At 52.4% G+C, this 54,626-nt stretch overlaps 4 pseudogenes; 3 read left to right on the top strand and 1 right to left on the bottom strand.

Moving 5' to 3' along the window:
- The first annotated feature begins 677 nt into the window (after positions 1 to 677).
- LOC142076463 (histone H2A.V-like) lies at positions 678 to 1,605 on the top strand (annotated as a pseudogene).
- Positions 1,606 to 22,278: 20,673 nt separating this feature from the next.
- Positions 22,279 to 23,288, top strand: LOC142076459 (histone H2A.V-like; annotated as a pseudogene).
- A 9,300-nt stretch (positions 23,289 to 32,588) lies between these two features.
- On the bottom strand, positions 32,589 to 33,334 carry LOC142076473 (histone H2A.V-like; annotated as a pseudogene).
- Positions 33,335 to 50,722: 17,388 nt separating this feature from the next.
- On the top strand, positions 50,723 to 51,887 carry LOC142076451 (histone H2A.V-like; annotated as a pseudogene).
- The last annotated feature ends 2,739 nt before the right edge of the window (positions 51,888 to 54,626 follow it).

The raw sequence follows: 54,626 nt of genomic DNA, 5'->3' as shown, positions 1-54,626 counted from the left end.
CCTCGGGTTGGTAAGACAATCGCTTTGCTAAATACCCTTAGTGTAATGCATGATTATATTTAATAAAGTGCTTGCTTTTTTCCCCTTCCTTCTAGTCTGTCTATGTGTGCTCAACTTCTAAAGGAATCCTCGAAACCCACTCTAAAACAGGCGCTTAGGGACATGGTTAGTGGGCATCGTGGTGTTGGGCTGACGGTTGGACTCGATGATCTTACGGGTCTTTTCCAACCTTAATGATTCTATGATTCTATGATTATTGTGCATGAAGCCTTCGGGAAAAGCTAACACGCGTGATGACATGCAGCACCTTCACGCAGGATCTAGTACTAATAGGTCGTTAGAAATCATCTTACTGGCTGCACTTAAAGCAGTTTTCGCCATCCAGCTGCTCCGGTTTCACAAAGTCCTCCAGAGCTGCGGTGACAGATGGGGCTGCCTGGAGGAGTGAGAAAGGGGAGCCCTGAGCTCGGGGAAAGGCCCTCACCCAAACACTTGCTAGGAGTTTACGCAAAAACCTAGCTAGATGACGCTGAGGAGACCCACCCTGAAGCCACAAGCAGTGTCCCGAAGGAGGCAGAACGAGGGTGTTATGCTGAACGTTTCCCTCAATTCCCAGGGATTCCCGGGGCTATCAAGAGTGACCTCTCTGTGGCACCGCTCAGTTCAGCTATTGATGGTGTGGAGGAGGCTCATCCACAACGAATGGCGGCTCCTGAGGCGGCTCCAGCGCGGACTCGGGACCAGAGGACAGGCGCGGCGCCGACACTGGCACCGACACCATGGCTGGTGGTAAGGCGGGAAAGGACAGCGGGAAAGCCAAGGCGAAGGCGGTGTCGCGCTCACAGAGGGCTGGCCTGCAGTTCCCCGTGGGACGGATCCACAGGCACTTAAAGACTCGGCCCACCAGCCACGGGCGAGGGGGAGCCACCGGAGCCGTCTACAGCGCCGCCATCCAGGAGTACCTCACCGCCGAGGTGCTGGAGCTGGCGGGCAATGCCTCAAAGGATCTGAAAGTCAAGCGGATCACTCCCCGTCACCTGCAGCTGGCGATCCGCAGGGACAAGGAGTTGGATTCGCTGACCAAAGCCACCATTGCTGGTGGAGGCGTCATCCCGCACATTCACAAGTCTCTAATTGGAAAGAAGGGACAACAAAAAACGGCATAGAGGGGGAAAAAAAAAAGCCAAAGGAAGCGGCCCGTTCCCTCCCGTCGTCGTACTGTACCTGGGACAGAAGAAATCTTGGGGATACGTGGAATTTTTTTTTAAGGAATAGTTCAAAGGAAGAGCATAGGCGATTGACTGTACCAAACATTGGTATGGGCTTTAGATTCAAAGTTTGACACAAAGTTGTACCTTGTGGGTGGGGCGGCAGTCGGGGCGGTGGGCGAGGGGCTCGGCTGCTCCCCTGGGTTTTATACAAAAATGGAAGGGATAAACCATTTTTTAATTTAAAAAAAAAAAAAAAAAAGGCCATCGCCAGAAGGAATGTGGCGACCCAGACCGAGCCCCCACGCAAACACACATCTGTCCAGGTCTCCGGCTGCAGGGAGTGCCTGAGCCTGTCCCTGGTACAGGAGGGCAGCAGAGACAACACCTGTGTGCACTGTGACCAGGTGGATGATCTGCTCAGCCTGGTGGCAGAGCTGAAGGAGGAGGTGGAGAGGTTAAGGAGTATCAGGGAGTGTGAGAGGGAGATAGATTGGTGGAGCCGCACCCTACCATCCCTGAGGCAAGGGCAGCAAGTGGAGGCTCCACAAGAAGCGGAGGATCCCCCGCCCTCTTGCCACCAGGCAGAAGGAGGGGACCCAGGCGACGGGGGGGAATGGACACAGGTCCCTGCTCGGGGCGCCAGGCGAACCCCCGCCCGGCCTCCCTCACCCCAACCTTCCCAGTTGCCCTTACAGAACAGATATGGGGCCCTGGAACTTGAGGGCCAGACAAACAAGGACGCAGATGAAGGCCCACCCAGGGGGTTGCCTGAGGCGAGGCAGTCAGCCCCACGCATGACGACTGCCTCCGGGAAGGAAAAAAGGAGGGTAATTGTCCTAGGTGATTCCCTTCTGAGGGGGACAGAGGGCCCAATTTGCCGGCCAGTCCCATCCCACAGGGAAGTCTGCTGCCTCCCTGGGGCCCGGGTGAAGGACATTACTAGGAAGCTCCCCAGTCTGGTACAGCCCTCCGATCACTACCCGCTACTGGTTATACAGGCTGGCAGTGAGGAGGGTGCAGAGAGAAGTCCGGAAGCGATCAAAAGGGACTTCAGGGCACTGGGGCAACTGGTGGAAGGATCGGGAGCACAGGTGGTGTTTCCCTCGATCCCTTCAGTGGCAGGGAGGAATACTGAAGGGAACAGAGAACTCATCGGATCAACACGTGGCTCAGGGGCTGGTGCCATCGGTGAAATTTTGGCTGCTTTGACCACAAGGAGGTTTACACGGCACCGGGGCTGCTGGCGACGGACGGAGTTCAGCTGTCTCACAGGGGGAAAAGGATTCTCGCCTATGAGTTGGCGGGGCTCATCGAGAGGGATTTAACCGAGGTTCGAAGGGGGAAGGGGATAAAACGCGTTTCTTCTGGCGATGGCTTTTGGCCATCGAGTGGAAACCATGGCCGGGTCCTCTTCTGGGAGGGCGACGACCACGAGTTGAGCTCACCTCTAGAGCCTGGGGGGGGCTGCGCCCTGCCCGCCCACACTGCCCGCCGCACCTGAGGCGCCACGCCCTGTTTGCCCGCCCTGTTCGCCGCGCTCCGGGTCGCTCGCGCTCCCTGGGGGCTGCTCCTGTACCTGAGGGGGTTTGGCCGCCGTCCCGCCTGTCCCCGCCCGCGCTGAGTCAGAGCCGCCGCTCGGCGGGAGCTCGCTCCCCGGCTCGGGGGAGGGGGCTGGGGCAGCCTCTCTCTCCCTGCGCTTTTGCCTTGGCGGTTTTTGCCGCGGTTTTGCCGCTTCAGGAAGGGTCCCCCCGCGCGATGCTCCGCTCCGGAGCCCTTCGCCTCGGTGGTTTGGACCCTAGAATCAAAGCTTTGGGCCCTTCAAATGAGGCTTTGGGCTCTACAAATGAGGCTTTGAAAATGAAAACGAGACTTTGAACCCTGAAATCAGGCTTTGTGCCCTAAACTGATGCTTTGGTACCAAAACCTAAGGCTTTGCAACCTAAAAAAACCAGGAGGGCTTGCAGCCTGAAAAAACCAGGGGGGCTTCAACCTCTGAAAAAGGAGGATAGCAAGCGTATAAGAAGGAGGATAACGAGCCTAAAAAAGTCGGGCTTGGACCTTAAAAAAGGGGGGCTTGGACCTCAGGAAAGGAAGGTTTGCAGCCTAATAAAAGGAGGGCTTGCAGCCTAAAAATAAGGAGGGCTTAGAGCCTAAAAAAACCAGGAGGGCTTGCAGCCTAAAAAAAAGGAGGGCTTGGAGCCTAAAAAAAGGAGGGTAATCCTGCGGAGGGCAATCGTGCCTAAAAAAGGAGGGCAATCGTGCCTAAAAAAAAGGCGGGTAATCGTGCCTAAAAAACAGGCGGGTTTGGAGCCTGCAAAAAAGGCGTGTTTGCAGCTTGAAAAAAAGGCGGGTAATCGAGCCTAAAAAAACCAGGAGGGCTTGCAGACTAAAAAAAAGGAGGGTAATCGTGCCAAAAAAAACCTTGAGGGCTTGCAGCCTAAAAGAACCAAGAGGGCTTGGACCCCTGAAAAAGGAGGGTATCGAGCCTAAAAAACAGGAGAGTTTGCAGCTTTAAAAAAAGGAGGGCTTGCAGCTTTAAAAAAAGGAGGGCTTGGAGCCTAAAAAAGGAGGGTTTGGACCCTAGAATCAAAGCTTTGGGCCCTACAAATGAGGCTTTGGGCCCTACAAATCAGGCTTGGAAAATGAAAACGAGACTTTGAACCCTCAAATCAGGTTTTGTGCCCTAAAATGATGCTTTGGTACCAAAACGTAAGGCTTTGCACGCTAAAAACTCATCTTTGGAGGCTGAAGAGGAGGATTTGGGCCTTCAGAATTGCAGTCTGACTCCTAAAAATGAGGCTTTGGTCCCTGAAAATAACTTGTAAATACGGGTTTGCCCTCTACAAATGACACTTTGGACCTTCACAGTCAGACTCTGGGCCTTCAAAGTGATGCTCTGGGTCCTTAAGATGAGTCTTTGGACATTAGAAGCGGGGCTTGCAACTTACAAATGAGGGTTGATACCCCAAAAAGGAGGGTTTATACCCTAGAATCAAAGCTTTGGACTCTCCAAATGAGGCTTTGGGCCCTAAGAGAGGGGGTTTGGACCATAAAAAGGAGGGTTTGGACACTCAAGATGCAGCTTGGAACCTGAAACCAACTGGCTGGATCCTAAAAATGCTGGTTAGGAGCCTGAAAATGAGGCTTCGGCAAGGAAAAATGCAGCCCTGGGCTCCGAAAAGGAGACTTTGCAAACTACAGCTGAGCCTTTGGACCATAAAAATGAGGCGCTGGAAGCCAAACCAAAGGCTTTGCAAAGTAAAACGCGGCTTTGGACACTCTAAAGATAGCTTTAGACCCTAAAACAAAGCTTTCTTCCCTAAAAAATGAGGGTTTAGACCCTCTAAGTAAAACTGTGGGCCCTAAAAAAAAACTACGGGTCACAAAAGACACGTTGGGACCTGAAAAATGAGGATTTCGGCCCTAAGCAGGAGGCTTTGGGCACAAAGAAGGATAGCCGAGGTGCCACAAATGAGGCTTTTGACCCCGCAAAGGAGGGGAACTTCTTGGTTCCTCTCTGGCCCCCAGAAGGGAACCTTCGGTCCCTAAAATAGGGCTTTGGGCACTCCAATGGAGGCTTTGACCTGTAAATGAGAGTTTCCAAATGAGAGTTTGGACCCTCAAAAGGAGGGTTTCGGGCTTAGAGAATGTGGCTTTGGGCCTTAGAAATGGGGCTTTGGAAACGAAGTTGAGGCTTTGAACCCTGAAATTAGGTGTTGTGCCCTAAAATGATGCTTTGGTACCAAACGCTAAGGCTTTGCACTCCAAATATGGGCCTTTCAAAGCTCAAAAGGCGGCTTTGGGCCATCCAAATTGCAGACTGCCTCCTAAAAATGAGGCGTTGCTCCCTGAAAAGGAGGCTTTGGAAGCTAAAAATGAGGGTTTGGACCCTCAAAATCAGTCTTTTGGCCTTAAAAATAACCAAAGGCTCTGGGCCCTGGGAACCTGAAAAGGACAGTTTGGAACTATAAATGAGGGTTTGTACCCTAAAAATGAGGCTTTGGGACCCAAAAGCAAGGCTTTCAAGCCTAGAAACACAGCTTTGCACTCTACAAATGACGCTGGGGAAAAATGTTCTACCACCCCCCGCCCCGGACAATGGCACCGACTCACACTTGAGGATGGCGGCCTTCCTGCAGAGCTGGGCGCTGCCGGGTCAGAAGTGGCGCCAGGCGGCCTCGCTGTCGCACACCTCGTGGAGGTAGCGGCAGGTCTGGCCCAGGCTCAGCAGGTGGGACATGATGTGCAGCAGCTGTGGGGAGAGAAGCGGGGAGCGCATCAACCCTGGGACCCCCCCTGCTTTCAGGGGCAGACCCCCGCCCCGCCATCCCCCCCTGCTCAACTCACCATCTCGGGGGGAGACGCTGGGTGGCGGCCACGTCCTCCCCCTCCTCGCCACCCTTCAGGCTGCTGCGGGGTCCCTTGGGCTGCGGGGAGGGGGTGTGGGGGAGGTGATGGCGGGCGGCCCCACAAGAGGCATCACCCCCCACCCATCCTCCTGCACCCCACTCCCACCCTGGCGGCCTCACCGTCATGTCCTCGTCACCGTCGGTCGGATGCCAGAGGCGATGGCGGCGAGAAGCCCGGTGGCCCATGGCTGCCGTCTAGCGGCACGGCCACGGGACACTGACTCTCTGTGAGCCGGGGGCTCCCATGGAGTCGGGGGGGTCCAGAACATGGGGGCGGCCGGGGAGAGGGGCACGGGAGAGAGGGGGTGGACGGGGGGAAGAGGGGCCCTGGGCCTGGGGCTGCTCGGCCTCTGGGCGGGCCCCATGTGCGCCATGCTGAAGCTCGGGCTGGCTGCCGCCGGAGCCCGCCTTCTTCTCAGATCCGCCTTCGCCGGCATAGGTCGGGAGGGCTGTCAGTCTCCTCCCCTGAGGGGATGCTGCCTCTGATTGGCCCCAGGCGGTCAGGCTGCTGTGCTGCAGTGCCCGCCCTTCACTTGAGCTGATGGCCTCCGATTGCTGCCTGGGGCTGTCACTCTGCCCTGGTTTCAGGCCCACCCTCCCTTGAGGTGATGCTCTCTCTTATTGGCTGCCTGAGAAGCCACACCCCCCACCACTACTGCCCGCCCTTCCCCGCGGTTCTGTTTCCTCTGATTGGCTCTCTGGCTACAGAGCAATCACAGGCCTTGCCCCCACCTCCTCAAATGCCATTGGCTGTCCTGGGACCTCTCCCACGGACTTCCGGCAGATGTTGCCAGGTGACCAGCTCCGCCCTTCGGGTTTAGCCCCTCGAAAGGGAACCGCGGGCCCTAAGAAAGGCCATGGGTCACAAAAGACAGGTTGGGACCCGAAAACTGAGCATTTCAGCCCCAGAAAGGCGGCTTTGGGCACTGAACAGGATGCGCTGGATGCTTTGGCCCCGCTCTTCCCAGGCTCAGCCTCCCTCCTCCCTTCCCGACTCCTCGGCCCCCTCTCCCCGCCGAGCGGCGCAGGGGGACAGGGAATGGGGCTGCGGGCGGCCCACAGCGCCTCGTCTCTGCCGCCCCATCCTCCTCACGCCGTTCCCCTGCTCCCGCCTGGGCCCCACGGGCCGCAGCTCCGGCCAGAGAACCTGCTGCTGCCTGGGCTCCTCTCCAGGGGCTGCAGCTCCTGCCAGGAGCCTGCTCCGGCTGGGCTCCTCTCCACGGGCTGCCGCTGCCTGGTGGAGCTGTCGATGGCTGCCTGAGGGGGACAGCGTTGGCGGCTGGATCCTCTTCTGGGCACCCATTTCACAGAATCACCGGCTACCTGAGGCTGGCCGGGAGGTCACCTGGAGGGTGAAGTCACCTGGTCCAGTCACCCCCCTGCTCAAGCAGGGCCACCTGCAGCCGGTTGTCCATGACCATGTCCAGAGAGCTGTGGAACACCTCCAAGGATGGAGACTCCACAAGCTCCCCGGGCAGCCTGTGCCGGTGCTCCTCACCCGCACAGCACCCTTGGCACTTCCCCTTGCTGAACTGCACGAGCTCCCTGTCAGCCCATCTCTCCAGCCTGCCCAGGTGCCTCGCGATGGCAGCACGACCCCCTGGCCTAAGCGCCACTCCTCTTGGTCTGGTGTCATCTGCCAGCTTGCCGAGGGTGCGCTCTGCCCCATCACCCAGACCATTAATTAATGAAGGAAGATGTGAAACGGGGTCGCACCCAAGACTGACCCCTGGGCAACACCGCTCGTTACTGGCCTCGCCCTGGACTTGGTGCCACTGAGCAGCACCCTCTGGGCCCGGCCGTTCAGCCGGTTTTCAGTCCCGCTCGCCGTCGCCTTGTCCAGCCCGTTTCCGTTCGAGTGACTTGAACTCCATATTTAAAAAGAAGAGACGGCAAGATGGGCACATGCAAGCACGCTGCTTTCAAAATCCCGCAACATAAACCTCCCACACTGGCTATTTCCACCGATTGCCTCAAAACCTACAGAGAACAAAACCCCCCCTAAATGACACGTGCAAGGCCAACAAGTGTTTTTAATTCTGGCTTTGGCTCTTCTGACTGTTGGTACCACATGAGTGTTGTTTACGCAAGGCGATCCCAAAGCTCTTCCTGGAGGGACCCGTGGGCAGGCGGGCCAGGCGGCAGAGCCGGCCAACGCTCTGGAAGGTCTCTCTGAGCTCTTCCTGGCCAGAGGCAGCACTGGGAGGAGGGACAGGGCGGGCTGCTGGTGCCCTTTGTGCAGCTTGGTGCCTGCCGGGGGCACTTTTGGTGCTTCCTGGATTCTTCTTCCTCCTCCTCCTCCTCCTCCCCGGCATTGCAGGAGTCAGACGCTGTGCTCTTCCCTCATCCAGGGTCGCAGTCTGTTCCCGCCACCACCGCAGCGCCCCGAGTGTTTGTCTGACGTTCACCTTTCACTTTGCGCTGAAACCCTCCTCCTCCTCCCTGCTGAGGGGTCACAGCCTGCGGTGTCCACAAACGGTCTGCGGAGATCATAGCCCTGCCGCAGGGATCCGCTCTGCTCTCTCTGCACTGGCAGGGTTTGCTCCTGAGCAGCCCTGGGTGCGGGAGCCGACTGGGAGATGCCGTTGGCGGGCCCTGGAGCTGCGTCATCCCTGGAAGCGTGCTCACCACTTGGAGGACAAGTTCTCCTCTTTTTCCCTGCTGAGTGGTCGTAGTCCGTGGTGTCCATGAACCGGCTGCAGAGATCATTGCCCCGCCGCGGGGATCTGTTGTGGGCCCTCTCCCTGGCACCGTTCCTCTGGCAGCGGGAGGGAGGGCTGAATCCGTGCTCCTCTTTGCTGCTCTCTTCCTGCTCGGTGTGCGGCACACGGTCACATGGCTGACAGCAGACCGGGCACGCAGCTTTCCTTCTGGACACCAGCCTTACGCAGCTGCAGAAGAAGCGATGCAAGCACAAGGCCATGATGCTGAGCCTGCCTGGCCCGATGGGGCACGGCCAGCCTGCAGATGCCTCCCGTGCACCTGCCCAGGTTAGCTGGCTTGTGCTGGCTGTTGCGGAGGAGCTTCTGTCCTCCGGAGAGTCCTGCGTGCCCACTGCCATGTCCTGCAAAGAGAGCTGTGAAAAGGTCCTGCCCTTTCCTCCTGAGAGGACCAGAACAGCGGGGAAACCCCAGAAGCTCTCTGAGGGGACAGCTAAGGGCCTCCCAAAGGCTCTCCTGGAGAGCTGCAAAGGCAGGAGGGCCAAAGGCGGACAAATGGGATGGAGCTAGGTGGGATGCTTTGAGAGGGAGCAGCGTTGCGGCTGGGAAGCAAGCTGCAGCGTGGGAGGGAAAAGCGAGCAACGCCAAGATCCCAGAAAGAAATCCACTGTCCAGCTGGTGCCCTGACCCACCCCCCAGAGTTACCTTAGTCCTACGAGGCAGACCCTGCGGTCCCACAGAACCCACCTGCTTGCTGTCGGCCGCCCACTGACTGAGGACAGAACGGGCATATGATGGTACCGCTGAGGAAGAAGCCCTTTCTCCAATTTTCAGATCAGAACGCCTGGAGAAACAAAGAGCGATCGCCATTTAAGGCTGTTCTTGCAGCCTCCTCTGGGGTTCAGTCCCAGCCTGTCATTTTCTTGGAGCCGTTTCTACGACGGAGAGAAGACGTAACCAAGGCTACAAAAGGGAAACTCGATTGGGGTCTTCCCAGCAGGTCCGCCCCTGTCGGAGCAAGACCTCGTCTTTATCCCCCCTACGGCCTCCATTTCATAGAAACAGAATGGTTTGGGTTGGAAGGAATCATCTAGTTCCAACTCCTCTGCCACCGGCAGAGACACCTTCCCCTAGATCCGGTTGCTCAAAGCCCCATCCAGCCTGGCCTTGAACACTGCCAGGGATGACGGGGCATCCACAACTTCTCTGGACAACCTCTTCCAGTGTCTCACCACCCCCACTGTAAAGAACTTCTTCCTCATATCTAATCCACGTCTTCCCTCCTTCAGTTTAAAGCCGTTACCCCTCGCCCTATCACTACACCCCCTGGTAACGAGGCCCTCCCCATCTTCCCTGTAGGCCCCCTTGAAGCGCTCTTCTCTACATCAGCCACCTTCAGACAGCAGACAAGTAACAGTTTACACCAGGGCGGCAGCCTGAAGCCCAGGAGGGAAAAACAGTGATTGACCTGGGGTAGTTCAGATTCGAGAGGAGCGAGTGATGCAGGGAGTAACGGTCTCCTGGGACAGAAAGGCAAACACTCCGGAGGACGAGAAGACAGGCAGCAAAACTAGGAAAGGAAACTTATTCTAAACACATTTCATTCCTTGTTATTACCTGACATAAAAGAGTAGGTAAGCTTGCTGCCTGAGAACTGTGTCCATGTCCTGAAGAACCACAGACTCATCGTTCATCTTGTACCACAGTCCGTTGCTGGCCTGCGAAGAAAGGCATCGATATCTGGAGATGAACTGCATGGTTTCTCCCCCAAAACGGGCAGAAAACTGCAGAACCAAGAGGACGTCAAAACAAATCCAATGCAGCCGGGAAGGAGACCTTCTCACCTTGGCAACGAGTAAAACTGCCGTGAAAGTTGGTCTTCCCAAGCACACATTTTCCCCTTCTTAGGAAGGAAGTGGCTCTATACCTTTGTGTAGCAGAAATAGTGTCCTGCATGACAGCTGTCACCGCTATGCACCAGGACAGCGTATAAGGCGTAGGGGAGCGGTTCTCCAGCTGTCTGAGAGGTGTATGGGCGAAGATCCAAGTACTCGGGATATTCTACAACCTACGGAGAGACCAAGAGGGCTCAGAAACGATCCTGAAATACTACACGAAATAGCCTTCAACACGTGATGCTTTGGGTGGCAGGAAACTGTTCTCGGCCAAAGCAGCTCTGCCAGAGCAGAGTACATGCTCGTCTTCCCACGGGAAGTCTCCTCATCCCGGAAGGGAACACGAAAAACCCAACATGGCCAGCTTGTGAAAGAGCGCATGCTTTGGGAAACCTGCTGCTCCAGGAAGAGAAAGTTGCGCTCCAGTTGCGTACGCACCTTGGGGAACATGGGGTTTCTTGGCAGCCAGACAGAAGATAAAACTGCCAACACTGAGCAGAGTGGAGACAAGCCTGCACAAACCTCCATTGCTAAATCTGTATTTAAAAACCCAAAGGCTAAAACTCAACATGGCAGAGGTTGAGCAACAGGGGCCTGCACAGACATAAAGGACTGCAAGAGAGAAAGAAAAACACGAGCATGGAGTGCTAAATGCCTACACCTCGCATGTTATGTCTATGGCTGTGGAGTTAAAAGCTATATATTTTATTATTTTTTAAGACATCTAAAGAGGAAGGTATCTATGTGAGAGGGTGTTTTAAAGGATTTGATATGTTCTAAAGTCTACTTGAACATTAAAATGACCAGAAAGTGTCAAAAGATTTCCTGCCGGTGAAATCGTCAAACCTTTTCAGACACACCGTGAGAACCTTGGGCACACGATGGATTGTAAACCTCTTGGAGGCGGCAACCATCTTGTCACACCTTGAAACCAAGCACAGAGCCAAGTGCTGAAATGCACCCTGAAATGCAGCCTTTTTCCCCGCCAGAAGGCCACACAAGCTTTCATGTCTCACACATCCTTACGCTATTTTAAGGCTATTCAGTACCATAAGGCCAGGTTAAAAAAAAGCTGCGTCTCATTGTCCAGAGAAGGGCAACGAAGCTGGTGAAGGGTCTGGAGAACAAGTCTTGTGAGGAGCGGCTGAGGGAACTGGGACTGTTTAGTCTGGAGAAGAGGGGAGACCTCATCGCTCTCTACAACTACCTGAAAGGAGGTTGTAGCGAGGTGGCTGTTGGCCTCTTCTCCCAAGTAACTACCGATAGGACGAGAGGAAATGGCCTCAAGTTGCGCCAAGGGAGCTTTAGATTGGACATTAGGAAACATTTCTTTACTGAAATAGCAGTCAAGCATCGGAACAGGCTGCCCAGGGAAGCAGCTGAGTCACCATCCCTGGAAGTATTTAAAAGATGTGTAGATGTGGCGTTTAGGGACATGGTTAGTGGGCATCGTGGTGTTGGGCTGACGGTTGGACTCGATGATCTTACGGGTCTTTTCCAACCTTAATGATTCTATGATTCTATGATTATTGTGCATGAAGCCTTCGGGAAAAGCTAACATGCGTGATGACATGCAGCACCTTCACGCAGGATCTAGTACTAATATGTCGTTAGAAATCATCTTACTGGCTGCACTTAAAGCAGTTTTCGCCATCCAGCTGCTCCGGTTTCACAAAGTCCTCCAGAGCTGCGGTGACAGATGGTGACCAGGCAGAAGGAGGAGACCCAGGCGACGGAGGGGAATGGACACAGGTCCCTGCTCGGGGCGCCAGGCGAACCCCCGGCCGGCCTTCCTCGCCTCAACCTTCCCAGCTGCCCCTACACAACAGATACGGGGCTCTGGAACTTGAGGGCCAGACGAACGAGGACGAAGATGAAGGCCCATCCAGGGGGTTGCCCGAGGAGAGGCAGCCAGCCCCACAAATTACGACTGCCTCCGCTAAGAAAAAAAGGAGGGTAATTGTCATTGGTGATTCCCTTCTGAGGGGGACCGAGGGCCCAATTTGTCGGCCGGACCCATCCCACAGGGAAGTCTGCTGCCTCCCTGGGGCCCGGGTGAAGGACATTACTAGGAAACTCCCTAGTCTCGTGCAGGCCTCCGATTACTACCCGCTACTGGTTATACAGGCTGGCAGTGAGGAGGTTGCAGGGAGAAGTCCCGAAGGGATCAAAAGGGACTTCAGGGCGCTGGGGCGACTGGTAGAAGGATCGGGAGCACAGGTAGTTTTTTCCTCGATCCCTTTAGTGGCGGGGCGGAACACCGAAAGGAACAGGAAAACTCATCGGATCAACACGTGGCTCAGGGGCTGGTGCCATCAACAGAATTTTGGCTTCTTTGACCACGGGGAGGTTTACATGGCACCGGGCCTGCTGGCGACGGACGGAGTTCAGCTGTCTCGCAGGGGGAAAAGGATTCTCGCGTGTGAGTTGGCCGGGCTCATCGAGAGGGCTTTAAACTAGATTCGAAGGGGGACGGGGATAAAACCAGGCTCTCTAGAGAAGAGCCTAGGGTCCGCACGCCATTGTCGGGGGAGAAATCGGCAGCCCAGCTCAAGTGCATCTATACCAATGCACGCAGCATGGGCGGCAAACAGGAGGAGCTGGAAGCCATTGTGCAGCGGGGTAGCTATGACTTAGTCGCCATCACGGAAACGTGGTGGGATGAGTCTCACGATTGGAGTGCTGCAATGGACGGCTATAAGCTTTTCAGAAGGAACAGGCGAGGAAGGAGAGGCGGTGGAGTAGCCCTGTATGTTAGGGAATGCTTCGACTGTCTAGAGCTCAATGATAGTGATGACGAGGTCGAGTGCTTGTGGGTAAGGATGAGGGGGAAGGCCAACAAGGCAGATATCCTGCTGGGGGTCTGTTATAGACCACCTGGCCAGGAAGAGGAGGCAGACGAAATATTCTACCAGAGGCTGGCAGAAGTCTCCCAGTCGCTAGCCCTTGTTCTTGTGGGGGACTTCAACTTTCCGGATGTCTGCTGGAAATACCACACGGCAGAGAGGAAACAGTCGAGGAGGTTCCTGGAGTGTGTGGAGGATAACTTCCTGACGCAGCTGGTAAGCGAGCCCACCAGGGGAGATGCCTCGCTTGACCTGCTGTTCACGAACAGAGAAGGGCTGGTGGGAGATGTGGTGGTCGGAGGCCGGCTTGGGCTTAGCGACCATGAAATGGTAGAATTTTCGATACTTGGTGAAGTAAAGAGGGGGGCCAGCAAAACCGCTACCATGGACTTCCGGCGGGCGGACTTTGGCCTGCTCAGGACACTGGTCGAGAGGATCCCTTGGGAGACGGTCCTGAAGGGCAAAGGGGTCCAGGGAGGCTGGACGTTCTTCAAGAAGGAAGTCTTAAAGGCGCAGGAGCGGGCTGTCCCCATGTGCCGCAAGAAGTACGGGCGGGGAAGGCGACCGGCCTGGCTGAACGGGGAGCTCTGGCTGGGACTCAGGGAAAAAAGGAGAGTTTATCACTTGTGGAGGAAGGGTCAGGCAACTCAGGAAGAGTACAGGGATCGCGTTAGGTCGTGCAGAGAGGAAATTAGAAAGGCAAAAGCCCAGCTAGAACTCAACCTGGCCACTGTCGTGAGAGACAACAAAAAATGCTTTTATAAGTATGTTAATGACAAAAGGAGAGCCAAGGAGAATCTCCATCCTCTATTGGATGCGGGGGGGAACGTTGCCACCAAGGATGAGGAAAAGGCTGAGGTACTCAACGCCTTCTTTGCCTCAGTCTTTAGTAGTCAGAATGGTTATCCTCAGGGTACTCAGCCCCCTGAGCTGGAAGACAGGGACGACAAGCAGGATAAACCCCCCATAATTCAAGAGGATGAAGTTCATGACCTGCTATGCCACCTGGATGTTCACAAGTCTATGGGGCCGGATGGGATCCACCCGAGGGTTCTGAGGGAGCTAGCGGAGGAGCTTGCCGAGCCGCTCTCCATCATTTACCAGAAGTCCTGGTTAACTGGGGAAGTCCCGGACGACTGGAGGCTCGCCAATGTGACTCCCATCTACAAGAAGGGCCGGAAGGAGGATCCGGGGAACTACAGGCCGGTCAGCCTGACCTCGGTGCCGGGGAAGATCATGGAGCGGTTGGTTTTGAGGGTGCTCACGAGCCATGTCCGGGACAACCAGGGGATCAGGCCCAGCCAGCACGGGTTCATGGAAGGCAGGTCCTGCTTGACCAACCTGATCTCCTTCTATGACCAGGTGACCCGCCTAGTGGATGAGGGAAAGGCAGTGGATGTGGTCTACTTGGACTTCAGTAAGGCCTTTGACACTGTCTCCCACAGCATTCTCCTAGAGAAGCTGGCGGCTCACGGCCTAGACAGGTACACTCTTCGCTGGGTAAAAAACTGGCTGGACGGCCGAGCCCAGAGAGTTGTGGTGAACGGAGTTAAATCCAGTTGGCGGCCGGTCACGAGCGGTGTTCCCCAGGGCTCAGTTTTGGGGCCGGTCCTGTTCAATATCTTCATCAATGATCTGGACGAGGGGATCGAGTGCTCCCTCAGTAAGTTTGCAGACGACACCAAGTTGGGCGGGAGTGTTGATCTGCTGGAGGGTAGGAAGGCTCTGCAGAGGGACCTGGACAGGCTGGATCGATGGGCTGAGGCCAACTGTATGAGATTCAACAAGGCCAAGTGCCGGGTCCTGCACTTGGGCCACAACAACCCCATGCAACGCTACAGGCTTGGGGAAGAGTGGCTGGAAAGCTGCCCAGAGGAAAAGGACCTGGGGGTACTGGTTGACAGCCGGCTGAACATGAGCCGGCAGTGTGCTCAGGTGGCCAAGAAGGCCAACGGCATCCTGGCCTGTATCAGAAATAGTGTGGCCAGCAGGAATAGGGAGGTGATCGTGCCCCTGTACTCGGCACTGGTGAGGCCGCACCTCGAATACTGTGTTCAGTTTTGGGCCCCTCACTACAAGAAGGACATGGAGGTGCTGGAGCGCGTCCAGAGGAGGGCAACGAAGCTGGTGAAGGGCCTGGAGCACAAGTCTTATGAGGAGCGGCTGAGGGAACTGGGGTTGTTTAGCCTGGAGAAGAGGAGGCTGAGGGGAGACCTCATCGCGCTCTACAACTACCTGAAAGGAGGGTGTAGCGAGGTGGGTGTTGGTCTCTTCTCCCAAGTAACTAGCGATAGGACAAGAGGAAATGGCCTCAAGTTGCGCCAAGGAAGGTTTAGATTGAACATTAGGAAAAATTTCTTTACTGAAAGAGTGGTCAGGCCTTGGAACAGGCTGCCCAGGGAAGTGGTGGAGTCACCATCCCTGGAGGTATTTAAAAGACGTGTAGATGAGGCCCTTAGGGACATGGTGTAGTGGGCATGGTGGTGTTGGGTTGACGGTTGGACACGATGATCTTAGAGGTCTTTTCCAACCTGTATGATTCTATGATTCTATGATTCTATGGTGTTGTCCGAAAAGCGGATTCGTGCCCGGCGTGCAAGTAACCAATTCCACACGCTCAGGAGAGATATTGTTTTATTCAGGCCTGGGTGCTCGGTGGACTTGCCACAAATCAAGCACACCTGGTCTAGTCACCTTTCTGTTTATATCCATGCTTCTCATACATAATTTAAATTTCCTTGTTACATATTCATTACATTTCCGAGAACTAATTATAATATTACATCATCTTAAACACATGCGCACTAAAGCCTTTAGGGTCTTCTTGGGGGTCTCGGGTGGGCTCTGGTGGTCGGCAGGGTAGTGAACTCTTCATGAACTTATTTCCTCTTTTACCTTATAGGGTCGCAATTTGTCCCTAAGCCATGCTTGGACCACGTTTGTTTAGAGTTTCCATAGCTCACTACCTCTAAAACACACAGCTTATAATTAATTACTACTCCACACAATTACAAACACACACCTGTTAGTTATCTAACTTCTAAGCAACAAATCTGCATTGTTTAAAATTACAGAAGCGAGCAATATAGAATCCACAACAAACTATCTATCACCATAGTGTTCTTAAATTAAAACACATACATCTTGATCTCCTCCAATCAAACACCCACTCACTAGCTTCATCATTCTGGTTTCTTATTAACTGGTCTTTTAACCCAGTTCTGGGTGAGGGCTATACACAGGATGATACCACTTTAAAAATTAATGTTGATTAAGATTAACATTAACAATTCCCCCCTTTGAGACTTATGATGTTAAGCATCATGAGTCTCATAATACTTACTTTCTACAAAAAGATACAAATTGAATCATACAACATGTAATCATAATTAAAATAACGATCAGTACCACAAACAAAAATAATCAATCTGACTGATCGTTATTATTAACAACAACACATTCCACATCTTCCCTCTCTCTCTAATTTAATTCTGTTCAATAATCAAATTGTTACACTAATTTAGCAGCATCTCTAGTATCTCATTGAACACGCCGCAAAGTTAACTTCAATGGTTCCTTAAATACAGATGTCCACAGTCCAGGTGGAATTTTTTTAATCCTCGTATAATGAATCCAAGAATCTATTCCTTCCAGTTTCACAGCAGTGTTTGTTGTTAACAGCACCTGGAAAGGTCCTTTCTACTTTTCTCCAAGAGGGTCGTCCTTCCACATTCGCAAATAAACTTGATCCCCTGGATTAAATGAGTGTACTGGAAATTCAAGAGGTAAAGGTGTCTTCAAAAGGACATACTTATGCAAAGAATTCAACACCTTACTCAAAGATAAAAGATATTCAGTTAATACTTTTTCTCCTATTACATGCATTTGTTCTGATCCTCCTGTCAAATTAACACTATAAGGTTTTCCATATAAAATTTCAAATGGACTCACTTTTTCTTTAGCTCTAGGGGTCACCCTAATTCTCAACAAGGCAAGTGGTAAGGCTTCGATCCACTTCAACTGAGCTTCCTGACATATTTTAGAAATTTGTCTTTTCAATGTTTGATTCATCCTTTCCACCTGCCCACTAGATTGAGGTCTCCAAGGGGTATGGAGATCCCACTTAATCCCTAATGTCTTACTCATGTTTTTAACAACCTCTGCTACAAAATGTGTACCTCTGTCTGAGGATATTCCTAAAGGGACTCCAAACCTTGGAATTATTTCTTTCAACAAATGTTTTACAACCTCTTTTGCCTTGTTGGTTCGACACGGGAAAGCTTCCGGCCATCCAGAGAAGGTATCTACCAATATCAATAGATATCGGTATTGGTTACATCGCGGTAACTCTGAAAAATCTATTTGCCAATACTCACCGGAAGTTATGCCTCTTTTTACCTCTCCAGGAGGGGGTCGGATTTGTATTTTCGGATTGTTCCTAAGACAAATCTCACATTTATTACTCACACTTTTAGCAATCAATAACATTTTGGTTCTTATCGCATATCGTCTTACTGATTCCACCATTGCCTCTGCTCCCATATGTGTTTCAGCGTGGGTTTTGACCATTAATTTCTTCATAATTTCAGGGGTTACTATACATTGTCCTTGTGAAGTTATCTACCATCCTTGATCATTCTTCTTACAATGTAATAACATAGCTAATTTATTTTCTTTCTCATTATAATTTGGGGATTCCACCTGAATTTCTTTTGATGGAATTAAAACATAAATCATAGTATTTAATGCTACACGTTTAGCAGCCTCATCTGCTTTTCGATTTCCTTGTATTACTTTTGAGTCCCCTTTTTGATGAGCTTTACAATGAATCACCACAACTTCTTTAGGTTTCTGTACTGCTTCCAACAAATTCAAAATCTCGGTTCCGTATTTTATAGGGGTACCGCTAGCAGATAAAAGTCCTCGCTCCTTCCATATTGCTCCATGAGCATGCACAACTCCAAAAGCATATTTAGAATCTGTATAGATGTTAACTCTTTTACCTTTAGCCAAATTTAAGGCTTTTGTGAGGGCTCTAATTTCTGCTTTCTGGGCGGATGTATTTGGAGGTAATGCTTTTACTTCTCGATCTTCAGTTAAAGTTACCACGGCATAACCAGCTCTCCTTTCTCCTTTTACAACAAAGCTGCTTCCATCAGTAAATAATTCTTCATCCGGAGTTTGGAGAGGGACATTTTTCAGATCTGGCCTGCTGGCATACACCTGTTCAATGACTTATAAACAATCATGGTTAAGATCACTCTCTTTTTCCCTTGGCATTAAAGAGGCAGGATTTTCTTCAGGGCCTTTGGTTGCCTCATACAATGGTTTTGCCATCAAACCATAATTTGGAATCCAAAAGCGACACCATCCAGCCCTTCCTAAAAATCCTCTCAACTCTCTTTTGGATTGAGGGGGTGCCATCTTGCAAATGGCTTCTTTTCTACCATTTCCCAATCTTCGCTGTCCTTGGGAAATCTCAAATCCCAAATAAATTACAGTTTGTTTTGCAATTTGTGCTTTCTTCTCTGACACCCTGTAGCCAGCCATTCCTAAAAAGTTTAGGAGGCTAACAGTCTTTTCTTTGCAGATCTCAGTAGTATCTGCTCCCAATAGGATGTCATCAACATACTGAAGGAGGGTGATTTGATCTTCCTTACCGGACCACTGTTCCAGTTCCTTATTCAGAGCTGCTCCAAAGATGGTTGGGCTATTTTTAAACCCTTGTGGCAGCACGGTCCAGCAGAGCTGAGTCCTCCTCCCAGTCGACGGATCTTCCCATTCAAAGGCAAAAATCTTTTGGCTGTTTTCTTCCAGAGGTATACAAAAGAAAGCATCTTTCAAATCTATAACAGAGAAATATGCATTTGATTCATTGATAGTTGTTAACAACGTATATGGATTAGGGACTATTGGATGAATGTCCACCACTAACTGGTTTATCGCTCTTAAATCTTGAACCAGCCTATATCCTTGGTTATGTGGCTTTTTCACTGGAAGGACAGGAGTATTATAATCAGATTGACATTCTCTTAAAAGTCCGTATTTAAGAAAATTATTTATTATTGGTTCCAAACCTTTTCTGGTTTCTATACTGATAGGATACTGTTTCTTTCTTACCAGTCGAGCTCCTGTTTTCAATTCAACTTTTACCGGTTCCACATTTTTCGCTCTTCCTGGTTTCTCTGTTGCCCAAACAAAAGGGTAAACTGCATCTTTAATCTCTTCTGGAATTTCTTCAGATTCATCTGTGTTTGTCTGTAATAAATAAACTTGGGCTTGCCAGGCATTAGCTTCAGGAAAATGAACTTGGATCTTTCCTTTTTTAAAGTTAATTTGTGCTCCCAATTTATTCAATAAATCCCGTCCTAAGAGAGGCATGGTGCATTCCGGTATATATAAAAATTCATGCATCAGTGTTTTTCCTCCAATTTTACATTTTAAAGGTTTCAAAAAAGGCCTTATCTCCTTCTTTCCCGTGACCCCAACAATAGATACATTAAATTTACTCATTGGTCCTTTACATGTATTTATAACAGAATATTTTGCTCCAGTATCTACTAAAAAATCAACTACTTCATCTCCCAGCTTTACTGGAACCAGGGGCTCAGCTGGGAAAATATCATTTTCTACCCCCGGTCCCCATCATTCAGAATCTCCTCCCATCATAAGTAAATCAGCTTCAGGTGGTATCTGCTGTGACTGAGTCATGACTGCTTCTTTGTTCTCTGGACACTCACTCTTCCAATGTCTTGCATACAGCACATTGATTAAATCCTAATGGGGTATATTGTTTAAACATATCTCTACCTCCTCTGCCTTTTCCTTTCAAATACCCTCTACCTCTACCTCTCAAATATCTTCTGCCTCTTCCTCCAGCTGATCCTTGGGCATTTACAAAAGCAGCTGCTAAAATAGCAGCTTTTTGTTTCCTAGCTTTTATTTTTTCTTTTTCCTGATTTTTCTTTTCCTCCTCTTCCCTATTATTATAATATAGTCATTCCTGTAATTTCATCCACTTTCTGCAATTTCTTTTGAATATCTGGAGCAGCTTGCCTTACAAACAAACTAGTAAATATTGCTCTATTTTTATCACTCTCAGGATCTAAGTCTGTCCATTTCCTAGCTGCCTCACATAATCATTCATAAAAGGTGGATGGGTCCTCTGTTTTTCCTTGAATTATTTGAGTCAGTTTCGCCAAATTCTTTGGGCAGGGTATTCCATTCTTTACTCCATACAAAATTAATTGTTGATACTGTTTAATCATCAATTTCCCATCATTACTATTAGGATTACAGTTTGGGTCTTGAGTTAACATAAAATGAGCAGGATCTTCTTTTGCATTTATTCTCTCATTTTCTATATTTGCTTTTTCTAATATTACCCTCTTTTCTTCAGGAGTAAGAATTTTAATATCTTGCCAATTTGGATTATGATTTTCAATAACTGTTTGAAAAGGTCTATACTCCTTTTCAGAATTCTTTCTATATGATCCTGCTAACTCTTTCCAATTCATTAAATCAGAAGTTGTAAATGGTACTTTCACAAATACTGGCTCCCCCCTTGGGCCCACTGCCTGGCGAAGGGGTGCTAACAATACAGACCCTTGCTGGGTTCTAGTCCTGCCAGCTATCGGACTAAAAGTATTGCTTCCTCTTGCTTCGGTTTCAGAAGTTTCATTTTTACTTGGTGGTACTAACATTTGTGTATCCTCCTCTTCTTCTCCTAGTTTTAAACACCGTTTTCCTATGTTACATGCAGAACAACACTGCGCTTTTGGTTCCTTATTTTCCATCATCATCATCATCACATTAGAATCTGAATCTAAAAGCTTACATTTTTTCCGAATTTCATGATCATTTCTCAAAGAAAAAAACAAATCTACATAAGGTACCTCATCCCATTTTCCTTGTCTTCTACAAAATAACATTAACTGTAAAATAGTATTATATTGCAAGGTTCCCAATTCTGGCCTTTTCCTCATCTTCCAATTTATACATTGGCCACCATCTAGTACAATATTCAATTAATTTATCCTTTCTCAAAGGATCACCCCCAAATTTTCCCCAATGTTTAATGATGCATCCTAAGGGGGAACACGGTGTTACTTTTGATGGTTGAGCTCCCATATCTTTACCAAAAAAGAACGTTCTTAACCACAACTTCATATACTCCAGTCGTCACTGTCAAACGCATATGAATATACCAGTTTACCCCTGGCGCCTACAACTTCATATACTCCAGTCGTCACTGTCAAACGCATATGAATATACCTCTTTACCTGTGGCCACAATTCCTTACCAAATGCATGCACAGTTTTATACTCCAGAACAATATCTCATTTACCTTAGCGTTGCACCGTTGAGTCGCTCACCTGCTCTGGTCGGGGAGAATACTCACGGAGTCCCCGATCAAAAGGTCGGTGCGCGCTGGAGTCCGGAGAGCAGGGTCTCCCCACCGAGAGCCGGCGAGTCGATCCGGGCAAGGCTTCACAGCAGTCCCATCTGGGTCGCCAAAAACTGTTGTCCCAAAAGCGGATTCGTGCCCGGCGTGCAAGTAACCAATTCCACACGCTCAGGAGAGATATTGTTTTATTCAGGCCTGGGTGCTCGGTGGACTTGCCACAAATCAAGCACACCTGGTCTAGTCACCTTTCTGTTTATATCCATGCTTCTCATACATAATTTAAATTTCCTTGTTACATATTCATTACATTTCCGAGAACTAATTATAATATTACATCATCTTAAACACATGCGCACTAAAGCCTTTAGGGTCTTCTTGGGGGTCTCGGGTGGGCTCTGGTGGTCGGCAGGGTAGTGAACTCTTCATGAACTTATTTCCTCTTTTACCTTATAGGGTCGCAATTTGTCCCTAAGCCATGCTTGGACCACGTTTGTTTAGAGTTTCCATAGCTCACTACCTCTAAAACACACAGCTTATAATTAATTACTACTCCACACAATTACAAACACACACCTGTTAGTTATCTAACTTCTAAGCAACAAATCTGCATTGTTTAAAATTACAGAAGCGAGCAATATAGAATCCACAACAAACTATCTATCACCATAGTGTTCTTAAATTAAAACACATACATCTTGATCTCCTCCAATCAAACACCCACTCACTAGCTTCATCATTCTGGTTTCTTATTAACTGGTCTTTTAACCCAGTTCTGGGTGAGGGCTATACACAGGATGATACCACTTTAAAAATTAATGTTGATTAAGATTAACATTAACAATGGGGCTGCCTGGAGGAGTGAGAAAGGGGAGCCCTGAGCTCGGGGAAAGGCCCTCACCCAAACACTTGCTAGGAGTTTACGCAAAAACCTAGCTAGATGACGCTGAGGAGACCCACCCTGAAGCCACAAGCAGTGTCCCGAAGGAGGCAGAACGAGGGTGTTATGCTGAACGTTTCCCTCAATTCCCAGGGATTCCCGGGGCTATCAAGAGTGACCTCTCTGTGGCACCGCTCAGTTCAGCTATTGATGGTGTGGAGGAGGCTCATCCACAACGAATGGCGGCTCCTGAGGCGGCTCCAGCGCGGACTCGGGACCAGAGGACAGGCGCGGCGCCGACACTGGCACCGACACCATGGCTGGTGGTAAGGCGGGAAAGGACAGCGGGAAAGCCAAGGCGAAGGCGGTGTCGCGCTCACAGAGGGCCGGCCTGCAGTTCCCCGTGGGACGGATCCACAGGCACTTAAAGGCTCGGCCCACCAGCCACGGGCGAGGGGGAGCCACCGCAGCCGTCTACAGCGCCGCCATCCAGGAGTACCTCACCGCCGAGGTGCTGGAGCTGGCGTGCAATGCCTCAAAGGATCCGAAATTCAAGCGGATCACTCCCCGTCACCTGCAGCTGGCGATCCGCGGGGACAAGGAGTTGGATTCGCTGACCAAAGCCACCATTGCTGGTGGAGGCGTCATCCCGCACATTCACAAGTCTCTAATTGGAAAGAAGGGACAACAAAAAATGGCATAGAGGGGGAAAAAAAAAGCCAAAGGAAGCGGCCCGTTCCCTCCCGTCGTCGTACTGTACCTGGGACAGAAGAAATCTTGGGGATACGTGGAATTTTTTTTTAAGGAATAGTTCAAAGGAAGAGCATAGGCGATTGACTGTAGCAAACATTGGTATGGGCTTTAGATTCAAAGTTTGACGCAAAGTTGTACCTTGTGGGGGGGCGGCAGTCGGGGCGGTGGGCGAGGGGCTCGGCTGCTCCCCTGGGTTTTATACAAAAATGGAAGGGATAAACCATTTTTTAATTTAAAAAAAAAAAAACAAAGGCCACCCCCAGAAGGAATGTGGCGACCCAGACCGAGCCCCCACGCAAACATACATCTGTCCAGGTCTCCGGCTGCAGGGAGTGCCTGAGCCTGTCCCTGGTACAGGAGGGCAGCAGAGACAACACCTGTGTGCGCTGTGACCAGGTGGATGATCTGCTCAGCCTGGTGGCAGAGCTGAAGGAGGAGGTGGAGAGGTTAAGGAGTATCAGGGAGTGTGAGAGGGAGATAGATTGGTGGAGCCGCACCCTGCCGTCCTTGAGGCAAGGGCAGCAAGTGGAGGCTCCACAAGAAGCGGAGGATCCCCCGCCCTCTTGCCACCAGGCAGAAGGAGGGGACCCAGGCGACGACGGGGGGGGGGGGAATGGACACAGGTCCCTGCTCGGGGCGCCAGGCGAACCCCCGCCCGGCCTCCCTCACCCCAACCTTCCCAGTTGCCCTTACAGAACAGATATGGGGCCCTGGAACTTGAGGGCCAGACAAACGAGGACGCAGATGAAGGCCCACCCAGGGGGTTGCCCGAGACGAGGCAGTCAGCCCCACGCATGACGACTGCCTCCGCTAAGAAAAAAAGGAGGGTAATTGTCCTAGGTGATTCCCTTCTGAGGGGGACGGAGGGCCCAATTTGTCGGCCGGACCCATCCCACAGGGAAGTCTGCTGCCTCCCTGGGGCCCGGGTGAAGGACATTACTAGGAAGCTCCCCAGTCTGGTACAGCCCTCCAATCACTACCCGCTACTGGTTATACAGGCTGGCAGTGAGGAGGTTGCAGGGAGAAGTCCCGAAGCGATAAAAAGGGACTTCAGGGCGCTGGGGCAACTGGTGGAAGGATCGGGAGCACAGGTGGTGTTTTCCTCGATCCCTTCAGTGGCAGGGAGGAATACTGAAGGGAACAGAAAACTCATCGGATCAACACGTGGCTCAGGGGCTGGTGCCATCGGCAAAATTTTGGCTGCTTTGACCATGGGGAGGTTTACACGGCACCGGGGCTGCTGGCGACGGACGGAGTTCAGCTGTCTCACAGGGGGAAAAGGATTCTCGCCTATGAGTTGGCGGGGCTCATCGAGAGGGATTTAACCGAGGTTCGAAGGGGGAAGGGGATAAAACGCGTTTCTTCTGGCGATGGCTTTTGGCCATCGAGTGGAAACCATGGCCGGGTCCTCTTCTGGGAGGGCGACGACCACGAGTTGAGCTCACCTCTAGAGCCTGGGGGGGGCTGCGCCCTGCCCGCCCGCACTGCCCGCCCCACCTGAGGCGCCACGCCCTGTTTGCCCGCCCTGTTCGCCGCGCTCCGGGTCGCTCGCGCTCCCTGGGGGCTGCTCCTGTACCTGAGGGGGTTTGGCCGCCGTCCCGCCTGTCCCCGCCCGCGCTGAGTCAGAGCCGCCGCTCGTCAGGAGCTCGCTCCCCGGCTCGGGGGAGGGGGCTGGGGCAGCCTCTCGCTCCTGCGCTTTTGCCTTGGCGGTTTTTGCCGCGGTTTTGCCGCTTCAGGAAGGGTCCCCTGGCGGGATGCTCCGCTCCGGAGCCCTTCGCCTCGGTGGCTTCTCTGAAACGGCGGGTACCCCGGGTTTTAAACGACCGCCGTCCCCCCCGCCCGCGCTGAGTCAGAGCTGCCGCTCGGCGGGAGCTCACTGCCCCGGCTCGGGGGAGGGGGCTGGGGCAGCCTCTCTCTCTCCCTGCGCTTTTGCCTTGGCGGTTTTTGCCTTGGCGGTTTTGCCGCTTCAGGAAGGGTCCCCCCGCGCGATGCGATGCTCCGGAGCCCTTCGCCTCGGTGGTTTGGACCCTAGAATCAAAGCTTTGGGCCCTACAAATGAGGCTTTGGGCCCTACAAATGAGGCTTTGAAAATGAAAACGAGACTTTGAACCCTCAAATCAGGCTTTGTGCCCTAAACTGATGCTTTGGTACCAAAACCTAAGGCTTTGCAACCTAAAAAAACCAGGAGGGCTTGCAGCCTGAAAAAACCAGGGGGGCTTCAACCTCTGAAAAAGGAGGATAGCAAGCCTAAACGAAGGAGGATAACGAGCCTAAAAAAGTCGGGCTTGGACCTTAAAAAAGGGGGGCTTGGTCCTCAGGAAAGGAAGGTTTGCAGCCTAATAAAAGGAGGGCTTGCAGCCTAAAAATAAGGAGGGCTTAGAGCCTAAAAAAACCAGGAGGGCTTGCAGCCTAAAAAAAAGGAGGGCTTGGAGCCTAAAAAAAAGGAGGGTAATCCTGCGGAGGGCAATCGTGCCTAAAAAAAGGAGGGCAATCGTGCCTAAAAAAAAGGCGGGTAATCGTGCCTAAAAAACAGGCGGGTTTGGAGCCTGCAAAAAAGGCGGGTTTGCAGCTTGAAAAAAAGGCGGGTAATCGAGCCTAAAAAAACCAGGAGGGCTTGCAGACTAAAAAAAGGAGGGTAATCGTGCCAAAAAAAACCTTGAGGGCTTGCAGCCTAAAAGAACCAAGAGGGCTTGGACCCCTGAAAAAGGAGGGTATCGAGCCTAAAAAACAGGAGGGCATGCAGCTTTAAAAAAAGGAGGGCTTGCAGCTTTAAAAAAAGGAGGGCTTGGAGCCTAAAAAAGGAGGGTTTGGACCCTAGAATCAAAGCTTTGGGCCCTACAAATGAGGCTTTGGGCCCTACAAATCAGGCTTTGAAAATGAAAACGAGACTTTGAACCCTCAAATCTGGTTTTGTGCCCTAAAATGATGCTTTGGTACCAAAACCTAAGGCTTTGCACGCTAAAAACGCATCTTTGGAGGCTGAAGAGGAGGATTTGGGCCTTCAGAATTGCAGTCTGTCTCCTAAAAATGAGGCCTTGGTCCCTGAAATTAACTTGTAAATAAGGGTTTGCCCTCTGGAAATGACACTTTGGACCTTCACAGTCAGACTCTGGGCCTTCAAAGCGATGCTCTGGGTCCTTAAGATGAGTCTTTGGACATTAGAAGTGGGGCTTGCAACTTACAAATGAGGGTTGATACCCCAAAAAGGAGGGTTTATACCCTAGAATCAAAGCTTTGGACTCTCCAAATGAGGCTTTGGGCCCTAAGAGAGGGGGTTTGGACCATAAAAAGGAGGGTTTGGACACTCAAGATGCAGCTTGGAACCTGAAACCAACTGGCTGGATCCTAAAAATGCTGGTTAGGAGCCTGAAAATGAGGCTTCGGCAAGTAAAAATGCAGCCCTGGGCTGCAAAAAGGAGACTTTGCAAACTACAGCTGAGCCTTTGGACCATAAAAATGAGGCGCTGGAAGCCAAACCGAAGGCTTTGCAAAGTAAAACGTGGCTTTGGACACTCTAAAGATAGCTTTAGACCCTAAACCAAAGCTTTCTTCCCTAAAAAATGAGGGTTTAGACCCTCTAAGTAAAACTGTGGGCCCTAAAAAAAGGCTATGGGTCACAAAAGACACGTTGGGACCTGAAAAATGAGGATTTCGGCCCTAAGCAGGAGGCTTTGGGCACAAAGAAGGATGGCCGAGGTGCCACAAACAAGGCTTTTGACCCCGCAAAGGAGGGGAACTTCTTGGTTCCTCTCTGGCCCCCAGAAGGGAACCTTCGGTCCCTAAAATAGGGCTTTGGGCACTCCAATGGAGGCTTTGACCTGTAAATGAGAGTTTCCAAATGAGAGTTTGGACCCTCAAAAGGAGGGTTTCGGGCTTAGAGAATGTGGCTTTGGGCCTTAGAAATGGGGCTTTGGAAACGAAGTTGAGGCTTTGAACCCTGAAATTAGGTGTTGTGCCCTAAAATGATGCTTTGGTACCAAACGCTAAGGCTTTGCACCCCAAATATGGGCCTTTCAAAGCTTAAAAGGCGGCTTTGGGCCATCCAAATTGCAGACTGCCTCCTAAAAATGAGGCGTTGCTCCCTGAAAAGGAGGCTTTGGAAGCTAAAAATGAGGGTTTGGACCCTCAAAATCAGTCTTTTGGCCTTAAAAATAACCAAAGGCTCTGGGCCCTGGGAACCTGAAAAGGACAGTTTGGAACTATAAAGGAGGGTTTGTACCCTAAAAATGAGGCCTTGGGACCTAAAAGCAAGGCTTTCAAGCCTAGAATCACAGCTTTGCACTCTACAAATGACGCTGGGGAAAAAAGTTCCACCACCCGCCGCCCCGGACAATGGCAGGGACTCACACTTGAGGATGGCGGCCTTCCTGCAGAGCCGGGCGCTGCGGGTCAGAAGTGGCGCCAGGCGGCCTCGCTGTCGCACACCTCGTGGAGGTAGCGGCAGGTCTGGCCCAGGCTCAGCAGGTGGGACATGATGTGCAGCAGCTGTGGGGAGAGACGAGGGGGAAAGCATCAACCCTGGGACCCCCCCTGCTTTCAGGGGCAGACCCCCGCCCCGCCATCCCCCCCTGCTCAACTCACCATCTCGGGGGGAGACGCTGGGTGGCGGCCACGTCCTCCCCCTCCTCGCCACCCTTCAGGCTGCTGCGGGGTCCCTTGGGCTGCGGGGAGGGGGTGTGGGGGAGGTGATGGCAGGCGGCCCCACAACAAGCATCACCCCCTGCCACCCATCCTCGTGTACCCCACTCCCACCCCGGCGGCCTCACCGTCACGTCCTCGTCACCGTCGGTCGGATGCCAGAGGCGATGGCGGCGAGAAGCCCGGTGGCCCATGGCTGCCATCCAGCGGCACGGCCACGGGACACTGACTCTCTGTGAGCCGGGGGCTCCCATGGAGTCGGGGGGGTCCAGAACATGGGGGCAGCTGGGGAGAGGGACACGGGAGAGAGGGGGTGGACGGGGGGAAGAGGGGCCCCGGGCCTGGGGCTGCTCGGCCTCTGGGCGGGCCCCATGTGCGCCATGCTGAAGCTCGGCCTGGCTGCCGCCGGAGCCCGCCTTCTTCTCACATCGGTCTTTGCCGGCATAGGTCGGGAGGGCTGTCAGTCTCCTCCCCTGAGGGGATGCTGCCTCTGATTGGCCCCAGGCGGTCAGGCTGCTGTGCTGCAGTGCCCGCCCTTCCCTTGAGCTGATGGCCTCCGATTGCTGCCTGGGGCTGTCACTCTGCCCTGGTTTCAGGCCCACCCTCCCTTGAGGTGATGCTCTCTCTTATTGGCTGCCTGAGAGGCCACACCCCCCACCACTACTGCCCGCCCTTCCCCGCGGTTCTGTTTCCTCTGATTGGCTCTCTGGCTATGACATTGACTCCGCCTCCTCAAATGCCATTGGCTGTCCTGGGACCTCTCCCACGGACTTCTGGCAGATGTTGCCAGGTGACCAGCTCCGCCCTTAGGGTTTAGACCCTCGAAAGGGAACCGCGGGCCCTAAGAAAGGCCATGGGTCACAAAAGACAGGTTGGGACCCGAAAACTGAGCATTTCAGCCCCAGAAAGGCGGCTTTGGGCACTAAACAGGGATGGGCTGGATGCTTTGGCCCCGCTCTTCCCAGGCTCAGCCTCCCTCCTCCCTTCCCGACTCCTCGGCCCCCTCTCCCCGCCGAGCGGCGCAGGGGGACGGCGAATGGGGCTGCGGGCAGCCCACAGCGCCTCGTCTCTGCCGCCCCGTCCTCCTCACGCCGTTCCCCTGCTCCCGCCTGGGCCCCACGGGCCGCAGCTCTGGCCAGAGAACCTGCTGCTGCCTGGGCTCCTCTCCAGGGGCCGCAGCTCCTGCCAGGAGCCTGCTCCGGCTGGGCTCCTCTCCACGGGCTGCAGCTGCCTGGTGGAGCTGTCGATGGCCGCCTGAGGGGGACAGCGTTGGCGGCTGGATCCTCTTCTGGGCACCCATTCCACAGAATCACCGGCTACTTGAGGCTGGCCGGGAGGTCACCTGGAGGGTGAAGTCACCTGGTCCAGTCACCCCCCTGCTCAAGCAGGGCCACCTGCAGCCGGTTGTCCACGACCATGTCCAGAGAGCTGTGGAACATCTCCAAGGATGGAGACTCCACAAGCTCCCCGGGCAGCCTGTGCCGGTGCTCCTCACCCGCACAGCACCCTTGGCACTTCCCCTTGCTGAACTGCACGAGCTCCCTGTCAGCCCATCTCTCCAGCCTGCCCAGGTGCCTCGCGATGGCAGCACGACCCCCTGGCCTAAGTGCCACTCCTCTTGGTCTGGTGTCATCTGCCAGCTTGCCGAGGGTGCGCTCTGCCCCATCACCCAGACCATTAATTAATTAAGGAAGATGTTAAATGGGGTTGCACCCAGGACTGACCCCTGGGCAACACCGCTCGTTACTGGCCTCGCCCTGGACTTGGTGCCACTGAGCAGCACCCTCTGGGCCCGGCCGTTCAGCCGGTTTTCAGTCCCGCTCGCCGTCGCCTCGTCCAGCCCGTTTCCGTTCGAGCGACCTGAGCTCCGTATTTAAAAAGAAGAGACTGCAAGATGGGCACATGCAAGCACGCTGCTTTCAAAATCCCGCAACATAAACCTCCCACACTGGCTATTTCCACCAATTGCCTCAAAACCTACAGAGAACAAAACCCCCCCTAAATGACACGTGCAAGGCCAACAAGTGTTTTTAATTCTGGCTTTGGCTCTTCTGACTGTTGGTACCACATGAGTGTTGTTTTTGCAAGGCGATCCCAAAGCTCTTCCTGGAGGGACCCGTGGGCAGGCGGGCCAGCCGGCAGAGCCGGCCAACGCTCTGGAAGGTCTCTCTGAGCTCTTCCTGTCCAGAGGCAGCACTGGGAGGAGGGACAGGGCGGGCTGCTGGTGCCCTTTGTGCAGCTTGGTGCCTGCCGGGGGCACTTTTGGTGCTTCCTGCATTCTTCCTCCTCCTCCTCCTCCTCCTCCCCGGCATTGCAGGAGTCAGACGCTGTGCTCTTCCCTCATCCAGGGTCGCAGTCTGTTCCCGCCACCACCGCAGCGCCCCGAGTGTTTGTCTGACGTTCACCTTTCACTTTGCGCTGAAACCCTCCTCCTCCTCCCTGCTGAGGGGTCACAGCCTGCGGTGTCCACAAACGGTCTGCGGAGATCATAGCCCTGCCGCAGGGATCCGCTCTGCTCTCTCTGCACTGGCAGGGTTTGCTCCTGAGCAGCCCTGGGTGCGGGAGCCGACTGGGAGATGCCGTTGGCGGGCCCTGGAGCTGCGTCATCCCTGGAAGCGTGCTCACCACTTGGAGGACAAGTTCTCCTCCTTTTCCCTGCTGAGTGGTCGTAGTCCGTGGTGTCCACGACCCGGCTGCAGAGATCACTGCCCCGCCGCGGGGATCTGTTGTGGGCCCTCTCCCTGGCACCGTTCCTCTGGCAGCGGGAGGGAGGGCTGAATCCGTGCTCCTCTTTGCTGCTCTCTTCCTGCTCGGTGTGCGGCACACGGTCACATGGCTGACAGCAGACCGGGCACGCAGCTTTCCTTCTGGACACCAGCGTTATGCAGCTGCAGAAGAAGCGATGCAAGCACAAGGCCATGATGCTGAGCCTGCCTGGCCCGATGGGGCAGGGCCAGCCTGCAGATGCCTCCCGTGCACCTGCCCAGGTTAGCTGGCTTGTGCTGGCTGTTGCGGAGGAGCTGCTGTCCTCTGGAGAGTCCTGCGTGCCCACCGCCATGTCCTGCAAAGAGAGCTGTGAAAAGGTCCTGCCCTTTCCTCCTGAGAGGACCAGAACAGCGGGGAAACCCCAGAAGCTCTGTGAGGGGACAGCCCTCCTGGAGGGCTGCAAAGGCAGGAGGTCCAAAGGCGGACAAATGGGATGGAGCTAGGTGGGATGCTTTGAGAGGGAGCAGCGTTGCGGCTGGGAAGCAAGCTGCAGCGTGGGAGGGAAAAGCGAGCAACGCCAAGATCCCAGAAAGAAATCCACTCTCCACCTGGTGCCCTGACCCACCCCCCAGAGTTACCTTAGTCCTACGAGGCAGACCCTGCGGTCCCACAGAACCCACCTGCTTGCTGTCGGCCGCCCACTGACTGAGGACAGAACGGGCATATGATGGTACCGCTGAGGAAGAAGCCCTTTCTCCAATTTTCAGATCAGAACGCCTGGAGAAACAAAGAGCGATCGCCATTTAAGGCTGTTCTTGCAGCCTCCTCTGGGGTTCAGTCCCAGCCTGTCATTTTCTTGGAGCCATTTCTACGACGGAGAGAAGACGTAACCAAGGCTACAAAAGGGAAACTCGATTGGGGTCTTCCCAGCAGGTCCGCCCCTGTCGGAGCAAGACCTCGTCTTTATCCCCCCTACGGCCTCCATTTCATAGAAACAGAATGGTTTGGGTTGGAAGGAATCATCTAGTTCCAACTCCCCTGCCACCGGCAGAGACACCTTCCCCTAGATCCGGTTGCTCAAAGCCCCATCCAGCCTGGACAACCTCTTCCAGTGTCTCACCACCCCCACTGTAAAGAACTTCTTCCTCATATCTAATCCACATCTTCCCTCCTTCAGTTTAAAGCCGTTACCCCTCGCCCTAAATAGGGAAACCTATTCTAAACACATTTCATTCCTTGTTATTACCTGACATAAAACAGTAGGTAAGCTTGCTGCCTGAGAACTGTGTCCATGTCCTGAAGAACCACAGACTCATTGTTCATCTTGTACCACAGTCCGTTGCTGGCCTGCGAAGAAAGGCATCGATATCTGGAGATTAACTGCATGGTTTCTCCCCCAAAAGGGGCAGAAATCTGCAGAACCAAGAGGACATCAAAATAAATCCAATGCAGCCGGGAAGGAGACCTTCTCACCTTGGCAACGAGTAAAACTGCCGTGAAAGTTGGTCTTCCCAAGCACACATTTTCCCCTTCTTAGGAAGGAAGTGGCTCTTTACCTTTGTGAGCAGAAATAGTCTGCTACCCCCTATGACAATTACCCTCCTTTTTTTCTTAGCTGAGGCAGTCGTAATGCGTGGGGCTGACTGCCTCGCCTCGGGCAACCCCCTGGACGGGCCTTCATCTGCGTCCTCGTTTGTCTGGCCCTCAAGTTCCAGGGCCCCATATCTGTTCTGTAAGGGCAACTGGGAAGGTTGGGGTGAGGGAGGCCGGGCGGGGGTTCGCCTGGTGCCCCGAGCAGGGACCTGTGTCCATTCCCCCCCGTCGCCTGCGTGCCCTCCTTCTGCCTGGTGGCAAGAGGGCGGGGGATCCTCCGCTTCTTGTGGAGCCTCCACTTGCTGCCCTTGCCTCAGGGATGGTAGAGTGCGGCTCCACCAATCTATCTCCCTCTCACACTCCCTGATACTCCTTAACCTCTCCACCTCCTCCTTCAGGTCTGCCACCAGGCTGAGCAGATCATCCACCTGGTCACAGCGCACACAGGTGTTGTCTCTGCTGCCCTCCTGTACCAGGGACAGGCTCAGGCACTCCCTGCAGCCGGAGACCTGGACAGATGTATGTTTGCGTGGGGGCTCGGTCTGGGTCGCCACATTCCTTCTGGGGGTGGCCTTTGTTTTTTTTTTTTTAAATTAAAAAATGGTTTATCCCTTCCATTTTTGTATAAAACCCAGGGGAGCAGCCGAGCCCCTCGCCCACCGCCCCGACTGCCGCCCCCCCACAAGGTACAACTTTGCGTCAAACTTTGAATCTACAGCCCATACCAATGTTTGGTACAGTCAAGAGCCTATGCTCTTCCTTTGAACTATTCCTTAAAAAAAAATTCCATGTATCCCCAAGATTTCTTCTGTCCCAGGTGCAGTACGACGACGGGAGGGAACGGGCCGCTTCCTTTGGCTTTTTTTTTTCCCCCTCTATGCCGTTTTTTGTTGTCCCTTCTTTCCAATTAGAGACTTGTGAATGTGCGGGATGACGCCTCCACCAGCAATGGTGGCTTTGGTCAGCGAATCCAACTCCTTGTCCCCGCCGATCGCCAGCTGCAGGTGACGGGGAGTGATCCGCTTGACTTTCAGATCCTTTGAGGCATTGCCCGCCAGCTCCAGCACCTCGGCGGTGAGGTACTCCTGGATGGCGGCGCTGTAGACGGCTGCGGTGGCTCCCCCTCGCCCGTGGCTGGTGGGCCGAGTCTTTAAGTGCCTGTGGATCTGTCCCACGGGGAACTGCAGCCCGGCCCTCTGTGAGCGCGACACCGCCTTCACCTTGGCTTTCCCGCTGTCCTTTCCCGCCTTACCACCAGCCATGGTGTCGGTGCCAGTGTCGGCGCCGCGCCTGTCCTCTGGTCCCGAGTCCGCGCTGGAGCCGCCTCAGGAGCCGCCATTCGCTGTGGATGACCCTCCTCCACACCATCAATAGCTGAACTGAGCGGTGCCACAGAGAGGTCACTCTTGATAGCCCCGGGAATCCCTGGGAACTGAGGGAAACGTTCAGCATAACACCCTCGTTCTGCCTCCTTCGGGACACTGCTTGTGGCTTCAGGGTGGGTCTCCTCCGCGTCATCTAGCTAGGTTTTTGCGTAAACTCCTAGCGAGTGTTTGGGTGAGGGCCTTTCCCCGAGCTCAGGGCTCCCCTTTCTCACACCTCCAGGCAGCCCCATCTGTCACCGCAGCTCTGGAGGACTTTGTGAAACCGGAGCAGCTGGACGGCGAAAACTGCTTTAAGTGCAGCCAGTAAGATGATTTCTAACGACATATTAGTACTAGATCCTGCGTGAAGGTGCTGCATGTCATCACGCATGTTAGCTTTTCCCGAAGGCTTCATGCACAATAATCATAGAATCATAGAATCATTAAGGTTGGAAAAGACCCGTAAGATCATCGAGTCCAACCGTCAGCCCAACACCACGATGTCCACTAACCATGTCCCTAAGCGCCACATCTACACGTCTTTTAAATACTTCCAGGGATGGTGACTCAGCTGCTTCCCTGGGCAGCCTGTTCCGATGCTTGACCGCTATTTCAGTAAAGAAATGTTTCCTAATGTCCAATCTAAAGCTCCCTTGGCGCAACTTGAGGCCATTTCCTCTCGTCCTATCGGTAGTTACTTGGGAGAAGAGGCCAACAGCCACCTCGCTACAACCTCCTTTCAAGTTGTTGTAGAGCGCGATGAGCTCTCCCCTGAGCCTCCTCTTCTCTAGACTAAACAGTCCCAGTCCCAGTTCCCTCAGCCGCTCCTCACAAGACTTGTGCTCCAGGCCCTTCACCAGCTTCGTTGCCCTTCTCTGGACAATGAGACGCAGCTTTTTTTTTAACCTGGCCTTATGGTACTGAATAGCCTTAAAATAGCGTAAGGATGTGTGAGACATGAAAGCTTGTGTGGCCTTCTGGCGGGGAAAAAGGCTGCATCTCAGGGTGCATTTCAGCACTTGGCTCTGTGCTTGGTTTGAAGGTGTGACAAGATGGTTGCCGCCTCCAAGAGGTTTACAATCCATCGCGTGCCCAAGGTTCTCACGGTGTGTCTGAAAAGGTTTGACGATTTCACCGGCGGGAAGATCCCCAAGGTGTGTACGCAACTGGAGCGCAACTTTCTCTTCCTGGAGCAGCAGGTTTCCCAAAGCGTGCGCTTTTTTACAGGCTGGCCATGTTGGGATTTTCGTGTTCCCTCGGGGATGAGGAGAGTTCTCGTGGGAAGACGAGCATGTACTCTGCTCTGGCAGAGCTGCTTTGGCCGAGAGCAGTTTCCTGCCACCCAAAGCATTAGATGTTGAAGGCTATTTCGTGTAGTATTTCAGGATCGTTTCTGAGCCCTCTTGGTCTCTCCGTAGGTGGTGGAATATCCCGAGTACTTGGATCTTCGCCCCTACACCTCTCAGGCAGCTGGAGAACCGCTCCTCTACGCCTTATACGCTGTCCTGGTGCATAGCGGTGACAGCTGTCATGCAGGACATGAGGAGGGGGAGGGGGGCTGGGGCACCCTCTCGCTCCTGTGCTATTGCCTTGGCGGTTTTTGCCGCGGTTTTGCCGCTTCACGAAGGGTCCCCTGGCCGGATGCTCCGCTCTGAAGCCCTTCGCCTCGGTGGCTTCTCTGAAATGGCGGGTACCCCGGGTTTTAAAGGGCCGCCGTCCCCCCCGACCGCGCTGAGTCAGAGCTGCCGCTCGGCGGGAGCTCACTGCCCCGGCTCGGGGGAGGGGGCTGGGGCAGCCTCTCTCTCCCTGCGCTTTTGCCTTGGCGGTTTTTGCCGCAGTTTTGCCGCTTCAGGAAGGGTCCCCCCGCGCGATGCTCCACTCCGGAGCCCTTCGCCTCGGTGGTTTGGACCCTAGAATCAAAGCTTTGGGCCCTACAAATGAGGCTTTGGGCCCTACAAATGAGGCTTTGAAAATGAAAACGAGACTTTGAACCCTCAAATCAGGCTTTGTGCCCTAAACTGATGCTTTGGTACCAAAACCTAAGGCTTTGCAACCTAAAAAAAACAGGAGGGCTTGCAGTCTAAAAAAAAGGAGAGTAATTGTATACGGAAGGGTAAAAAATGGGATTTTGGTCAGTGGATGGACACTGGGTGAGAAATAGATAGCTAAGAAAACCGTAGTCAGCATAGAAAATAGACGGTTTATTGTCTATTGTGTGAAAATGCTGAATACAGGAGGATAAGGAAGGTTGAGAAAATGTTAGGGGAGGACGTGAAGGATGTGAGAGACGTGCAATAATGAAGAAATATAAACTACAATGTATAATTTTGCTTGCTTTGTTACATTGTGCTGTTGGCATGAGTATAGGTTAATACGTAAATGTTGGACTATGGTAATATGTCGCGTGAACAAGGCCTACGAACCAATAGACGGGGTGGCTATCGCTCGTGCAGCGCGCCTGATCAGCGAGCTCAGGTGCTATAGGCTCCCTATGTTCCAATCGAGGCGCGTTTCGGCACCCGCTGGCCACGTGTGTCGGAATCCGTTTCCTTTGCAAACGTATAAATACCGGGATTTTCCCGAAGAACAGTGGGCCGGTGTACAGCGAGGTCACCGTTGCCTCCGTGGGGACGCCCACGTAAAGCTGGCACCTACCGACTGCTGGGCTGAGTTCGTGGCACAAGGCGATACAAGAATGTACGGATGGTTCATCTTTCTTCTGGGCCTCGGGTTGGTAAGACAATCGCTTTGCTAAATACCCTTAGTGTAATGCATGATTATATTTAATAAAGTGCTTGCTTTTTTCCCCTTCCTTCTAGTCTGTCTATGTGTGCTCAACTTCTAAAGGAATCCTCGAAACCCACTCTAAAACAGGTGCTTAGGGACATGGTTAGTGGGCATCGTGGTGTTGGGCTGACGGTTGGACTCGATGATCTTACGGGTCTTTTCCAACCTTAATGATTCTATGACTCTATGATTATTCGGCCTGATGCCTTCGGGAAAAGCTAACACGCGTGTCCTGGTTTCGGCTGGGATAGGGTTAAATTTCTTCCTAGTGCTGTGTTTTGGATTTAGTATGAGGAGAATGTTGATAACACACTGATGTTTTCAGTTGTTGCTAAGTGCCCTCCTAGTCCAAGGACAGCTCCCGTGCCTACTGACTGAGCTAGGTACACAAGATGGGAGGGAACGTAATCAGGACAGTCAGCCCAGCTGGCTGATGGGGTATTCCATACCATGTGACGTCATGCTCAGTATATGAACGGTAGGCGTGATCCAGGAAGTACCGATCGCTACTTGGTTATCGGTCAGCGCGGGTGGTGAGCAATTGCATTGTGCATCACTCATTTTGTATATTCTGTCATTATTTATTATCATTATTTTCCCTTTTCTGTTCTATTAAACTGTTTTTATCGCAACCCACGAGTTTTTCTCACTCTTACCCTTCCGATTCTCTCCCCATCCCACTGGGGGGGCGGGGGGAGTGAGTGAGCGGCTGCGTGGTATTTGGCTGCCTGCCAGGTTAAACCACGACAGTCCTTTTTGGCGCCCAACGTGGGGCTCGAAGGGTTGAGATAACGATAGATCTGACCAAAGTGTGTTAAGGCAAGATTGTTATAAGCATCCATTATATTGATTGGTCACAATGTTGATGTATTGGCTGTCAAAGTTGTGGGGCTGGCTCTCAATGTTGGGTCATGTAATACCTTGCTTGCAGTATGTGTTCCCTGTTGTGCTGTTTATCATTATTCGGAACTGGGCCAAGATTATCATTTTGTTGCTGTTTTATGAGGTGATAAAATCATCGGTCCTAAGTCTAATCTGGTATCTGTACTCGGCACTGCCGTCATTTCTGTACCTCGGGAACCACCTCTTAGAAATTATTGGTAATTGCACTTGCTTCTCCTCGGAGAATGAATTTAAGGGGGAGACGGGATGGGACACTCTCTCCCACTTGTTCATCTTCCCTTCCATATCGTCAGAAACTCCTTTTTCTTCTATCCTCTTCACAAAGATGTCCACAATATTCCCTGAGAATTTTGAATATCCTTGGGATGTTCAAACAAGCATGTTCATATTGCTACTATGTCTCCTGAATGTGGTTCAGGCGTTGTTTAGGGTTAAACAACTATTCAGGAATACTGTCCAGAGATCAACCCTCAGGAACAAGAAAAGAGGGAGGGCAAGCAGCAGTGCCTCATCGGGGCGGGCGGAGCGGCGAGTCTCGGGGGCGGCTACAGACACGGTGGCTACTCAAAACCCCACGACAGGCACTGCGGCTACTCCAACCCCCACGACAACCCCTGTGGCTACTCAAACCCCGGCAACAGTCACCGTAGCTTCTCCAACCCCTGCGACAAGCACTGCAGCCACTCAAACTCCGGCAACAGGCACTACAGTTACTCCAGCCTCCGCGACAGGCACTGCAGCTACCCAAACCCCAGCAACAGGCACTACAGCTGAACCAGAGGACCAACCCTTGCTGGTATCCGTTGCCCCTGTACAGAAGAGGAAATCTTGGAAGCGGAGATCAGGTCGTTTAGAAAGGGATGATGAAAGACCAGGGCCATCACGAGGAGAGGAGGAGGAAGAGGAAGAACTCATAAACGAGACGGAAACCACCCGATCGCTATCCCTGAGTGAGCTGCGAGATATGCGGAAAGATTTCAGCCGTCGTCCAGGCGAGCATATTGTTACCTGGCTGCTCCGATGCTGGGATAATGGGGCCAGTAGCCTGGAATTAGAGGGGAAAGAAGCCAAAGAGCTGGGATCCCTTGCTAGGGAAGGAGGCATTGACAAAGCGATTGGAAAAGGGACACAGGTCCTCAGCCTCTGGAGGCGACTGCTGTCAGGTGTGAAGGAAAGGTATCCCTTCAAGGAAGATGTTATATATCGCCCAAGCAAATGGACCACTATGGAGAGAGGTATCCAGTACCTGAGAGAACTAGGCGTGCTGGAGGTGGTTTATAGTGACCTGGACAACAACCAAACGCCCAAAGATCCAGATGACGTCCAGTGCACGCGACCCATGTGGCGGAAGTTGGTACGGAGCGCACCAGCATCGTATGCCAGTTCATTGGCAGTACTGTCCTGGGCAGAGGAAGAAGCACCAACAGTGGATGTCTTAGTTAGCAGACTTTGGGATTTCGAAGAAACTATCTCCTCCTCCCTTGTCTCGGCTGTGGAGAAGCTGTCCCGGAAGGTCCAGCAACTCGAAGAGGGTATGTCCTATTCCCCATCTGTACGGACCAGTATCTCAGCCATTAGGAGTCAGCGTTTTTCTCCTCAAGAGAGAGGATATCGAAAGTACACACCACGGGGCACCCTGTGGTTTTACCTGCGTGACCACGGAGACGACATGAGGCAGTGGGATGGAAAACCTACCTTGACCCTAGAGGCACGGGTATGTGAGTTGCAAGGAAAAAAAATCACACAAGGGGGTTCTCTCAGGAAAAATGCTGCTCCAGTTTTCAGGAAAACCCTGTCTCACGACGGTCCAGTTTCCAGTGAACAGTTCCCCAGACAGAGTAGAAGGGCTGATCTTACTTTGGATTGTAATGAAGGAATTCTTGACTCACGTTTGCAAGAAGTGAGAAGCAGATACTATGACCAGAACTAGAGGGGCCCTGCCTCCGGCCAGGTGGAGGAAAGGGACAACCGGGTTTACTGGACTGTGTGGATTCGATGGCCTGGCACATCAGAGCCACAGGAGTATAAGGCTCTCGTAGACACTGGTGCACAGTGTACCCTGATGCCATCAGGCTGGATGTGCTGGAACTCCAATAGGAACTGGAGTCAAAGGCAGCCAAGTGGTACGCCACCATTGATATCGCTAATGCGTTCTTCTCCATCCCTTTGGCGGCAGAGTGCAGGCCACAGTTTGCTTTCACTTGGAGGGGCGTCCAGTACACCTGGAACCGACTGCCCCAGGGGTGGAAACACAGCCCTACCATTTGCCATGGACTAATTCACACCGCACTGGAACAGGGTGAGGCTCCAGAACACCTGCAATACATTGACGACATCATCGTGTGGCGCAACACAGCAGAGGAAGTTTTTGAGAAAGGGGAGAGAATAATTCAAATCCTTCTGAAGGCCGGTTTTGCCATAAAACAAAGTAAGGTCAAGGGACCTGCACAGGAGATCCAGTTTTTAGGACTAAAATGGCAAGATGGACGTCGTCAGATCCCAATGGATGTGATCAACAAAATAACAGCCATGTCCCCACCAACTAGCAAAAGGGAAACACAAGCTTTCTTAGGCGTTGTGGGCTTTTGGAGAATGCATATTCCAGATTACAGCCTGATTGTAAGGCCCCTCTATCAAGTGACTCGGAAGAAGAACGATTTCAAATGGGGCCCTGAGCAACGACAAGCCTTTGAACAAATTAAACGGGAGATAGTTCATGCAGTAGCCCTTGGGCCAGTCCGGGCAGGACAAGATGTGAAGAATGTGCTCTACACCGCAGCCGGGGAGAATGGCCCTACCTGGAGCCTCTGGCAGAAAGCACCAGGGGAGACTCGAGGTCGACCCTTAGGGTTCTGGAGTCGGGGATACAGAGGATCCGAGGCCCGCTACACTCCAACTGAGAAGGAGATATTGGCAGCATATGAAGGGGTTCGAGCTGCTTCGGAAGTGGTTGGTACCGATGCACAGCTCCTCCTGGCACCCCGACTGCCGGTGCTGGGCTGGATGTTCAAAGGGAGGGTCCCCTCTACACATCATGCAACCGATGCTACGTGGAGTCAGTGGGTCGCACTGATCACACAACGGGCCCGAACAGGAAACCCCAGTCGCCCAGGAATCTTGGAGGTGATCACGAACTGGCCAGAAGGCAAAGATTTTGGAATATCCCCAGAGGAGGAGGTGACGCGTGCTGAAGAGGCCCCACTGTATAACAAACTACCAGAAAACGAGAAGCAATATGCCCTGTTCACTGATGGGTCCTGTCGCCTTGTGGGAAAAAATGGGAGGTGGAAAGCTGCTGTATGGAGTCCTATACGCCAAGTTGCAGAAACTGCTGAAGGAGAAGGTGAATCGAGCCAGTTTGCAGAGGTGAAAGCCATCCAGCTGGCCTTGGACATTGCGGAACGAGAAAAATGGCCAGTACTTTATCTCTATACTGACTCATGGATGGTGGCAAATGCCCTGTGGGGTTGGTTGCAGCAGTGGAAGCAGAACAACTGGCAGCGCAGAGGTAAACCCATCTGGGCTGCCGCGTTGTGGCAAGTATTGCTGCCCGAATAGAGAACCTGACTGTAAAAGTACGTCATGTAGATGCTCACGTGCCCAAGAGTCGGGCCACTGAAGAACATCAAAACAACCAGCAGGTGGACCAGGCTGCTAAGATTGAAGTGGCTCAGGTGGATCTGGACTGGCAACATAAGGGTGAATTATTTATAGCTCGGTGGGCCCATGATGCCTCAGGCCATCAAGGAAGAGATGCAACATACAGATGGGCTCGTGATCGAGGGGTGGACTTAACCATGGACGCTATTGCACAGGTTATCCATGAATGTGAAACGTGCGCTGCAATCAAACAAGCCAAGTGAGTAAAGCCTCTTTGGTATGGAGGACGATGGTTGAAATACAAATATGGGGAGGCCTGGCAGATTGATTATATCACAATCCCACAAACCCGGCACGGCAAGCGCTATGTGCTCACCATGGTGGAAGCAACCACCGGCTGGCTGGAAACATACCCTGTGCCCCATGCCACTGCCCGGAACACCATCCTGGGCCTTGAAAAGCAAGTCCTGTGGCGACATGGCACCCCAGAAAGAATTGAGTCAGACAACGGGACTCATTTCCGAAACACCCTCATAGACGCCTGGGCCAAAGAGCATGGCATTGAGTGGGTCTATCACATCCCCTACCATGCACCAGCCTCCGGGAAAATCGAACGATACAACGGGCTGCTAAAGACAACACTGAGGGCAATGGGTGGTGGGACATTCAAGCATTGGGACAGACATTTAGCAAAAGCCACCTGGTTAGTCAACACTAGGGGGTCTGTTAATCAAGCTGGCCCTGCCCAATCAAGACTCTTACGTACTGTAGATGGAGATAAAGTGTGTCGCCTTCGTGAGGCGTGGCGACCTGGTTCAGGAACGGCACGGCGACCCCCCTCCCCGGGGCGCTCGGGCCATCGACTCGCAGACACCAATGTGCTGGACGGCAAATGGCGTTTATTGGTAGATAACACGGTGTTATATACCTTGGGTTTACGACGTCACTTCCGCCTGCTTACTTCACACCTAAATGCTACTGACTATTAGGGGAGGGGGTCCTATCTTTCCGTACAGCGTGATATCTTCCGGCCGCCTGATCCTAACTACCCACATTTCCCCCCTCCCTATGCATAATGAAACTAGCTAAATGTAAAAATCTTAAAGAGATATATATCATAATCTTGGGTAAAAAACGTTGAAATATATACTATAAACTTGAATAGAAAATATAAGGCACGCTAATGTAAGGGATAACTAGGGTGTAACAGGGAATAACAGGGCAATTAGAGGTAGAACTAGAGGTCGGTAAAAAATTCTAAGCAAGAACATTCTTAGAGCAATTGTCGGCGTTCTATCATCATGATGTTAACTTGTTCTAGCCGGCTCTTGGCAAACGACACGAGCTTATTCAATATACAGGGTCCAAAGATCAATGCTATTATGATTGTTACTACTGGCCCTATCAGAGTAGATATCAGGGTGGCAAGCCACGGTGAATGGTTAAACCATGATGCAAACCAATTTTGCTGCGCCTCTCGCTCCCTTTTTCGTTTTTCCAGTCCTTCTCGCAATTTGGCCATGGTGTCTCTCACTATTCCAGTCTGGTCGGCATATACACAGCATTCTTCTCTCAGCGCGGCGCATACTCCTCCTTGTTGTAAGAACACTAGGTCTAACCCTCTCCGATTTTGTAGCACTACTTCAGATAGTGATCTAATTGAACTTTCTAACGCACTTATTGATTGTTCGATTCTAGCTAAGTCCTCATCTACTGCCATTCTCAAGGCACTGAATTCTTTATTTTGTTGCACTAAGGATGCTACTCCTGTACCCACTCCCGTCCCTGCTATGATCATTAGAGTAGCTACCGTTAGCGCTGTAAAGAGTTCCCGTTTTGACAGATGGTGTGCTGGGGTAATCTGTGAGTCATAGACAAAGTCTTCGGAATGGTAAAAGATTTTAGGGATTATAGCTACCTGGACACAATATTCCGAGGATTCATCAAATTTGTCCAACGACAAACAGGGTGTAACTCCCATAATAGAACAAACCCACTTGGTATTGTCGGCCGGTATTAACCACTTTGCAGGAGTTTTATCCTGTGTCTCATTAACACATAGTTGTTTTTTATGGTTTGGGACTTTACCCACGCACACGCTGCTTCCTATTACTTCTGCTAATGTAATCCCTTGTTTTTCTATGTCTCATGTGCACTGGGCCGGATTTGAACCATTTACTCGCATGGGCTTGTTATTTACTCCTACAGCCTCGTAAAAGGGTGGCCGTATTCCGTAACACAACCAACAATGCTCCGTAAGATTGGGGTTAGTTTTGTTCAGCAGCTGATAGCTAGCTTGCATCATTTTCCAGAGAGAATGTTGGTCAGAAATTACGGTGGTCTGTGCAGTAAGTCTGGTGGTGTGTACAATAAGTTCGGTACTACTTACAGTACTATGTGGCAATGGTGCAGGTATTGTCGGGTCAGGTATTTTTGGGTGAGGAACCGGGTTAGGCCTAATTACTCGGTTAGGGCCTGCTGGCAGTGGATCTTTCGGAACAATCTCCTTTTTTATGAGGATAAAACCACCTCTGTCTGACCCTGATTCTAGATACCTTACTCCCCACATTTTCCCAAGAAGCCAAGCGTCTTCTCGGGGGTTGGTAACATTTAGAAAGAGGAATGAGCAAGCTTGGTGATGCGGTCGTTTTGGCCCTTGTACCGGGGCATGTCCCCGGCGAGCGATTTGCCATTTTGGACGGGTTGCTTCTGCCAGGTGTATGGAACACTTATACGGACCCCACCGGACTTTTAGGTATTTATCCTTACCGTCACCCGGTATCCAAGTAGGGGCTATGGTCTCACATCCCCAATGACCGCAAAAATATTGATCAGGGTAGTTACAATAACCTTTCCCAGGATTAGAGCTGGGGCACATACAAAATTCTGAGTATTCCCAGCATGGGTTTATCGGGACAAGCTGACACAGAATGGTAGTGAAGCTTGGTGCACTTGATGTAATCTGAGTAGCGATAACGTGCTGATCTTCAACTCGAATGAGGGACCATTTAAATGGACGATGAGGATGGTGTTCTGATGCTGCTTGTCCTATAGTGACGAGCCCTACAATGAAGATTATACATTGTGGGTGTAAACATTGTAGCCTCTGGTTATAGGGGTTGTGTCGCCGTTGTCCGGATTCTGCTGGTGCGGAACTCTCAGGTGTGGGCAGGACGTTTGCTGATTTGTCGTCTTCCCCTGCTACCGGAGCATACGGATTACGAGGGCGTCCGATAATCCGGTTCTGTGGAGAAAAACTCACAATTTTTATTAGTTTTATTCTGGAGGTCTGGTTTGATGGACTTAAGCGGACACCACTTAACTGTTCCATCTCTTTTGACCGCGGCATACCCTCGCCCTGTAAGGACTAGCCTCCACCCTTGTTCCCATTCTCCTAGCTCATTTCTGACTATGACCAACGGGCCTTCTTCTAGCGCCCGAGTGGCCCAATGTTTTTGGGTGGGGCTATTTTTCTCTTCCCCCCTAGGAAATTGGTTTAGTGCTAAAAGAGCAGTTGCTAACAGGTGTGCTTGGTCTCCCGGGGGAATGGCGCTGGTGAAACCTTCTGTTTTTGCCAGCACCTCTAATTTAGACTTTAGAGTGTGATTCGCTCGTTCGACTATGGCTTGTCCTGTGCTATTATACGGAATGCCGTGTGTCAGGGTAATACCCCATTTCAAAGCAAATGCCTGAACTGATTTGGAGACAAAATTCGGACCGTTGTCTGTTTTGATCTGATTAGGAATGCCAAGCCACGCCATGACCGTTAACCAATGTTGGATGGTTGCTTTGGAGTTGGTTCTAAGGTGTTGTGTGGCTACGATCATTCCGCTATATGTATCTACAGTTACTGCTAGCCACGCTCGGGGTTTTAGCAACTGACAGAGCGTAAAGTCTGTTTGCCACAATTCGGAGGCTTTGAGACCTCTGGGGTTGACTCCACTGGACCACAGTGGTGTTTTCTGACAGTGGGGACATGTGGCTACTACATGTTTTGCGTCAGTGACCGAGATTCCGCATCTCTTCGCTAGCGCTTTAGCTCCGATGTGGAGGGACTCGTGTAGCTGACGGGCATCCCTTAGCGTCCACAACCCTTTCGCTGCGGCGTCTGCTTTGTCGTTACCGGTTTGGAAAAACCCTTTGATTGGGTCGTGGCTGTTAACGTGGATGACCGATATGGTGCCCTTTCGAGAAAAAAGTGCTTCTTCCAGCATCAGGGCTGTTGTGGATGTTGACACGCCGGGCCCCGCCATGGCCAAGCAAAGTTTGGCCACGAACATCGAATCAGTCACGATATTGAGATGTTTCTCTGGGAACAGTCCACACGCCAGTACTACGGCCATCGCTTCTAGCTGCTGGGCTGAAAGCGCACAGTCGGTCATTTTAATGCAGTCCATTTTTCACCAGATTGCCATACTGCCGCCACGGTTGAAGTCGTTGAGGATGCGTCTGTAAAGACCGTTGGTCCCTGTTGGGGCCGGTCCATGATCTTCTGTGGGAGGTCGATGTCGACAATGGTTAGCATTTGAGTCCAGGGGGGCTTTGTAGCATACCGGACTTCTCCGCCAAACCCAACAAGAGCTATAACTAGATACTCTGACATCGTCACTGATTGCTTTGGGAGCTGCTTGCGGAAGGGTAGGTATATCTTGGCGGGTTCGATGCCTAGGTGTCTTAGGGCGAGTTTTCTGCCTTTCACGATGAGATTACCAAGGCACTCGACTCCTGGAGAGAATGCACGTGATGGTTTTCCCAGGACTATCCATTGTATTGGTCGAGCCTTTTCAGGGGGCCCCTGAGCTAATGCCCCTACTCCCCCGCCCTCCGTGAAATGTACATACAGATCAAGGGGTACACCAGGGTTCCACCTGGCGAGCGTGCTCGACGATACCTGTTGGTCGATAAAGTCGAGAGAGTTCATTGCTTCCGTCGTCAGAGTTTTTTGTTCCCAGGGGTTTTTTCCTTTCAGAAGATCGTATGGGGGGCCATGATTTCAGGAGGGATCAGGACAATGTTACGGAGCCATTGCAAGGATCCCACCAATCGCTGCATATCATGGAGTGTTTTGATGTTCCGACGGATTTTTATTTGGGGGGGGGGTTACGTAAGAACTGGTGATCCCCACCCCCAGGAAAGTTACACATGGTCCCCTTTTGACTTTCGCGCCCGCGATTTCGAACCCGTTCATTTTTAAAGTTTCCGAAACCGCTGTTACTAGCTGGTTCACCTGATTTTCTGTCGGCGCGGCGATTAGAATATCGTCCATGTATTGAATGATAGTCGCAGTCGGATCATCGTGCCGAACCGGTGCTACTGCGCGATCCACTATAATTTGGCAGATAGTAGGCGAGTTAATCATTCCTTGAGGCAGCACTTTCCACTGGAAATGTAGGTTGGGGCGTGAGCTGTTTGGGAACACTACAGAAAAAGCAAACCGCTCTTTGTCCTCCTCATGCAGTGGTATTGAAAAGAAACAGTCTTTAATATCAAGGACGGCACACGGTTGTCCTTCTGGTATCATAGAGTTCATGGGCAGCAGCGTTTGGACGGGACCCATTGGTTGAATTTTCTTGTTTACTTCGCGCAGGTCATGGAGGAGACGGAACCCCTCGCCAGTTCGTTTGGGTATTACAAAAACTGGGGTGTTCCATGGGCTAGTGGAAGGCTCTATATGACCTCGTTGTAACTCGCGGTCGACTAGCTTAAGAAGAGCGTCCATTCGAGGCTTTGACAGGGGCCACTGCTCGACCCACACTGGGTCGGACGATTTCCACGTCAGTCTAATAGGTGGAAGTGGGTGTGCGGCAGTGGCCCTCACAATAAATTTGTCACCCTGGCTTTCAAAAGGGCCAGAGCGTCCCTTCCCAGCAGGGGTGGGACTCCTGACATGACATATGGGAAGAGGGTAATGGTTTTCTCCGGCCCTTTTTCAGTGTGAAGCGTGATTGCTGTTAGTTGAGGACTTTTCCGAGCCCGGGTTAACCCCCCGACTCCACCCACCATGGGGGCGTTTTCTAATTTCCAATGCGGGGGCCAGTTTGTCTCAGGAATAACTGTAACATCTGCTCCGGTGTCAATCAAAAAAGGGGACACTAATGGTGGTGTCATCTAGGGTATTATAGAGGGAACAGATGCCCCACACCACTGGTGGGCTATCGCATTTTACTGCCAGGGCCACCCTGGGGTCTCGCCCCCAGGAGATGGTTGTTGCTGCCCTTGAGGTAGGGACTGGTTCGGATGGATCGTCGGTTGAGCCATAAAGTTGGTCGTTTCTCGAGGGGGCAGCGGGTTCGGGGGTGTTGTGCCCCATCCGGGGTTGGCATAACTGGGCCGCATTATGTCCCAAGTGGGAGAGGGCTGTGCGCGGCCCGAGTGCCCTCTCCCCTTCCCGTTTCCCTGGTGTTTAGATCTGCAGTCTTTGGCGAAATGCCCTTTCTTTCCACAGGCCCAACTCAGTCCTCTCGGTCGATTTTGGCGCGGGGGGAGCGCTGTGGGCGGGTTCCCCAACCGAGGGCAGTTTGCCACCACGTGGCCCACCTGACCACAATTAAAACATGTCATCACATTAGCTATCGCAGTGCGAACGGCTACCTGAATTGGGGCTAAGTGCTCTTCCTTTGCGACATGCTTGATCACGTCTGCGATACTTGACCCCACTGGCAGTGATCGTAGGATCTCTTTGGTTGCCGAATTACACTGCTGACGTAAGCAATCTGCAATAACCGGGCCTTTCGCTTCCGCGGGCAGGGTCGAGGAGTCGACCGCTGCCTGAAGGCGATCCACAAACTGCGTAAAGCTCTCGCTTTCATTTTGCTTAATTGTGGACCATGGCGACGGCTTGGCAATAACTCTAGAAGCGGTGCGAATAGCTTCTCTAGCCGCGCGGGTAGTTGTCATAACTTCATGGGCCCGCAGGCCCTGGGCCTGCGCCTGGGGGGTAATCATTGTGGGGTCTGTACCCATCAGCCGCTGCAGGCTGGAACCATGCAGCGGGTGATCCGCCCTGGCCACTTGGGCTAATTGTCTCGCACAGTTGTCCTCCCATTCTTGTTTAAAAACGATCATCCCTGCCCCATCAAAAATCAATCTACAAGTTTGTTTTATATCGAACGGGAGCATATCGTCTCCCCCAAAGACACCATCTATGAGGGTGGAGACCATGGCAGAATTAAGGCCTTTATCTGCAATCGACTTAACGATCGCTTGTATATCTTTAGGGTTTACTGGCGAGTAAACCCTCTGTCCCCCGTCCGTCACTCGGACCGGGAACGCTAGCCTGGCTGATGGGACCCAATCGGCACACGCAGTCTTTATTTTCCTCCAGTCGGTGAGGGGGAGGTTTTTGTTTTTATTTTGGATGAAAGTGTTTTGGCTTTTGACTGTGTGTACTCCCATTTCCTCCTCCTCTGAGCTTGGATCGGTCACGAGCCACTCGTCCCAGCTAGTGTCTGATCCGGAGCCGGAACTCGACTGACCGGCTGCTTCCGGTTTCTGATACCTTTTTGTCAGGCTCCAGCCCCGCCCGCTTCTCCTGCGGGCGGGCCATTCCCTCCCTCTTGGCCCGCCCCTCCTTTCTGGTTCGCCCCGCCCTTTGCTCGGGGGGGGGGGGTGTGCTTGCCCTCTGAGGGCATTTTTTCAGATGGTCGCTCTGATTGGCTTTCCGCCCTTCGCTCATGCTCCCCTCCTCCTCCTGGCCACTCCCGCCGCCTTTCTTCTTCTCGTTCTCCTCCCCTTTTTGTTCATGTGCGCTTGTTAATGCTAGCGCCTCCTCCCTGTTCCCGCCGCGGGCATCTTCGGCCCGCCCATCCCCTTTGTGCTCGGCGCCATCTTGGGGCGTATAGGGCGGTGGTTTAGCCCGGGCTTCCTCAGACTCTATTCTTTTCGTAATGCCCCTGGCCTCCTCAGCCAACCCTCCCCAGAAGCATTCAGCTCTCTCCTGCGCCTCCGTAAGCGGGTCAGGGTTCGGGGATTGAGGGGACATGGCGCCCTCTTTCAGATCTTTAGGCTCAGCAGAATCATCACCATCTAAGGGGTGCAAAGTCTGCGTGGCTGCCCCGACTCCCAGTTTCGGGATGGCCAGCAAACAGTCCTTTGCCGCCCTCCAAGTCTCCTGTTCTTGTATTGCCTTCTGCAGAGCCTGTACGACTTTCCCCCACGACTTAAGGGTTTTCCCACAACCCGAGGACATCGTCTCCTCGGCTAACGCTTTAGTACATTTATCCCACACATCAGGGTGAAGGATATCGACCGGCTGGTCAATGACCCCAATGTGTAAAAGCCTCGCAACGGCGAGGGTAAAATCTTTGGGCTTACAATCAATACTCCACTGCTTATGTAATTGCGATACGACCTTCACAAGAGCTTCCATCCTCCTTGTTGGTCCGGGACCGTCCTCCCCGCCGGGCTGGTCCTGCCGCTCCGGCCACCGTTCACCCGATTCCAGGTGGGCTTTCCCGGGTTTCGGCACCACTTGTCGCCTTCGTGAGGCGTGGCGACCTGGTTCAGGAACGGCACGGCGACCCCCCCTCCCCAGGGCGCTCGGGCCATCGACTCGCAGACACCAATGTGCTGGACAGCAAATGGCGTTTATTGGTAGATAACACGGTGTTATATACCTTGGGTTTACGACGTCACTTCCGCCTGCTTACTTCACACCTAAATGCTACTGGCTATTAGGGGAGGGGGTCCTATCTTTCCGTACAGCGCGATATCTTCCGGCCGCCTGATCCTAACTACCCACAAAAGTCCCTGTCGTGCACATAAGAAATATGCTGGGGAAGACAGTCTGGGTTACTCCTGCCTCTGGCAAGGGAAAACCCATCCGTGGGATTGCTTTTGCTCAAGGACCTGGGTACACTTGGTGGGTGATGCGAAAGGATGGGCAAGTCTGGTGTGTACCTCAAGGGGATTTGATTTTGGGTGAAAATAGCCAATGAACTGAATTTTATGATGTCAATTGTTATATGATATTGTATATCATTATTTCTGTGGTTGCTATCAATGGTATAGCAGTGAAAATCACCCAGATTAATGAAGAATGAACTGACTCCGATGAAACCAAGCAAAGTGCAACGATGATAGAACTGAACGAGTGCAGCAGTACCGAAATGAGAACTGGCTTCAAGATGCAACAGCCCAACACCACACACCATCCTTCTGGCCCTGAAAGACTGTTATGACAGATGGAGCCCAAAGTTGTGGACTAAAAGAACTCAATGGACATTTATATATATTTATGTATATATATGTATGTATATGTATTATATGTATATATGTATGTATATGTATTATATATGTATATATATATAAAAGATAGTGGTGATTAATTGAAATGTATCGAAAAATGTGAGACTAAGCAAAACGTAAATGGTATGGAATAAGGGGTGGATACTGTCCTGGTTTTGGCTGGGGTAGGGTTAAATTTCTTCCTAGTGCTGTGTTTTGGATTTAGTACGAGGAGAATGTTGATAACACACTGGTGTTTTCAGTTGTTGCTAAGTGCCCTCCTAGTCCAAGGACAGCTCCCGTGCCTACTGACTGAGCTAGGTACACAAGATGGGAGGGAACATAATCAGGACAGTCAGCCCAGCTGGCTGATGGGGTATTCCATACCATGTGACGTCATGCTCAGTATATGAACGGTAGGCGTGATCCAGGAAGTGCCGATCGCTACTTGGTTATCGGTCAGCGCGGGTGGTGAGCAATTGCATTGTGCATCACTCATTTTGTATATTCTATCATTATTTATTATCATTATTTTCCCTTTTCTGTTCTATTAAACTGTCTTTATCGCAACCCACGAGTTTTTCTCACTCTTACCCTTCCGATTCTCTCCCCGTCCCACTGGGGGAGCGGGGGGAGTGAGTGAGCGGCTGCGTGGTATTTGGCTGCCTGCCAGGTTAAACCACGACAACGCGCGATGACATGCAGCACCTTCACGCAGGATTTAGTACTAATATGTCGTTAGAAATCATCTTACTGGCTGCACTTAAAGCAGTTTTCGCCGTCCAGCTGCTCCGGTTTCACAAAGTCCTCCAGAGCTGCGGTGACAGATGGGGCTGCCTGGAGGAGTGAGAAAGGGGAGCCCTGAGCTCGGGGAAAGGCCCTCACCCAAACACTTGCTAGGAGTTTACGCAAAAACCTAGCTAGATGACGCTGAGGAGACCCACCCTGAAGCCACAAGCAGTGTCCCGAAGGAGGCAGAACGAGGGTGTTATGCTGAACGTTTCCCTCAATTCCCAGGGATTCCCGGGGCTATCAAGAGTGACCTCTCTGTGGCACCGCTCAGTTCAGCTATTGATGGTGTGGAGGAGGGTCATCCACAACGAATGGCGGCTCCTGAGGCGGCTCCAGCGCGGACTCGGGACCAGAGGACAGGCGCGGCGCCGACACTGGCACCAACACCATGGCTGGTGGTAAGGCGGGAAAGGACAGCGGGAAAGCCAAGGTGAAGGCGGTGTCGCGCTCACAGAGGGCCGGCCTGCAGTTCCCCGTGGGACGGATCCACAGGCACTTAAAGACTCAGCCCACCAGCCACAGGCAAGGGGGAGCCACCGCAGCCGTCTACAGCGCCGCCATCCAGGAGTACCTCACCGCCGAGGTGCTGGAGCTGGCGGGCAATGCCTCAAAGGATCTGAAAGTCAAGCGGATCACTCCCCGTCACCTGCAGCTGGCGATCCGCGGGGACAAGGAGTTGGATTCGCTGACCAAAGCCACCATTGCTGGTGGAGGCGTCATCCCGCACATTCACAAGTCTCTAATTGGAAAGAAGGGACAACAAAAAACGGCATAGAGGGGGAAAAAAAAAAGCCAAAGGAAGCGGCCCGTTCCCTCCCGTCATCGTACTGTACCTGGGACAGAAGAAATCTTGGGGATACGTGGAATTTTTTTTTAAGGAATAGTTCAAAGGAAGAGCATAGGCTCTTGACTGTACCAAACATTGGTATGGGCTGTAGATTCAAAGTTTGATGCAAAGTTGTACCTTGTGGGGGGGCGGCAGTCGGGGCGGTGGGCGAGGGGCTCGGCTGCTCCCCTGGGTTTTATACAAAAATGGAAGGGATAAACCATTTTTTAATTTAAAAAAAAAGAAAAAAAAAGGCCATCGCCAGAAGGAATGTGGCGACCCAGACCGAGCCCCCACGCAAACACACATCTGTCCAGGTCTCCGGCTGCAGGGAGTGCCTGAGCCTGTCCCTGGTACAGGAGGGCAGCAGAGACAACACCTGTGTGCGCTGTGACCAGGTGGATGATCTGCTCAGCCTGGTGGCAGAGCTGAAGGAGGAGGTGGAGAGGTTAAAGAGTATCAGGGAGTGTGAGAGGGAGATAGATTGGTGGAGCCGCACTCTACCATCCCTGAGGCAAGGGCAGCAAGTGGAGGCTCCACAAGAAGTGGAGGATCCCCCGCCCTCTTGCCACCAGGCAGAAGGAGGGGACCCAGGCGACGGGGGGGAATGGACACAGGTCCCTGCTCGGGGCACCAGGCGAACCCCCGCCCGGCCTCCTTCACCCCAACCTTCCCAATTGCCCTTACAGAACAGATATGGGGCCCTGGAACTTGAGGGCCAGACAAACGAGGACGCAGATGAAGGCCCACCCAGGGGGTTGCCCGAGGCGAGGCAGTCAGCCCCACGCATGACGACTGCCTCCGCTAAGAAAAAAAGGAGGGTAATTGTCCTAGGTGATTCCCTTCTGTGGGGGACAGAGGGCCCAATTTGCCGGCCAGACCCATCCCACAGGGATGTCTGCTGCCTCCCTGGGGCCCGGGTTAAGGACATTACTAGGAAGCTCCCCAGTCTGGTACAGCCCTCCGATCACTACCCGCTACTGGTTATACAGGCTGGCAGTGAGGAGGGTGCAGAGAGAAGTCCCAAAGCGATCAAAAGGGACTTCAGGGCGCTGGGGCGACTGGTGGGAGGATCGGGAGCACAGGTGGTGTTCTCCTCGATCCCTTCAGTGGCAGGGAGGAATACTGAAGGGAACAGAAAACTCATCGGATCAACTCGTGGCTCAGGGGCTGGTGCCATCGGTGAAATTTTGGCTGCTTTGACCACGGGGAGGTTTACACGGCACCGGGGCTGCTGGCGACGGACCGAGTTCAGCTGTCTCACAGGGGGAAAAGGATTCTCGCCTATGAGTTGGCGGGGCTCATCGAGAGGGATTTAACCGAGGTTCGAAGGGGGAAGGGGATAAAACGCGTTTCTCCTGGCGATGGCTTTTGGCCATCGAGTGGAAACCATGGCCGGGTCCTCTTCTGGGAGGGCGACGACCACGAGTTGAGCTCACCTCTAGAGCCTGGGGGGGGCTGCGCCCTGCCCGCCCGCACTGCCCGCCCCACCTGAGGCGCCACGCCCTGTTTGCCCGCCCTGTTCGCCGCGCTCCGGGTCGCTCGCGCTCCCTGGGGGCTGCTCCTGTACCTGAGGGGGTTTGGCCGCCGTCCCGCCTGTCCCCGCCCGCGCTGAGTCAGAGCTGCCGCTCGGCGGGAGCTCACTGCCCCGGCTCGGGGGAGGGGGCTGGGGCGCCCTCTCGCTCCTGCGCTTTTGCCTTGGCGGTTTTTGCCGCGGTTTTGCCGCTTCAGGAAGGGTCCCCTGGCGGGATGCTCCGCTCCGGAGCCCTTCGCCTCGGTGGTTTGGACCCTAGAATCAAAGCTTTGGGCCCTACAAATGAGGCTTTGGGCTCTACAAATGAGGCTTTGAAAATGAAAACGAGACTTTGAACCCTCAAATCAGGCTTTGTGCCCTAAACTGATGCTTTGGTACCAAAACCTAAGGCTTTGCAACCTAAAAAAACCAGGAGGGCTTGCAGCCTGAAAAAACCAGGGGGGCTTCAACCTCTGAAAAAGGAGGATAGCAAGCCTAAAAGAAGGAGGATAACGAGGCTAAAAAAGTTGGGCTTGGACCTTAAAAAAGGGGGGCTTGGTCCTCAGGAAAGGAAGGTTTGCAGCCTAATAAAAGGAGGGCTTGCAGCCTAAAAATAAGGAGGGCTTAGAGCCTAAAAAAACCAGGAGGGCTTGCAGCCTAAAAAAAAGGAGGGCTTGGAGCCTAAAAAAAAGGAGGGTAATCCTGCGGAGGGCAATCGTGCCTAAAAAAAAGGCGGGTAATCGTGCCTAAAAAACAGGCGGGTTTGGAGCCTGCAAAAAAGGTGGGTTTGCAGCTTGAAAAAAAGGCGGGTAATCGAGCCTAAAAAAACCAGGAGGGCTTGCAGACTAAAAAAAAGGAGGGTAATCGTGCCAAAAAAAACCTTGAGGGCTTGCAGCCTAAAAGAACCAAGAGGGCTTGGACCCCTGAAAAAGGAGGGTATCGAGCCTAAAAAACAGGAGGGCATGCAGCTTTAAAAAAAGGAGGGCTTGCAGCTTTAAAAAAAGGAGGGCTTGGAGCCTAAAAAAGGAGGGTTTGGACCCTAGAATCAAAGCTTTGGGCCCTACAAATGAGGCTTTGGGCCCTACAAATCGGGCTTTGAAAATGAAAACGAGACTTTGAACCCTCAAATCAGGTTTTGTGCCCTAAAATGATGCTTTGGTACCAAAACCTAAGGCTTTGCACGCTAAAAACTCATCTTTGGAGGCTGAAGAGGAGGATTTGGGCCTTCAGAATTGCAGTCTAACTCCTAAAAATGAGGCCTTGGTCCCTGAAAATAACTTGTAAATACGGGTTTGCCCTCTACAAATGACACTTTGGACCTTCACAGTCAGACTCTGGGCCTTCAGACTGATGCTCTGGGTCCTTAAGATGAGTCTTTGGACATTAGAAGTGGGGCTTGCAACTTACAAATGAGGGTTGATACCCCAAAAAGGAGGGTTTATACCCTAGAATCAAAGCTTTGGACTCTCCAAATGAGGCTTTGGGCCCTAAGAGAGGGGGTTTGGACCATAAAAAGGAGGGTTTGGACACTCAAGATGCAGCTTGGAACCTGAAAACAGCTGGCTGGATTCTAAAAATGCTGGTTAGGAGCCTGAAAATGAGGCTTCGGCAAGGAAAAATG

The sequence above is a fragment of the Calonectris borealis genome, unplaced genomic scaffold (assembly GCF_964195595.1).
Source record: "Calonectris borealis unplaced genomic scaffold, bCalBor7.hap1.2 HAP1_SCAFFOLD_50, whole genome shotgun sequence".
Taxonomy (NCBI): domain Eukaryota; kingdom Metazoa; phylum Chordata; class Aves; order Procellariiformes; family Procellariidae; genus Calonectris; species Calonectris borealis.
The sequence above is the reverse complement of the archived record's forward strand: the minus strand, read 5'-3'. Positions and strand labels throughout refer to the sequence as shown.